The 72,089-nt window shown below is 42.5% G+C and overlaps 2 protein-coding genes across 3 annotated transcripts; both read right to left on the bottom strand.

Annotated features, from left to right (window-relative positions):
- Nucleotides 1-41,325: 41,325 nt before the first annotated feature.
- Nucleotides 41,326-42,052, bottom strand: LOC147433773 (uncharacterized). The gene has a single exon (XM_086489543.1). The coding sequence runs from the start codon at nucleotides 42,050-42,052 to the stop codon at nucleotides 41,426-41,428; it is 627 nt and encodes a 208-aa protein (XP_086345669.1). The 3' UTR covers nucleotides 41,326-41,425.
- A 6,952-nt stretch (nucleotides 42,053-49,004) lies between these two features.
- Nucleotides 49,005-69,087, bottom strand: ABP1 (endoplasmic reticulum auxin binding protein 1). 2 transcript variants are annotated; one of them, XM_086490385.1, is made up of 6 exons: nucleotides 68,776-69,087; nucleotides 67,300-67,406; nucleotides 67,001-67,204; nucleotides 66,838-66,905; nucleotides 49,424-49,588; nucleotides 49,005-49,221 (listed from the first exon to the last, which is right to left on the bottom strand). In XM_086490385.1, the coding sequence occupies exons 1-5, from the start codon at nucleotides 68,861-68,863 to the stop codon at nucleotides 49,459-49,461; spliced, it is 597 nt and encodes a 198-aa protein (XP_086346511.1). In that variant the 5' UTR covers nucleotides 68,864-69,087; the 3' UTR covers nucleotides 49,005-49,221; nucleotides 49,424-49,458. The 2 variants fall into 2 exon arrangements, with proteins under 2 accessions (XP_086346511.1, XP_086346509.1); XM_086490383.1 differs by having other exon boundaries at nucleotides 49,454-49,588; nucleotides 68,776-69,086.
- Between the last annotated feature and the right edge of the window lie 3,002 nt (nucleotides 69,088-72,089).

The following is a 72,089-nucleotide window of genomic DNA, read 5'->3' as shown; positions in this document are numbered from 1 at the left end:
GGTTTATTGGCCAACTATGTATGCGGATACACATTCTTATGTTACCAATTGTATAATATGTAGTGCCAAACGACCAGTGGATCACGCAACTTTGTTTCGGGTGAACATAGCACCTGCATGGAGTCAATATATCATTGACTTCCTAACCACCAGAACGTTCCGTGAGAACACTACAAGAGCACGGGAGAAAGCTATAGAGATGGAAGCTCGTGACTTTCAGCTAATTGCAAATCAACTCTATAAACGGGGAAAGGACAACCAACTTAGAATCTGTGCAAGTGAAAGCGAATACCTGCTGATTCTAGAACATGCACATAGCGGAGTAAGTGGAGGCCATTTTTCGGGCGATAAGACGGCAAAACTTGTCTTAACCGTAGGAATTTGGTGGCCTACATTGCACATGGATGCCGAGGAGTTTGTCAAACATTGTGATGCATGTCAACGCACCAAAGTACCAATCAAAAGAGATGAGATGCCATTAAGGCCAATGATGGGGGCAAGGGCATTTGCAAAGTGGGGCATTGATTTTGTGGGACCTATATCACCCCCTGCATATCGCACCCATACCCAATATATTATTGTGGCTACGGATTATCTCACAAAATGGGTCAAAGCCAAAGCAACACAAAAAGCTGATGCACGCACGACGGCTCAATTTTTGTATGAGAATGTTTTTGTACGTTACGGGTTACCAATAGAAATTGTCAGTGACCGTGGAACACACTTCCTCAATGAAGTCATTGAATATCTACTAGAGGATTTCATGGTCATACATAGAAAATCAGCACCATACCATCCACAGGCCAATGGGCAAGCGGAGGCCACAAATAAAACACTATGCACGGTTCTCACTAAAATAGTGTCACATTCAAGGACCGATTGGGATCAGCAGCTACACTCAACACTATGGGCATACAGGGTAGCTTACAAAACCTCAATAGGAACAACACCATACAACATGGTGTTTGGGCTAAATGCTATACTACCCATAGAGTTTTTAATCCCAACTCTACGAGTAGCAACAAGCTTGGATTGGACAGGGCATGAACTCTCTTCACGAATTAATGATCTTGAAAAGCTAGATGAACTCCGCTTACGAGCTGTCGCTTTGATCTATGCTAAAAAGAGAAGACAAAAGGAATTTTTTGACAAACATGTGCGTACCAAAGAGTTTAAAACAGGTGATTACGTACTTGTTTATACCTTGAAGCAACATGCCAAGAAACTGAAAAAGCGAGGGATGGGACCATTTGTGATTCATGATCTATCACAAAGTGGGGCGGTCAAGCTTGCTACGTTAGCAGGTGAAGAAATGCCAAACTGGATTAGTGGGTGTCGACTAAGGAGATATCACCTACCACTCACACAGGAGATGCTCCAACAAATTCATCAACGAAAGCAAAGAATGAAGGAAAAAGAGAGAGTACGGGAGGAAGCTCAAACCGAAGCACAAGAACGCATTGCAAAAAGACGGCTTCTGCGACGACAACAACAATGTAAACCACCATTGAGAATCAATGCCATTCGACTGATGAACTTGTAAGAGGACACAGTAGAGCCAATAATTACAGTCAAGGTGGGCAACAATCAAGTTGAATCACCAACCTTGCTCGATTCGGGTGCTCAAGCAAATTTGATCTCTTACGGATTATACCAACAGCTCCAAGTCAGAGATCAACTTCATCCTACTCCCCAAGTGCTGGAAAGTAGCACATCACATCCATTGAAAACATTAGGGTGGATTATATTGCATATACAGTTACATCAATATATTTACCCACACAAATTCTATGTGGTGACAGATGAAAGCACACAACAACCAATGATGCTAGGGCAACCTTGGCAAAAAGCATACAATGTCCAAATAGACTGGAAAGCACAGGCAGTCAAAATCCAGCACGAACACGAACAGCAGGTGATAGCTTTTGCTCAAAAGGACCATCAGGATCAAATGCAAGCCATGCAATCACTGGCAACAAAAACAAAAGAACACATACCACCAAAGATCAACATGAAACCTGAGACAAACAACCAGGTAAAGGCCAACCATGCTCATCACAGACAGCCGAAATCACCGGCTACACTGCAAAAATCTAGGCTACCAAAACAAGGTAAACAAGTATGGCTGCGGACGGATAGAAAAGCCATGGCGGGAAAAACACAATCTGACAACCGGATTCCAACAAAGCAGATGGTGCAACCCAAAACCAAGGTAACCAAGCAGATATGGATTCCAAAGAAAATGCTTAGCCAAAACCCTAATATCACTCACATTTGGATACCAAAGCAAAAGACAAAGCAAATACCTACGGTACAAGCAACAATGGAAAGCAGAAATCTGCAGGTCAACCGGGAAAACAGATATAAGAGGGTGCCAATGACAGACAAACCAGTGGCAAAGTTGGCAGCACCAAACTACCAATGGAAAGCCAAGGCCATACGGCCCATAGCTATCACATCCCAGCCAATTCCATCCTCAGAAATAGCTACGACTCCATCAACAGTGTCGGCAAAGTAGTTGCCTCTGGCCAAAAAGACCATTAAACAAAGAGCAGTAGAATTACAGCTGTTACTTGCAAAAAAAACAGGATACCTCGACGGCGAATGCCAATAACCATCTTGCTTATTCCCTTCTCTTGCACAGCATTAATTTTTCCATGCATTGACCGAGTATGCATAAAATAGGGCCACATTAATCGGTCAGGCATTAGCACAACTTTTTCAACCTATGCACGGCACATACTACGAGGCGAGACCTTGTCGTCCGGGAGGACTCCGACTAGGAGGGGGGGAGGCATTCTCAATGCGGAACCAATAACAGAAACAGCAAAAAAGGGCATGATTTTCGACTTTTTAAAGGGTTGACGTTTGATTGCGAAATTTTATGGAGTAACCCAGGTATATATGCCCTTATACAGCATGAAGCTACAGGTATATGGGGCCAAACGCCAAATCAAGCCCTTAGGTGTGTGTATATAAGTAGAAATAGCCATTTTTCAGACAAAATACTGGTAAAACGGAGAAATCCGGCCATAAAAATTTCATGTGAGTGTATATAATGTGTTGCGGCGATGTTTGTGATCTATTATGAATTTTGGGGATTTTCTGGGTTTGATTTGCTAACTATCGACCTTGTGGAGAGAGCTTTTGCCACCTAGAGCGGATCGATCTTCCAACAGCTTCTACGATGCGCACGGCTACCCGACCAGGTCCAGACATGAGAGGTAGGCTCACCACCTTGAGCTTTTCGCGCATGTTTGTCATTCTGTCGCGAGAACTAGCGTAGAAGTCACACACAAAGCAAGCGGTAGAGACATGCAAGTACAAACGGCTAACCTAAAAGAAACAAGACTTCATCGGCAGCTTACCCTAGTCTAGGAGACCAGTCCTGGATAGCCAATGGCAGTGGGAAACCATCGGGAAAAACCCTAATTCCTAGAAACCCGCAAGAGGCCACCAAATGGGAAATCGGCAAAACGGCGACCAAATGCTACCAAAATTTATGGGTAGGAGCATATCGACATGCTCGACAAGTCCATATGACCCGCATGACCAAAAAGTGACCCGAAGCGCCACTAAACCTCAGAAACGGCATCAGACAGACAAAGCGTCAAAATGCACTTACGGCCAAACCGCAAGTCCGTTTGCAACCAAACTTCACGAGCGGCTTTCCTAGACCATCAACAACCAAGTCCTATGGTGGTGGACCACCACAAATCATCAAAGGTATGTAAACGTAGCCACGGGTGCTTCTAGAGCGACAAATTGCCAAATGAAGCTCCGGTGAAGCCGAAGTCAACAAAAACCATACGGCAAGGATCCCCAAGGGATTGGGAAGCTATGGAGACCAACATCGAGGAATTTTATCGCCAAAAAGCACTCCAAAAGTCAGAAAACGGCTCGGAGGCTCTGAAGTCCACACAGGGAGTTATACTCTATCCATTTGACTTTTTTGTTGAAATTAGGCTCAAAAGGGAGAAAAAGCCAGAACCTGAGCCCAAGGAAGAGGCCAAGCCTGCATCTGAGAAAAAAGAACTTGAAGAAGCATATTATGCATTTCTGGACCTGCTAGCTGCAGGCTATACAAGGGAAGAAGCCGCCACAGTCGCATTCGACTTGGTGAGGACAGGGCATGAAGAACATATGCCAGGCATCCGGCTAATTGAGCTAAAGGAGATTGCTACCGACACGGTAGACCTGCACCCGCCCTCGAATGATTGGGATGTGGTGATGACAATGCTAGCCGGAATAAGGGCACAATTTGTGGCATCAGACGAAGAATTGATAACTCTAAAGGCCACTGAAGTAAAGACCAAGATGGAAAGAGATCTACTGCAGGCAAAAAGCCAAGGACACAAAGAAAGAGAAGCTGACCTCCAGGCCAGCCTGGCCACTGCTCTACAAAACTGCCAAGCAAAGGAAGAAGAAAATGAGGCAGCGGCAAAGAGATTGCAAGCAGCTCAAGAAGAGTGCTGCAACTCAGCAAGTCATTGCGAGATGCAGAAAAAGAAAGAGATAATCTGACACTCCAGCTAGCAGAAGAAACTAAAGAAGTAGAGGCCTTGAGGAATGCTAAGGAGAAGGCGGAAATAGAACAAGAAGCAAGCCTGGATGAAGTCCTTGAGCTCAAGGACCAATTAAAAGTCAAAGATCAAACCATCCAGAGGCTAAGAGCATCACCTGCGAGAGTTAGAGCTACAAGCTCAACTCAAGTTATTTCGGAGAGTCAAATGTATGAAGAGCAGATGCAAGAACTCCAAAGGGAGTTGACTCTTGAGAAGAAGCAGAGGGTGATCATGGCTGAAGGTTCTATCGCAATGCAAACCAAATTGGAGGACAGCCAAAAGGCTCTACAAGAAGAGCTGGAGAGCTTAAAGATAAATCTCGAGGAGGCTGAAAAAGTAAATGCTGAACTCAATGACCTCCTCGTGACTATGGGCGAGCAAGCCGAAGTGGAAAAGCAGAAGCTCCTCAAGCAAATTGAGGAGTTGAAAGGCGGGCAACAAGCAGAAAGAGAGAGCTCAGGGCGAGCTGCCAATGAGGGCATCGACCTCGACAATGTGGCAGATCCTGTGGGCACACCCATGCCAGAGGAAAGCATAGCAGGCTCCTCTCAAGAGCCCCAGGATCAAACACAGGAAGAGGAGGAAAATTTGTGAAAACCAATAGAGGTAGAGCTCAGAGAAAGCGCCAAAGAGGCCTTGGAATGGGAACAGAGGGTTTTCAAATCAATGAAAATTCAGAAAATCGATGCCAGCGATCTCAGGCGTGAATGGCTACAACCCTCTCTCCCATATCCATTGCTTAAATATGAAGTGGCAACAATAAACCAAAGGATCAGAGAAGAGCCAACGGTCCCTCTCTACAACGCAGACACCTCGAGGCCAGAAGGAGTAAGGCTGATAGTGGATTCTCAGCCCAAGTGGAGGAAGTCTTGGCTTACCAAGTACCCACAGTACCTAATACACTTGGTAGAGGCACCTAAACACATCGGAGACAACCTCAGCTTATGCCCTCTACCAAGGGTTAGGACGTGGAAAGCACACAAACTCTTACAGAGAACCCAACCCACTTGGCTGAACTACCCAAAGCTGCCAGGCGTGAAGACAGGTGAGAGAATAAGTGTACAATACATGGTGAAAACCCTAACGGGCACCATAAAGTTGTTCACTGGCTCACCTGACCTTACATGCATCATGATGAGAAAGATCTGCAGAACCATCCTAGCAGTGTTTGAAACCTTCAAGCCAGGACAGGTGACTGATAGCATATTTTTCTTCCAGGACACATACAGATGTGCTTATGATATGTCAGGTCAGCCTTCCAAGGAGGTGATACATGCATTATACCAAAGAATCATGTTCCTCCCATCTTATCACCTCCAGGCGTTTGAAGAAGCTTTCTACACGGGATTCTTTACCATGCATACAGACATCTTTGGACAAACAATGCTAAATCTACATGCACGGTACGAATCACTGCTAAAGATGCGGGAGACCATAAGGTGAAGCAAAAGATCAAGGCCATGTCGGGGACGACATGAACAAGGAGGGGGGGGATGTTAGAAGCTGGACACACCCCACGGCATCTAACTACTCGGCGGATTATTTTATTTTTTTTTGTAATTAGTCATTCATTGAGGAAAACCCGGTTTTTCACCTTGTAAATATTGGGACTTACAAAAGTTTCCAGATTGTATCCCAGTTTTGATAGTTAGATGGAGTAGATGGATGATTTTGAAACTTTAGGGTTTGAGAAGTTGTAAGGTATATATATCACTTTTTGACCTTAATGAAAAACCTTTTGTCATTTTAAACAAGTTTAAGTTTGTGAGTGAGCGTATTGTGTACGTGAGAGAGAGTGTGAGCTTTGTCTTGACACTACGTGTGCTAAAGTGGTCGGAATTGAGTGCGGAGAAGTGCAGCGTGTTGCCCCCGACTAGAGCTACGAGCCGATACCAACATTGCGCACGTACGGCCCGGCTTTGGGAGCTCCTTCTACGAGTTTCATCGGTTGTTTGGGTGAGCATACGTTGTCCGATTTCGCATTGCAGCTTATCCACGCATTCACAATGAGTAGAACTACACATTAGGCACCTCATATTTCGGAAACGAAGACCTGCAGATTTCGGCTAGACATCCTACGTATTTCTGCACCGGGTGCTTTGGGTCGTGATTTTGGTGCACAGACCTTAGGGAGAGTGGCCTATAGGTATTAGTAGGGTCTCCTTCAAGTTCTATGCTGTTTCGGAAGTGTTTGATAGGTATTCGGCTCTAGCAAGCGTTGTAGGAAGCATCCTCTTTTGTTCTCTTGAAGACTGTGACTTAGACAAGTGGTAGGAGCCTCTGTAGGAATTAGTTAAGAGTCGATCGAGTGTAGGTTGACACCTTATGCTTGCTTCCACGCGATTGCGGGTCGAGCTTTGTCCTTAGCTGACATTACTTGTTAGGTGAGTTCTCGCTGTGCTGACGTCCGTCGCGGCGTACCCGTCCAACATCCCATATAGTGCTAGTGATGTCTTTGATGTAGACATCGCTTTCACTAATCTGCTGTATGCGATCAGCTGGACAGGATGAGATTGCCAAAATTCATTGTTTACGAATGGCATGCATAATACATTTATTTTGATCTGGAGTTATATTTTCACTGGACAATACAAAAACAGCATATCAAATACAAATTCATGGTTGCGAATGACACTACCACTCTCACACTATCTCGAGTAAACTCTTAACCACCACTTGAAGACTTTAACAAATGTGCAAGGAAATATTGATAAAAATTGAATATAATCTTCACTTAAAATTGTAATCTGTTACACGTGTAAAAAGAAGTTCAAACAAGTGGTTTATAAGAACTTAATTCAGATCAAACAATACATGTTAACGGTCTTTAACATTTCAGTATATATTGAATTTTTAAATTGTATTTTTCTCCTTGCGCACATACTAATTCAAACAAAGCACACACCGACTTAAAATCTTCATAAACATTTAAAACATTGGAAGTATACAAGTTGGACTAGCAAATTGTGTTCACACACTTTTTTACATAGAATTTATGTAAATGTAGCAATCAAAAAGCGATGATAATCGATGCTCTTTAAAAAGATACAAAAGAATATTTAACATGCAAATTGTATGCATTTATATTTTTTGCATAGAATTTATGTAAATGAAGCATTAAAACTAGCGACAATGCTTGAGAGTCCTTTAAAAAGATTAAAAACGAATATTAAACATGCAATTTGTGTGCAAATATTTTTTTACATGTAATTTATATAAATGGAACATTTAAAATAGCGATGATTGATAAATAAAGTATTCTATATAAATGAAACATTTAAAATAGAATAAAGTATTCTATATAAATGGAACATTTAAAATAGTGATGATTGATGAATAAAGTATGCTATATAACTGGAACATTTAAAATAGCGATGATTGATGAATAAAGTATTCTTTTGAATATGATTAGCTAGTATATAATTTCAAATGGACGGTTAAAAACAACAAAATCAAACAATTCATACATTTTGTATATGAAATACTCTTCACAGCCGCGTTACCGACCAAGTATTTCATATACTTAATACTTAAAAAAATTAATTGCACATGCACATACAAATTATATGACGTTCATACGGCCGGGTTAACACCTGAACACCACATTTATGCAAAAACATATGCTTCTAACAAAAAACACTCTATTAGCCGCGTTACCGATCGAGTGCCGCCTGAATCTAAGGAAAAACAATGGCCTACATACGAACATCATATAGCCGTGTTACCGATCGATGCCCATATGTTTTTTGGGAAAGGGGAAGGGAAGTTGACTTACCATAAGGATACTAGATTTGCCATGTTCTCAACGTAGTACCCAGACAGTAAGCCAATACTTACCACAAGGACACCATCTTTCCCGCGTCACCGAGGTGATGCCCCTGTGATAAGCACTGTTCCGTAGAACAACTTACACACACTCTCCCATTGTGTGGTAAGGTACCTTATTACTGCAACGCACTACGACAAAAGGCACGCTACCACACAACGCATATACACACACAACACATACCTGGATCGTGTGGTCAGGTACTCTGTTGCTGCCACGCACTGCGACGCAGAGCACGCTCCCACACGACCCCCTCTCTCCCTTTCTCCTCTCTCCTCTCGATGTACCTGCAAAGGTGGCGCAAGCGCTCTCTCTCTCTCTCTCTCTCTCTCTCTCTCTCTCTCTCTCTCTCTCTCTCTCTCTCTCTCTCTCTCTCTCTCTCTCTCTCTCTCTCTCTCTCTCTCTCTCTCTCTCTCAGAAGACGAAAGTGCTAATACAGCCAGCGGGCCCGATCGGGCCCCCGTATATATAACGCTAACAGCCCGTCAGGCTTTTCAGTTTCCCCGACGGGCCCGCAGGGAAAATAATAAACCCCGGCGGGCCCGCCGGGGAAACTGAAAAGCCCGGCGGGAATTTTGTGGGTTTGCAAGTCACCCTAAACCGGTTTCTGTGTGATCATGTTTACTGTGATCATGTAAATGTGTCAATAAGACCTTGTGATCACACAAAATTTGACGTAATTACGTAAACATTAAATCCCTGGCTATTGTAGATGAGTATGTTGGGCCATTTTATGCCCTTTAAATGCAGGGCACCCGTCAGGACACCTGCAAGGCCGGACTAGACAAGGGCAGGGCCGGGCTAGGCGGTGTGGAACGGGGAGTCCAACTACGGCAAAGGGCCAGGGACTTGCCTATATAATGGGTGGTTGGAGTCCTCTAAGCTACGTCATGTACCCATGCATTTTCAAAAGTCCTCCACGCAATGGTGGTCTAGCCTACAAGAAAATGGTGAAGCTCCATGAACATGGAAAGGTTTAAGAGCTTCCATCATGAAGCAATTTTTGGCTACCGATGCCAAAGACAAAGTACTCACAAAATGGTGAAGCTTGAAGCTCTCTACTTACAAATCTATTCACAAATAAGTAGACAAGTTTTGGGATTTACACTGTAAAGCCACTGTCTTCCAAAAGATGGATTTTGGAGAGAAAAAACAACAATTATTGTGCAAGTTTAACTAAGGATACGGCGGAGTATGTTAACTATCAAAGACCACGCACCATATCTGTGGTCATACACCATACCATGGTGGCTTCAAGAATCAATTTCCAACAAGGGGCTAAGACAAATCTTAAGCCCATGGAAAACAAGGACCATAACGAGCCTAAGGGGAAGGACAACATCCAAAAGTCTCTCAAAGGCAACGCCAACAAGGACAAAGCTAAGGAGAAGGGAGTTTGTAAATGAAAAAATAAACTCTCTCATGAAGAGCTAGAGTGTTATCAAAAAGATAACCTTGTTTCAAGTGTGGTGAGAAAGGGCATGCCTATCATGCTTATCCCCACAAGAATACATGTAATGAGCCTCCTAGAGCTACCTTGGTCAAAATTCAAGAAGAGGATGCTCATCACAAAGGATCTCCTCTATGCCATGCTTGGGGTAAGGTAAGAGAACATGATGCTTTTATTCTCTTTGACCCTGGTTCTACTCACAATTTCATATCGACAGAGTTGGCCACCAAGCTAGGCATCCAACCCTATGAGATGGGATATGTTAGTACCTGCCGATGGTGCTTTCAAGGGGCAAGAAGCCTCTGTCACTCCCTTAATCGGGAAATTAAGGCTCCATGTCCAAAGCTATGTGGACAAGGAGGATTTCTCCATCTCTCCTCTCAAGCATGAGGATCTAATCCTAGTGGCACCATGGTTTGATCGCATGGCTGCTAATATTAAATTCCCAAAAAGGTAAATCTACTTTAGGTTCAGGGAAAAAGATTGTACATAGATACTAAGGAGTTGGGTAGTACCATACCCATTGTACATAAGCAAGCTTTCAATAAGTCAATAAAGAGCTCTATTTGCTTGTAAAGGATTTTTGTTAAATATTCTCAAAATGAACCTAATGCTTTAGCAAAACAAAATAAAAACAATCAAAAGGAATTAGAGTTTTCCAACTTCCTCAAGGGGTTTCAAGATGCTTTTATTAATGAAATCCCTTGTGAACTACCTCCCAAACAAGGGAATGATGACCATGCAGTTGAACTTCTTCCAGGAACTTCTCCGCCTAATAAACCTCCTTATCAAGTTTCTCAAGCTCAACAAGAGGATATTATGCATCAAGTGCATGAGTTGGTTGAGAAAGGCATGGTTAGGCCTAGCTCATCTCCATTTTTTTCACCAGTGTTATTAGTGCAAAAGAAAGACGACACATATCGTATGTGTGTCGACTATAGAGCACTAAATAGGATCACTATCAAGAATAGGTTTCCCGTTCCAAGGGTAGAAGACCTATTTGATAAGATATAAGGGTCAACCTACTTTAGTAGGATTGACCTAAAAAGTAGCTACCATCAAATAAGGATAGTTGATCAAGACATTGTAAAGACCACATTTTTTACTACGTTTGGTCTTCATGAGTACATTGTCATGCCTTTTGGCTTGACCAATGCACTAGCCACATTAAATCTCTTGATGGACAAGCTACTCAGGCCTCATCAAACCTTTATTGGATTGTTATTTGATGATATAATCATCTACTCTAATTCATTAGACAAACACAAGCAGCACCTCAAGGTGATATTTCAAGTTTTACGAGAGAATAAGCTTTATATAAATCAAAAGAAAAGTGAAATTTTCTTACAAGAGATTCAGTATTTAGGTCACATTATCTCTCAAGATGGCATCCAAATGGATCCATCAAAGTTAGAGGTAATAAAAGGATGGCCTAATCCAAGGAATTTGTATGAATTAAGAAGCTTTATAGGTATGTGTGCATACTATAGACGCTTCATAGAAAAGTTCTCACAAATTGTAGGACCATTACATGACCTAACAAAGAAAAATGTTAGGTATATATGGTCCACTAGGGAGAACAATGCTTTTGAAAAGCTTAAAGAGAAGCTTATCTCTCAACCAGTGCTTACACTGTTGGATCTCTCAAAGCCATTTGAGGTCCAATGTGACGCTTGTGGTAATTTCCTTGGACCTGTTTTGCGAGGGCATACCATAGCCTATGAAATTCGAAGGCTCAACCCTATTGAGCAAGCTCTAGGCATATATGAGAAGGAACTCTTAGCAGTTCTACATGCTCTAGACTTGTGGAAGCACTATTTATTGGGGACTCCTTTCGTTCTGCAAACGGATCACCAAAGCCTTAAGTACTTCATGATGCAGACCAAGATCTCTGACAAACAAATGAGGTGGGTAAATTTACTTTCGCAATTTCATTTTCATATTGTACACATTAGTGGCAAGCATAATCAAGTAGCTGATGCACTCTCAAGATGACCGAGAGTGAATGCAGTATCCATAGCAACTCACAATGATCTATCTTCTATGATAGATGAGTACACTATCGATCCCAATTTAAGAGATGTGATTTCAGCCCTTGCACTAGGGAATAAGGACGAACCATTTACCCTACAAGATGGTTATCTTCTCTATGGCAATAGACTATGCGTTACTAACTCACTACGTAGAAAGTAATGTATGAATATCATGTTGCTCCTTATGCAAGGCATAGAGGGATTCAATCTACCCTAAAAGAGATAGAAACATATTTCTATTGGCCTACATGAACGCAAACATACAAGAGTATGTTTCAAAATGTGTGGTATGCCAAAAGGCATTTGATAGAGGGAAGTAACCTGGATTGCTTCAACCTTTGCCAATCTCTAATTCACCATGGGAGACCATATCCATGGAATTTATCTTTGGATTGCCCAAGTCTATCTATGGGAATATAGGAATATGGATGATAGTAGATAGGTTTAGCAAACAAACACATTTTATACCTGTCAAAAGGACTATCAAGGCCCATCAATGGCAACCCTCTTTATGTCTCAAAAGGACTATCAAGGCTAAACTTCTCTTTAGCCTTGTAAAGAGGGTTGTGATATAAAGATTTGTGATATAAAGAGGGTTGCCTTTTGATGGGCCTTGATAGTCCTTTTGACAGGTATAAAATGTGCTTGTTTGCTAAACCTAACCATTCTTGATCTACTAAAAGCTTATGTCACAGAAGTAGATCAAAATTCCCAATGGGAGAAGTACTTACCTTTAGTGGAGTATGCCTACAATAACACTGTACATACTTCCACGAGAAAAGCACCTTTTGAGGTTATAAGGAAGATAAAAAAGTCAATCCCCTGGTACTCAAGGTACTTGGGAAGATCTTCGCTGCATATGAATATAGCCAAGACCTACAAGAATCTTTCCAAAAGATTAAGGATTCTATATCCATCTCTCAGCACAGGCAAAAGGCTGCTGCTAATAAGCACAAAAGAGCCCTAGCCTTTAAACAAAATGATTGGGTCTTGCTTAAGTTTCCCAAGACTTGATTAAGGCACACAACGGGCAAGAATCCTACGGGCCACCAAAAGTACTATGCTAAGTTAGCAAAAAGGTACTATGGTCCCTTTCAAATTCTTAGGCCAATCATTGAGATGGCCTATCAACTCATGTTGCCCAACCATTGGCTCATACACATTGCTTTCCATGTGAGCCTACTAAAGCCTTACAAAGGAGAGCCACCTCAATAAGCAATTATTGAAGACCCACCGGAGATCGAGGACCAAGAAGAGGTGTTGTAGCCTGACTCCATTCTCCGACACGAAGACAAGGTATTACGAGGCGGTAAGACTATCCGACGATATGTTATCAAGTTTAAGGCATACAATTAAAGGATAACCTAAACCTTGTCAATGCTTACAATGATTCTCTAGAGTAATCAAATGTAAATATGTATAAATGAGAAAAGTTTTTGTCTTATAAGACTCTCTTTTTATTTATTGTGTGCACGTGTTAATAAGTATGCATGCTTAGGATCATGTTTGTGGGGACGACGTCTCCTGAACACCAAGTAGAGTTTGTCACTCTACTATGGAAGATTGATACAGACTAAAGTGCAGACACGCTTGCAGTAGCTAAGGCTCTCAAGCACCAAATGGACTAGTCATCCATGAGTGTATGCTTTAGCTCCTCATTCTCCTTGCAAAGCTTCTTGATTTCATTTTGAAGACCTGTGTGTTATGATGTTTGTTTTTGGGGGTGTTTCCACGACCTCGGAGAATGTAGACTTTCCTTGAGATGAGGCTCAAGTGGCCATGATAGGCACAGGCTTCCTATGAAGAGATGAGGAAGAGACTCAAAGCATTGAGAAAGAATCACTGCTAGAGAGTCACCGGTCAAACGGAGTCAAAGTTGGTGCTCAAAACGAGTCTGAGAGTTGAGGGCAGTTCAGGCAGAGTCGAGGTTGGACTAGTCCAACAAAGTTGGGGTTGTGGGTAGCTTCAACAAAGTCAAAACCATGCGAATGATTAGATGTGTGGGCAAGGTGGTGTTGGTTGGGAGGGCAAGGTTGTGTTAACGCTCTCCATAAGGTAGGCCCTCGCCCAGGGGGAGATTGAGGCTGATGCAAGAAAGATAAGTATAGGGTTGCATGTTGAAGAGAGAAAAAGAGAGGCCGTAGATAAAGGTAGATATAATATTATTAGCCATCTACCTACCTCTTCTCTACACTAATCTCTACTTGATCTACACACGTAGATAGAGAGGGTGTAGAGAGAAGAGGTAGATAGAGAGGACATAGAGAGAGAGGGTGTATCTACACCTAATCTCTCTATCTACACTCTCTATTTCTCCTCTCTATATCTCCTCCCTCTCTATCTACTCTATCCACACCTCTCTCTACAACCTAATCTCTTTCTAAATCCTTACCTTATTTTTCTACTTTCTACCTAATCTCTATCTATATCCTCTCTCTATCCTCTAAACATAGAGAGAGATAAATCTCTACAGTCTCCATACTCCCTCTATCTATCTCTACACTCTATGTATCCTCCCTCTCTCTATATACACCCTCTCTACTCATATCTACATTCTAACCTCTCTCTACTCTTTCTCTACACCCTAACGTCTATCCACATCTCTCTCTACCTAATATCTATCTCTACTCCCTTCATCTATATCCTAATTCCTCTCTCTACATCTAATCTCTCTATTTTAACTCTCTATGTATCCTTCATCTCTACATAATCTCTATCTACTCCATCCATACCTCTCTCTAAACCCTAATCTCTTCCTAAATCCTAACCTTATATGTTTATCCTCGAATTAATCTCTATCTACACTCTCTACGCATCCTCCCTCTTGACCAAATAGTTGTATATACATTGTATCACATTGGGACTTTACAAAAGTTTGGACAAAATATTATTCTATCTAATCCTCCTCTATCTCGTTGGCGTCCACAAGCACATACGTTTGATCACCTTGACTCGACATAAACCCAAACCAAATTAAACAATTATCAACAGTTCAAAACAATTGATAGAAAATTACTTGTTTAAACTTACCGCTTGTAGTGATCCAACTGCTATGTCGAACTACTCGCGAGAGATGTGGTTGTTTTCGAACAACCATCGCCAAGTATCGAATTCTGTATGTCGCTCCCGATACTTGACCATCTCTCTGGTTGGTCGAGAAAGAGTCACATTTTCCTAAGTCAGCAATAATAATAACAAAGCATCAACTACAATCTTAATAATCACTAATCGAGGTTATAATTTAATCAATCTTACATATTTGTCCTTCCAAGCTCCGTTGCATCCTGAGCCATAGTGTGTGGGAGTTTGTCTGGCGCGATCCTTGCATTGTTGTGTGTATGATGAGCCCGTCGTAGCTTGATCACTCTTTTCCTGAATTGCCCACTCCCACTCCGCGTCTACCATGTTGCCACCACGGTAGCTCCTGTCTAGATCTTTGACCTGGTTGGCTGCTGCGTGCCGCACACTGGACTACTTGTTTTTCAGAAATGTCTTTATGCAGCCCTCCAACCACTGTTGTGAAAAACGTTGATCAATGGCATTTGGAAATCTAGCTAACATCACATCCTCAATGTACCGTGCATGATCGGATAGTTGGTCTCTAAACCTTATAAAATAGTTCTTATATGTTGAATGTATAAGAATTTGTAGATGGCGTTGAAATACCATGTCATGTGCTGTGCCGAAGTCCACCTCCCTTCCATATTTAACCCTATAGTAGTGCCCATTCGTATCTGGCACGGGTACGTCAGTATCCTCGTCCTCTCGTCAGGGGCGGCATGCTCTGAAAGTGGGGACTCCATTCCCACACCACTACCAAAACAGGCGAAACCACAAGATCCACCACCGCTTCGTCTCTCACAGTGCTCATTGCCTTGAGACGAGCATCGACGCGTGCTGCTAGAGAAAGTTCATCGACCGTGTTCTGGCAAAGTAGGAGTGGAATGGAGTGGCGTACGACCCTGTGATGCGATGGGAGTGGGACCCTGTGATGGAAGGGAAGTAGGACCCTGCGATGGAAGGGGAGTAGGACAATAAGAAGGGGCTGTAGACTGAGGTGCCGTTGGTGCGAGGCTCTGTAGGTAAGGAGTCCCTCCCTGATTCCCCCATGGTGTAGTCTGCAGAGAAATACCGTAGCTCGCAAGCTACTGTGGAGTGTAATGACCAAACAAATTCTCTGTCTCTTAGAGGTATTGGTCTCGTAAAGAGAGAGCCTGCTCTAGGTCTGGATCTATGATCGGTGGAGGAACCTGAGAAGGGTAGCTGTAGGATGGCCATGCCTATAAATAACAAAAATAAACCTATGACACTCATGGTTTAGGGTTAACTATCTAAAAATATTCTTTATTTCTTTGCTTGTTCTCACTGACTCAAGACTTGGGTCCACTGGAGGCGATGTCCACCCTGGGTGGGAGCCCACCTGGGATGTAAACCACCCAAAAGAAGAGCCAACTGGCTACTCCCCACTAGGTCGTCTATAGTCTGACATCTACATTACAAAGAGCAATATAAGATTAAGCTTTCTCCCCTACTCACTCATCTATAAATATGTACACAAGTATATTAGCACACAAACACGTAGATACATATACATACTAGTAGACCTAAGTAGAGGCTAGTAGTGCCAAAGGTCAAGTGGAACCTCTTTAGATATCATCACAGTCTCAACCATGGTAAAACCAAAGGTATGTTGCGGTAATCCATGTAGGAGTGGACCAATGACCGAACGCCACGACTAAAAAGGGACTATACCCAAGAGGAAGTGTCTAACTTTCCGGTGCTATGCTCCCGTACTTAGTACCTACATACATGCACAAACAAATATATATGTACACACAAATATATATATACATATACGTAATGTGGCCATCATTTTGAGTAGAGATAAAGAGTTATGGTTGTAAATGTAGCCATCATTTTGTGTTGTGCGCAGTGCGAGAGTGCTCGCTGCTTCTGTAGAGTGCTATGAAGAAGAGCTTCTTTATTGTGCTTCTTATGCAGCAGCTCCATGTTCAAGGGATTACTTTGCCTCCATTCTACACACATGTCTGCCTCCATTTGAGGTACGGTATCGTTAAAAGCTGTCCAACCTAATGCCTATTCAGTGGGGAGAAAGAGATAGGAAGAGAGACAAAGAGAAATATAGAGAAGTTAAGGAGAAGAGAGTAGAAAGTAATTTCCGAGGGTCTGTTGACGTCACGTAAAGGTCTTTTTCATAGCACTCTACGGAAGCAGGAGCATACCCGCACTATGCACACCACAAAATGGTTGCTCCGCCTACAATCATTGCTCTTTATCTCCCTATTTCTTCAACTCTCTCTCTCTACCTATCTCTTTCTATTGAAGGACATCTTAATTCTCTCCCTCCCTCTTTTCCTCTATATATATATATATATATATATATATATATATATATATATATATATATATATATATATATATATATCCCTCTCTATCCCTCTATATATATCTCTCTCTATCCCTCTCTCTCTCTCTCTCTCTCCCTCTCTCTCTCTTCCCATGTTTCTCGTTGTCGGGTAAAATAGGGATCCTGTACCCGCTGGCAAACGGACTAATGACCAGGCTTTATCTTCTCTACCTCATAGTCGAGGACGACTATGATTTCAAGAGAGAGGTAATGTCATAAAAACTAATATCTAATTCTCCCAAATGATTTTCTCATGCTAAACTTATTATTTAATATGGGGAAGTACCACGGGAGTAAAAGCTAGAATATTGGTAAGGCTGCTAGATCGGTCTCTGCAAGGATCCAAAGGAGGAAAAATAGGGATCCAAAGGGGGACAATCTGCAAAAGTGCCATGTGCTTCAATGGGGCTTAAAAGACCTAAGATTCAGCTCCATTAAGACTTCCATAGGCTAAGGTTCCTATATTTAATTCAATTGTCCAAAGGTCAAAGTAGGGAAAAGTGGATGGTCATGGAAAGACTAAAAAGTATTCCCACATCCCTAGGAAGGAGGGGGCGAGCCCTTTTAGTAGGGGATGAGAGATAAACACGCACACACACTCCAAAGCTCCCCCTTTACACAAAGGGAATAGTGGACACATGTCATGCTCCTAGGTTAGTTGCCCCCAAGCTCCCCTCAAATCCTATTGGATAGCCATAGAGGTGGACCAATGAGAATATTAGGCTAGAGTAATGTTAGTCTAATCAATTTAAAAAATTCTTGATAAACGAACAAATAGAAATTAAGTTCCCTAGAAGACTATTGGACAATCTACCAAGGGGTCCAATGAGCATCCAGCAGCCCAATGGCTTGTCTGATTCCTATTGGCCAAAAGACTAAGAGGTCCAATGAGAGTTTAATTGAATTATTTAATTACCTAAATCTCTCACATAAGGGGAAAGAAGGACACTTGTCAAAAGGCTATCAATTATGCTTCTAATTTGTGATTGGCTAAGCTTTATAGGAGCCAATGGGAGGCAAGCATGAGCAAATAGCACGAGGGGTCGACCAAGATGAGAACACACACACACACACACACAACTCATGTGTGCAAGAAGAACTCCATCTCCTTCTCCAAGCATTGAGAAGTAGAGGCCTACACCAACAACTCTTGGCTATGGAATGCAAATCCAACCAAGATCCAAGCTTCAATGGCATGCTCATCTCCTCTACCATGATAATTACTAAGCTAAGCTATGCTATTAGAGTGATTATGTGAGGAGAATACTTATTTCTCGTAAGATACATCGTCTTCCTCTCAATCTATCCTCATTCCCCGATAGCTCTCACCATTTTTGAAGGTGTGTGAGGTCTTGGGACTGAGGCTAGGGATACTATGTGTGTTTTTCAAGGATAATTTACATGGGTATATCCGCTTAAGGCTAAAGTGTTTATGTGCCTTGTTTAAGTCGCACCCGTTTGGGTTCTCTTCATTCTTCTTGTGCATCAAATTGTTATTCTTAGGAGGAACCTTTTACGTTTGGATGAAGCACAAAATTCAAAAACTTGGATGGTTGCTATGGAAGATGAATATGATGTGATTTAAGAAACATACTTGGTCTTTATGTGCCTTGTCTCATGGTACAAAGGCCATTGCTAGAAAGTGGACTTATAAGATAAACCCTAAGCAGAATGGTAGTATTGATCGCTACAAGATGAGGCTTGTTGCAAAAGGTTATGCTCAGCAAAGGGACATTGATTATGAAGAAAATTTTGCTCACACTTATTGTATGACTATTGTTCGTTTTATTTGTGCATTGGCATTATTTTACATAGGATATACATCAATTGAACATTAAAACTATTTTTTTGAATGGTAACTTGTATGAGGAAGTGTATGTAATGCAACCTTGTGGGCTTGTCAAGAAAGAACAAGAAAATAAAGTGTATAGATGTAATAATGAAAGGTAGACAATCATTTGATTGCATGTGGCTTTCAAAATAGTCCAATTGTCAACGAACACAAAGATTGTATTGTACAAAAGTCTCCTATGATGGGAGAAGCTATAATACAAAGCCTTTATGGAGGGGGGACCGGCTCCATGTAAATTTGGTCCTCAACTATTGTCAATTGTTCTATTTCTCTCTCTTTTCAAGTATTGTCAATGCCAAATTAGCTAGGTGTAAATTGCTATGTTGCTTTCTCAAATTAAATACTCTCTCTATGCTCAGTAGGAACTTGCTCTTAATGAAATGCTCACTATGTTATCAATTTTTGCTACACACAAGTTACTAGTGCATTAAATATTACACGGTCCGACATGTGCTTGCTCAAGAATTGTTGAGTACTTGTGCTCTGTGGCATAGATTCTCAATTTGTCATCTATCCCTCTTCAATAAATGTTACTTTCAATGATAACATAATTTTCCGCCTCTCTCTAGATTGAGCGTAGTTTGGCAAGACTCCCTATTCAATGTAATCCACAATGTATTTTTTCCACTTGGGTGCTTTAGTTAGCCTAAATAGTGTAGCATGTTTGATTCGTTTTTGGACAGCGTAAGTGGTGTCACATGAACTAATATAGTCATAGATGCTTTTCTACATATGAGTCCAATACACCCCAAGTCTCATCAAGCTCTGGTATGTCTGCATTATGAATTCCTATCATTTGTATGTGAGCTTGCCTCAAGTACAATTCTTTCTCAGCAGCTGGCTCTATAGATAGCCAAAGTATTCTTGTTTATATAGCCCTCTAGCTATTAGCACTAGTGAGTGTGATTGTTTAATGATTGATGATTGCATTTCAATATGCAAAGAACCAATGGTGAGAAATGGTATCACATGTTTGCTCCACCTCGGTACCATCTCTGTGTTGAAAAGGTAAGAATCTGGCAGGTCGTCTCATCAACTCCGCTAGGTGCTTCCCCACGTATCAATTGTGATAAATGGTCCACCCTTTGATGGGTATTCCCTTTCTTGACAACTATGATGAAATCAAACTCTAGCAATATAATGAGCCATTGAACTATACGGTCAGCATTGCAAGGTTTGTTCACTAAGTACAATAGTGCCTGATGATCCACAAAAAATATGAATTTATTTGCGAGAAGGTAATGTCTAAACTTTTTGACTTCATAGGTCATCCCCAAACCTTCTCTTTTTGTGGCCATTTAATTTCACTCCGCACTATTGAGTTGTCTACTGGAGTAACAAATTAGAAAATCCATATTGCTAGTTGTGCTAAGATGCATCCAATAGCGTATGCCGATGCATCTACATGAATGTGGAAGATCTTGTTCAAATCAAGAGCTTTTAAAATTGGAGCAAAATTAATCTCTACTTTAATTGTTGAAACACTTTCTCACCGTTTCTTCATTCCACTTGAATTTTGTGATGAGAGCACAGAGAGGTCTTGCAACAATGGCATACATATAAATAAACCTTTGACGGCCACAATGGCCCATAAAGGCTTGTATCTCTCTAGCTTTGGTGGATTTTGGAAGAGCAAAAATCACCTTTATCTTTTCAAGAATTGTAGAAATGCCTTTTTTTGACACAATATGCCCCAAAATCTTACCTTGTCTTACATGAAGACGCATTTTTCAAGATTTAGGCAAATGCAATAAGTTTTTCACTTCTCAAATATATTTTTTAGGTTTTTGACATGTTTGTCTCTTCATAGAGAATGCACACACAAGTCATCCATATAGATCGCTAAGAATTATCTTAGATACTCCTTGAATGCGTGACTCATGAGCCTCTAGAATGTGGTAGGTCCACTGGTTAAGCCAAATGGCATCATCCAACAAGCAAATATGCCCCATTCTATTGCAAAGGCCATTTTTGTAATGATTCTCCAGCCTTATGGCGAGCTGGTTTTATCCCAAAAAGCTATCAAGAAAGTTGTAAGCTTCCTTGCCCGCAACTCTCTCAATCACATGATCTGTGATGGATAGGGGATAGTTATCTCTGATTGTGGCATTGTTTACCTATTTTAGATTTATACACACTTGTAATTTACCATTCTGTTTGGGCACTACCACAATTGGAGACATCCACTCCGTGTGCTCTATCTCATAGATAAACGCTGCTTTATTAAGTTTGACTATCTCCTCTATGTTTCTTCGCAAATGTTTGATTATAGGTATAGGGATGTTGTCCGCATGGCTTAGCATCCCTCTTAAGGGGTCTCATATGTTTACATATGCTCGGATCCATTTCCTTAAGATCCTTGTATGACCAAGAAAACACATATCTATATTGCTTGAGAGTAGCTATCAAAAGTTTCTCTTCTTCTTTGGTGAGATCCATGGCTATGTAAGCGTGTCTCAGTTCTTTTGTAGTTCAGTAAGATCATTTCTCTTTGCATTCACATGCCCATCATATGGTGTTCTTGGTTCCTTAGGCTCTCACATTGATTGTTCAATCACAATACGTCGGTCCTCAATGGTATACTTTTTGTAGTGAGAGGATGCATCAAAGTTTTTCGTGTTAGAGTCTCCTTCACTTTCCATTTTAGTTGTCCAAACCTCTTTCAGTATTCGTTTTAACTTTTGGTATTCACTTCTTTTTTCAATTTTGGACATCCTTGTTGATGCTTTTGCCATGTACTTTGTTTTCTTTTTCCTCTGCTTCTTTGAATTTGCCCAAAAAGTTATCAATTTCAAGGATTTTTTGGTGATTTTTGTCTCAAAAATAGTCATCTGCTCCCATAGCATAAGATAGCATTTTGGTCATCAATCTTGGCATTGGTTTCTCAAATTTATTTTATTGTTTTTTTGTGCATCTCATTTGATATCTCTTTTGTCTCCTCATTTTGTGGTTAGGAAACTTGTAGAAGATTGGGTCATCTTTTTTTGGCACATTTTTGTTTTTTGAGCCACTAGAGAGCTCGTTTTTAGCATCCTTCCCTAAATCATCGCTCCTTGAATCATGGGATTCATCCTCATCATTATCACTAAGATCTTGAAAGAAATTTTGTCCACTATTCTTTGCAATTGATTGTTTTCTTGGTTTTTGTTGTTTCAATTTCCTCTTCTGGTATCAAGATAGCCCTTACCATCTGGAAGGACATTATATCGTAACTATCTTTATCATTAAAGGTCGTGGTGGTTACCTCATTTACACAAACATCTAGAGTCACTAATACTTTCTTCCATCCAAAGGATTCAAACAACCCCTCTGGAAACGGATCTTTTATGTAGTAATTATCTTCTATAGAGCACTCTAGAATGCAATCGTCTTTTTTAAGGCTCCCACACTGTGACACTCCGCACATCCAAATATGTGCATCTTTCATCAACTGAGAAAGCACTTGTATTTTGGAATCCGTAGTTACACCAAGGTCTTCAATTGTGGTTCAATTTACCTCTATAACTATGGTCCTTTGTGCTGACCTTGGTTGTGATACCCCTATGCCGTAAGTAGAGATGGTCGTAGCCCCAATCTTGAACCATTTTGAGTTGAGGCATGAATGGTCATCCCAAAATAACTTCAAAGTTATTGCCATTTCCAAAGTCAACCACAACAAAAGTATGTTTTTGTACCTATTTCTCAAGAGGATACAATAACTTGTTCCGATATTCCTAAGGGTATCTCCACATATTTGTCTGCTAGTTGCAACTTTATGTGCGTTTTTCTAAGATCTAGTCTTCCCCATTTCTTTTAGATCCCCTTTGAGGAATGACTACTCCGACCCCATTGTCAAGTATTTCCATTGTCTTTACTCCTTGGTACTCTAGCAGTAAAGTGGTGTTTCCTTCTTCTCCCTCGCAATAATCACCCACCTTGTTCGCTGGTACATGCTTTGCTTTGGGTTTCTGTGGTTGATTTTTTTCTATAATTTTCTGCATAAGTTTATTGTTTGAATGGATTAACAGTCCCATTTTCTCCAAATTTTTGCTCATTTGTCTCCACAAATGTGGTCTAATTTTCAAAAGTTCGGAGAGAGTAATGGTGCATCTTATAGGAGAAGACATCAGATTGTGCCCCAGGGGATTCACCATGGAGAACTTACAACACCACGTAAGTGCAGGGGAGGGGTTTTTTTTTACAAGTTACATAAGCGTATAAGTTAGGGGTAGGTCCCCAATAATTTATCTCCGAATATTAAAAGTAAGGGAGGGGAGTATCATATTTATTGGGTGGGGGGGAGGGGGGCGGAGAACCCGGGGTGTCCACTATGGAGATAACACGTGCATTCAAATATAGAAGGGTATTAAATTTGCTAAAGTCTTATATAATTTATTATACACTAGGGGCATAAATATGTAAGATAACGGAAGGGTATTAAATTTACTAAAGTCTTATAGAATTTATTATACATTAGGGGCATAAATAAGCAGCAAAGTTAAATTTATTGAAGGGGTTTTTAAAAACATCAAGAAGCATGAATACATTTGTTTATGCTCACCTAGCTAATAGTGATGCATTATTTTACCTACTATACATATGAAGAAATATTTGATGGCATACACAAGCTTGATATAGGATTTGGCATGAAAGAGCTGTTGTTGGAGATAGTTGGTTAATACGCTTTGTTGTTTCCCTACCATTGCACCTCCACTACCAATGCATCTACTTAATCTACCTTCAACAATGACCTACCCCTCCTCTCCTTCTCATAGAACCATCTTAGCTTCCCCTCTTTTGCATCTAATTGTGCCTCTTCCTTCGTCCCTCCTGTACATCGCCCTCTTCATGAAGTGGACTTCCACCACCTTTGATGGAGGCCATGAGCACCATGCCCTCACGTTCATTGCCATCATGGCAACAACATTCACATCATCGCCAAAGATAGCATCATGCTAAGGTTTGCAATGAGCAAGGTGCGGGCCTCCATCTCAACATTTGCCCTCCTAATGAGGGCGACCTCTTCAACATCGCGCCTAGATTGGGTACCAACTTATTTATATTGAATGTGAGCAAGCCCTTTGATGTTGTGCACAGTGAACAACAAAGCTCTCCCACCTGTAAAGGTTAACGAGGTGGGCATGGCTATGATGGTGTCATGGAACAATGTTTCCTACAAGACCATTCACTCCGACATTGTGTTGAGCTGAATCAGCTAGAAAATGGGTTGTCTTTGGCAAAGAATTTGTAGAGGGCACTCTCAGAGCATGTGTACAAAGGGGTAATAGGAGGTGAGTTTATTTCCTAGCGATGTTCACCATGTGGCCACTAGCAGACCAGGCAGACGATGTACCTAAAACCATCATTATTAGATCTTGGTCCATCAGCTAGACATCACCATCAATGATGTGGATGTTCACCATGTGGCCACTAGCAGACCAGGCAGACGATGTACCTAAAACCATCATTATTAGATCTTGGTCCATCAGCTAGACATCACCATCAATGATGTGGATGTATTTCTTATAGACAAACATTCAAAATTTCCAACCAATTTGGAGGGATGCCTTGAAGGAAACCAACTAAAGTTGGAGAAGTTTATTGCAAAAATAGATGCCAGTCGTTTGAAAGAATAGAGAGTGATAACTTTGCTTGCTACTTTGATGAGAGAGATTGATAGAGAAAAATGCTACATGATCTTCACAAATCGTACACACAGTAAGCAGGTTCACACTCAATCTCTTGTTGGCAAAAGATACTATTGTTGCCTCCAACTATGTGCTAAATCCTACTTTTACGCATTTTTTATGCTACCAAAGGTATGTGGGGTAAGAGTACCAATAAAAAGACGGGCCCCTCCTTAGACTCGTCCCTCCCCCAAAAAAATATAACCAGAGTGCTCCCATTGTGAGACAACCTGGAACGTGTAACTTGGTGGTTACTGCACTTGGGATAACATCCTCATCTCGATTGCGTGTTCAAGACTTGTTGGGGCATTTGATCCTAAACTCCCCCTTGGTAGTTTTCCCATTGGCACACATTTTTGTTACACGCAAACACAAAAACTTGCTCAATCTTTGTCATCCGGTAGGTGTTCGTAATGGCATTTTTGCTGCAAATAGAGCTTGCGCAGGGCTTTCGATTGAGTCCCTCCGAGCGCCAAACGATCAATTTCTTGCTCAATTTGGGCATGTCTACCCGGATACATGCCACATAAAAAAATTTATCCGCAACAGTTGATTCATGTGTATAGTGCACACCCTTTAATGAGCTCATACCAAATTACTTTAGGTGGAAAAATGTCCCACGCAGGGAGACTTTGGGGGATGACATAGAGACCCTTTAAGCTTGTTCATACTTAACCCTTGCCTTCCCATGATGTTAGAAATTATTTTCTCTTCTTCTTCTCCTCTCTCACTCGCATGCACAACATTTCAGCAGAGGTGGCCTGCGATGAGTCAACGGAGAGAGACAAGGCCTTCCATGACATGCATAAGAAGGAGGGTGACAGAAAGAGCAAGGTCGTGCATCCTCTTATGAGTATGGGAGTTATGATGAGGTCTTATTTTGGTAAGTGATCTTCTTCTTTTCTCTCTGTTGTCCTCAAAACTTGCTCCATGGAGAATTAAACATGTGCTTGAACACTTTGTGTGTGTGTGTGTGTGTGTGTGTGTGAGCACGCGCGCGCGTACATGCCTCTCTATAGTCTGCTCTCCACAAAGAAGTTCCGTTTCTTCTAGGATCAAGAGCTCCTTGCTTGTCTGCTAGTGCATCTTAGACTTGCTTGAATTGTGTGCTTGCTAATCATGATGCTTAACAAGTTCTTAATCTAATGATACAAGCATGACAATTTTTCCCTCATTAAGCTACATTAATTAAATGGTCTCCTCAAGCTTTGGTGACTCTCAACCCTCTCCCTCCCCTGTGACCACCTTTTGTTCTTCTCGGTTCTGTCCTTGTGAGCCTCTTACATCTCGGAAACTCATTGTTGTTGAGTGAGCTGGGTATGTATTTCTGATCGTTTTTCTGTTTCTTTTCTTCTTAGAGAATTTTCTTGGGTATTGGCTCATTCTCAGCGAGTTGGCCATCTCTCAATTGTCTCCCTCCTCCTCAAGCATCTTTACTCTCTGAAACTCGAGCAAGTCAGGTCTGCATGCCTACTAGTTTTCTTATTTCTTGGTGTATTTGCAAAGCTCATGCCGTCTCTTTTGTTGTATGTGTAACCCCTAGTGTTAGCACTTTCCTATGAGGATGAGCATTGATTGTTGCTTGTCTGCACAAAATCTTGCATGTGAATATGCCCTACCCTATGTTTAGTTTGGTAGTAGAGTTCTGTACTCATGGTTAATTGAGCTAATCTTGTTGCAGGAATCTTCAAACTATATCTCCTCTTGCTCTCTCCCCACTTGAGCTTGGTAGATTATTGTAGGGAACATCAAGCTCATCTCGTGCATATACTTAGCATCAATTTTTTTGTCTTCTTTTCATAGGCCTCTTTGGCATCAATGCACGCCGGCATGACAATACCGCTAGTCAAAAACTTGTTGGTGAATTTTACCACATGATTCATGTCTATGTTAGTTTCTTCATCTGCCAATCAAAATAACCATCTCCATTGTGAATCATTTTCTAGTTATAGTGTTGGTTGTCTCTTTTGGCGAGCTCAGTTTTCTTACATTTGGTTTCATTCAATGTGTGTGGATCCTATATGCATTCAATAAGCTTAGTATTTTGTTCATATCCTTTTGCATGTGATTGACTAACACCAAATCATGAGACCACATGCTCACACACACAATTTGCATTCTCTCTTTTTGTGATGTAAGCATCTGCTAGTTTTGGCATCACATAGGGTGGCTGCACATCTCGTGTTACATTAAGGAAAGAAGATAGATCACCTCATGAATGGATAAGAAGAGCATGATAAGGAGTCAAATTTTCTTTTTCTAGATGCATTAAAAGGCCACTGTGCAGAGGAATAGTCAGTTGGTGGAATATACCCTTATATGTGCAATAGGGGCTAAGTTGAGAATGACACATCCCTAGGGATTTGGGAGCTCATTCGTTTGTAGGCATGCCAAATGTGCTTCCCTCACAAAGGCAAATAAAAGTCGTACATGAGCTTTATGTTTTCTCTAGGAGTGTGTTGATTACTGGATATGTCCAACATGGTTGTGGCCAAGAAGCTTTGGGCTCTTTTCAATAGATGTGAATTGGATGCCTTTCTGATGCAACCAAGGCCTATGTCATCATGCAAGTATGTCTGGTATGTTGTTTCTTGGAGTGCACTAATTGACAGATATGCCAATGTCCAACACGGGTGTGGCTATTTTTAGATGCAAAGTGAAGGCCTCTCATCCAGGTGCGTAGCACATGTTGGTCCTGCTTTGTTTCTCCTCTTTTTGGGCAGTTTTCATATCAAGTGCAGGCATTCACCATGGCTGACAACAACACATATGTGTTCAAGATGTTTTCTATTAAGGATAGATTGGATGGAGATGATTACCCAATGTGAGCTGACATTATGCAACATGTCCTTGTGTCAAAGGGCGTTTGGAATATTGTGCAGGGCATTGATGTACGTCCTAGTTTTGAGGATGTAGGCGATGTTGAGGATGTTGCAGGTTTTGGTGGCAGGGTTGTTGCTGTCAGAGCTGTTTTTCCTACAGCTCGTTGGGATGTAAGAGATGCACAGGCTCATGCATTGATTATGTTGTCTATGAAGCGCACTATTGCTCATCACATTCGTTCAGCAAAATCTGCAATACAGGCTTGGGATATTCTGGCCGGTCTTTATGCAAATCGCAATGAGGCTAAAATTGCATTGCTGCGTAAAGAGCTAGAGTCATAGATTATGCTTGAGGAAGATGAGAAAGAAATTTTCCTTGCTGGTGTGTCAAGGATATTAATGAGCAACTTATTTCTACAAGCAAAATCATTTTTGACAGTTCCCTTGTGTAGACTGTTCTTAATGCTTTGCCACATTGTTACCAGACTTTTGCTAGTACTTGGAGACTTATGACGCAAGGAAACCCAGGCATTGTCAAGTTTGATGCATTATGGATATTGCTGTTGCAGTTTTGCAAGAGGCACTTTCCAGAAAAAAGAGGGCTAAATAGCATACAATTGAATAGGCCTTTATTGTTGCTCAAAGAAAAGGTGGTAAGAACAATGTAGCCACTTCTCATGGTTCTTGTGCAAGTGGTAAATCACCTATTCCTAATGCTTCTGCTGGTAGATATTCATATGGGAATTCTGGAGAAAGGGGAAAAAATAAGATGCATTGCCATTGTTGTAAAGCTAATGATCACTTCATCAAGTAGTTTCCTAAGTTGAAGTCAAAAGAGGCTAAGAAGAAAGAGGCTGGTTCCACTACAAATGCAGCTATTGTTGAGTCTTCAATGAAAGGAGATTGTGATGCTCACAGTGATGCAAAATGGGCTTTTAGTGCAGAGTGCACTTGTGATCCTTTTGTCCATGATCCGTGTATGTTAGTTGCTACAGATGCTCATGTGTGATACTTTGATAGTGGTGATACAAAGCACATTACCTCTCATTGTGCCCTATTTACCTCTCTTGAGGATGCCCCTTATGGGGGAATTCAGTCGCTTGTTCCAACAATGCCTCTTATCTGGTCAAGGGAGTTGGAAAGATTGTGTTGATTTCTGTGAATGACACTTCTTTCACACTTTTTGATACACTTTATGTACATGGGATCAAGAAGAAACTTTTGTCTGTATCTTCAGTTTCTAGACTTTGACTTGTTGTGAAATTTGTGGATGACAGATGTACAAATCATGATCTCAATTTTGGTGATGAGATTGTTGCATCATGCATTTTATGTCATGGGCTATATAAGCTCACTTTGTATGACAAGTGTGGGTAGAATTTTGCAAATTTAGTTGTGGATTCTAAGGCTATTTCATATGAAAAACTTTGGCATGTATGTATAGTGCCATATAAACCTCAACAAAATGGTGCTGATAAAAGAAAGAACATGTTGCTTATAGAGATGAGTTTCCATGTGCATTGGCAGCTCATTTTGGTTGGGATGTACATTAATTAGACATTGTTACTTCTTTCTTGAATGGTGGCATATTTGAGGAAGTTTACGTAATGCAACCTCGTAGTTTTGTCAAGAAAGGACAAGATGATAAAGTGTGCAAATGTAAGAAATCTTTGTATGGGTTAAAGCAATCTCCTCATGCTTGGTATGAGAAAGCTGACACTCATTTGGTCAAACGAGGCTTTTGTAATAGTCCAACAAAAAGCACTTTGTATGTAAAGTGTTAGGGTGATGTACTTCTTATCATTGTTCTATATGTGGATGATTTGATGATCATTGGTTTAAATGAGGCACATATTGATGAATTTAAGACTGATTTGAATGCTACTTTCAAGATGAAAGATTTGGGGTTGCAACACAAGGCTGTATATTCCTCACAGGTCAGCAGATTTGTGCATAGCCGATGGTCTAAGGATTGGTAGGCTATCAAGCTGATCTTTTTCTACTTCATTGGAAATTTATATCTTGAGTTGTTTTATCCCAAGGGGGGATTGTTGTCGCCAAATTTACATGCTTTTTTGAACTCATATTGGGCTGGTTGTTTTGACACACGAGTGTCCACAAGTGGTTTTTGTTTCATGCTCGGTAGCTCATGCATATCATGATTGAGCAAGAATCAGTCTATTGGGGCCACTTCCAATTGTGAGGCTGAGTACAAGGCAGTCTTCATAGCAGCTACGGTTGAGTGTGTATGGCTTAGATGCCTTATGATTAATTTGGGTGTTGGAAAGGACATTGCCAACATCATCTACACTGACATTCAGAGTGCATTGGCAGTTGTGAGGAACCCAATTTTTCATGCTCACACAAAGCACATTGAGGTGCATTACCACTATATCAGGGAGAGACTCTCATAAGGAAATATTAGTTTTGCTTGTGTGCCAACACATGACAACCTTGCATATCTTTTCACAAAGGCCTTGTCTCATGAGAAGTTTGAAGCTTTTTGCAAAGCTTTGGGCTTCCTTCCCTTTGTGGACTGATCATCTTCCTCATGGAATGACACTTCCCTATACTTTATGTGCCAGCTCTTATTCATTGCATCACTCACAGAGGGGATTTGTTACCATATACATCTTGTAGTGATGTGTGTGCATACACTTAGGACCGTTGTGGAATTTTTTCTCTCACTAGCAGGTTTTTTACCTTGTGCATTGTATATATGCCCATCACTCTAGCGCTATCTTATCTTTTCATTTCACACTAAGTAATATGCTCTCTGTTGTGTGCCTTGAGCTTCCTTCGTCTTCTCTAAGCTGAGTGTGTTTCCCTGCAGCCCTAATTCCAACACATCCTTCTAGTTTCCACTATCATTCTCATCATTCTAGGCTCTCGTACCACTATATCTCTTGCCTCATATCCGCTAGTAGGTGGTATGGAGGGGGTTCGATCAATTACCCTCTCATCAAGTCATGGGTCTTGTTCTAGTATTAGGAACCCTTGTGCTGAAAATTGTGTCTGGAATATCACTACCTTGATGCATGGACATAGGAACCCTTGAACTCAGAGATCACATCGATCTTGGTTTGGAAACATGTGGTCAACTAAAAGAATCTTCCACTCTGGTTTTTGACAAACTCACTCTTGTAGTTTTTGGCCTTGTTTTAGAGACAATTGGTCTATGTGTGTTGGGGGTGACATGGTACTGGTGGAGTGGTGCCCCTAAGTACGTATATCCCTCAATCTCTTTGCGGTAACAAAGTATGTTTGTCCATACATTTCTAGCATCGTCACCTCATTATTTCTCTCCACTTTGTACGTGAATAGATACAAGCATTTTTGCTCTATCACATCTCTCACATTGGGTTCATTACACCTATCATAGAGAATTTTCTCTCCGTTATCATATTTATACAAGCCCACATGTGTTTTTTCATTGTTGACTCAAGTAGACACATTCACTCGCCTAAGGTTTGCACTCAAAAGGTCCAGCTTTGGCGGCTTCTCTTAAGGCTCAACACTAACCTTTTCCTTTGTGCCTGTCAATCCCCACTTGTCCACAATAAAGGGATTGTGCACAATTAAATACATATTTCCTTCCTTGTGAAAGTATCGATCACCACTATAATCTACGTGCACTAAGAGATTGAGCTCACTAGGTCTCTCTTCTATTTTCACACAGTAACGATCCATACCATCTTTGTAGATATGAACACCCTATTCATTTTCAAACTGGTACTATAGGTGCAAAAGTATTGTATTTGGTGTTGTTTGTGATGGTTCCGCTTCCATTTTGGTTTCCTCCTTGAAACTCAGACTTTTGGATCTCTTAGCCATATAGGTATAAGATCTCGCTAATGAATTATCAGAAAGACTTTCGTCCAAGATTGGATCTAAGGTCGGTAAATTTCCTTGATTGACACTCCCTCTTGTTGAAATATGACTTGACTGATCTCTAACAATATGATTTCTATTCTGATATAACTTGCCTGACCACAAATACACCAAGAAAATGACGCTTGCGAAACCCTGACCTATTACCTTTTATGGTGCATCCAATCCTCCAATCAATAGCAAATTGAGTTGCAAACTCTGATTTCCACAACTTGTGCAAAAATCACTTGGTGGCTATAAGTCTATAGCCGCTCTATTAGTCAAAATCATGGAAATCGAATATACGTTCTGCTCTTAGAACTTGCTTAAAGATTGCTAAGTGGTCGTATGGATCCCCTGATCCATTGTATTTTCTGACCCATTTCTAAAAATCAGCTGGTCTGACGCGTCTGTTTGGTTCAACTCCCAGTCTCCTGGCAGTTGGTCCTGTTCCAAGTCCTTCAAACCAGTCTATTGGAAATAGTGACTCATGTAGCCCTAGACTAGCTTTAGTGTCACCCGGTTTTCTACGTGATGAGGTGGTTTCTGGTTTCTTAACATTACTCTCAGATGATCTCTCACCGTGTTCATCTCTTGGAATTGTTTCTGGTCCTTGTCCCAATATCCAATCCCTTATGGAGTACCCTTGGTATTTGGTTTGTTCTACCTCCTAAAGAGTCATCATAGTAAAATTTTTGTTATAACAATCCCTAAACAGGTAGGTTGGTAGGTCTGTTGATCCCTTATCTTTGATCTTGAAGATATAGATGATCTTCATGGCTGTTAGTTGTCCTGATTTGGCATGTGAAGTCCACAAAAGATCTTTTACGTTTCTATCCTCCCAACAATAGACTCCGATCCTAGGATTATCCATACTAAGCCATTTCAAAGGCTTCAAATCTACTTGATCGTATCCCTCGAATTCTAAAGTATGTGGTCCTTCTTTTGCTGACATATCTGGGATTATGATGTTTACTTCTAACCCCCATTTGTCTATCATGTCAGGGTTTTCAACTTGTAAATACTGAGTTTCGTTTTTGTCCATGTACATTTTTCCTTGTTTGTTTACCCTAATCTCTTCTTCAAACTCAATACCATGGTCATCAATGTGAATAGCATACTCTTCGTTAGGATTCAGGTAAACCTCAGCTCCATGGCCATTAGTCTTATAAAAAGAGAGTATATGCTTATAACGCATTGTCGTTCCGGTTTCCGAGTGAGTCGAGTAAGAAGACATTTCAGATGTTGAATCTAAAAAAGTGTCTGAGACTTCTTCAAGAATAGTGTGCAAGGAATTGCCTTGATTCACGCTTTCTTCGGTGGATACTTTATTGGAGGTTTCTCCGAATATGCCCTGATTTCCTAGTACACGACCAGATCTAAGGTTCATATACACTTATGAAGCACTGGATAGAGTACTTACCTTTGGATTGACTTGTTGTCAATTTTCACTTGATTCGATTGCAACTTTCTGTCAAGCTACCGATTCCTCGTCTGCAACCTGATTCCTGTATAAATTTGATAAAGTTAGTTATTCTTTCACAAAGACTGTATAATTTTTTGCTAACTATTGTGATTGGTCTTTGCGTATATTCACTTCAAATCAAGCTATGGGAGTCGGCAATTGACTTTCAGATTCAACTTTGGCAAAAAATCAAGGGATTAAGCTGCAATTTGGAAACTGAGTGAACATGTATGAATTTGGATCCGATTGAACCCAAAATTGCCCGGTGGCTTTTTATTATGCTGATCTAACACTGTACAAGTTCAAAAGTCAAAATTGATGTCCCTGTGTAGCTGTAGTAAATAATCTCGATTATTTACTTTTGCTAGTTGTTTGGCAAGTATACAACCTGTTAAAGTCCTTGGACAAGTTTCAACAAGTTTGGACAAAATCTGATCAAGTTTATCAATTGTTTTGTGTCCGCACCCTAATTTCAAGAATCTGGCTTAAGTCTCACTTTTGAGATCCAAATTTCACCAAAATTGATTTGTGGGGTCTACTTGATATGCTTGACCTTGTGGTATACTCAAATTTGCAAATTTGTCAATTTTTAAAGCAGACGTAAATAATAGCGATTATTTACTCCAGTTATATTTTTGTAAATTTTTATCCCAACTTCGACACAGATCTATTAAGCACCTCTAGTTAAGGTCTCTAGCCAAGTTTCATCAAGCTTGGACAAGTTTTGGTCAAATGGTCATCAATTTTCTGTCCGCAGACTAACTTTGCAAATTTGGTCACAATTTCCAATAAAATGATCCAAATCTTACCAAATTTGGTTTGTGAGCTTATTACAGCTAGTGGTATGTCAACTTTGTCAAAAAAGTTGAAAAATGGGACAGATGTAATTAATCACGATTATTGACAACTGGCAACTTTTTGCATCTTTTTGGTCAACTGGGCATATACACATGTTTATCACATCAATATAAGCCTATAAATCAAATTTCATCAAGTTTGGACAAAAAAAATTCCAATTTATACTCAAGTTTCAAAAAGTCAGTACAAACTTTAGTTTTTACCGTGTTTTTTGCCAGTTTGGTGATCCAAATCTTTTGTGCCTTTACAAAAGTTTTTTGTACACATGCAATGAGTCAATGGTATGAACCTTGGTCAAATTTGAGCTAAAAGTTAATAATCGCGATTATTAACTTCAGGCTTGAAATGAACCAATTTTTGCAATTTTTCAATGGAGAGTCTTTTTATGATCTATTTTAAGCGTATGAATCAAGTCAAAACTTAATTTGGTCTAAAATTTCAAGAAATTTTAAATAATCTTAGTTTTGGCCAACTCTTGAAATTTTTACCTCGAAGTGTCCTTGAGCTTACCCATTGGTTCACACAACTTCTAAGCTCTCTCCAGTCGGATTGAGTGGTTTGGAGTCTTTTCGTGTTATTTCTAGCCGTAGACCTGAAATTATGCAACTTCCAATAACAACTCACAATGATTCTTTCAGAGAGAGCAATGTTCTGAAATCCACCTCAGATTCTACTTACCCTACTCCTAAATTCTCATGCAATGGGGTTGTGGAAAGTGTCCACAAACACTTGTTTTCTTGTCTTTTATGATTTTCTGAGCATTGATCTTAAGACTTGTCTCGTCTATCAATCATCCTCAAAATCCTAATCTATTTCTACAATCCTACAATCCTAAAGGCACTCAGCAAGTACGATTACTTCCAAGCTACCTTTACACAGCAAAAGACGACATTCTTAGGCTATGCGGTTTCTAAAAGAAAGTTTTGAACTCTAGGCGATCCTAGAGGAAGTGAAAAGATAACTTCACAAGACGCTCATGTTTTTCCCTAGTTTAGATCTCTTCGATCCCCGGCACAACGGCGCCAAATGTGGGACGCATGTCTAACCTCACTATCTTATCTTATTGCAGTATTAGCAAGAACCACGATTAAATTGTCAATTCATGGAATGAAGCTAACTCGACTAGTGCATAGAGGCTACAAGAGGGTGTCAGTATCTCGGAAAACAACTAACAACTCGCATCTAACTCATGCTACACTCAAGCGACAGAAATCACTAAAAGCCAACCGCTCATCGGCAAACAAATCACATCCTTTGTAACATCAAATGACATCCAAACGTAACTTCTAGGACATGTTTATAAGACCTAAGCACACATGCTTATGGTCTCAAACCCCACTTTAGGTCAAGTGTCAAAATCGCGATTATTAACAACAGTGGACTTTTGACCTAGTCATTTTCGACCCAGAATGCATCTAAATGCTTAGCAATGATGCTCCAATATCCCACCTATGCTTAGTTTTTTATTTCAAAGTATAAATTCCTAATTATGATGAAATTAAGCCACAGGTCAACGATGCCAAAAGCTACGAATTACTGTGAAGTGCTAACGTCAATGCGTAGAGCTCTTACGTGCGGTTGCAATGCAATAAACACGACTGCAATGTGACAATCGGAGAGGGAGTAGGAAGCGCTAGAAGGAGAGAAGTGAGCGCCATCAGCTCACGCTGTGTATTTCATTATCCAAAACTTAATACTAACTTACAAAAATTGGCTTTTATCCCTTAGCCAAGGTTTTTGGTAGTCCAAACTAATAATATGGGAGTTCTACCAAAGATGGGTAATGACAGGTTGATACAATTTGGAAGCTTGTAGCCCCGGCTCATCAATTACAAGGTTTATCCAAGAAAATAGGAGTTACAATATTCCCGATTTATCAAAATAATAAGTGTTTTTACAATGAGAACTCTGAAAAATGGTATCCGTGGTATATGTGTTAGCTTGCTGCTAACAAAGCAACATGCATCTAATGGAGCTTAAAAGACCTAGGGTTAGCTTCATTAAAGACCTCCAAAAGTTAGTGTTAAAAAGTCCTTTGACCTTACGCAAGCTAGGGCTAACCTCGAGATGGGAATCCTACCCAAGCATGAGGTGTTGAGATGCTTAAAGTGGTTGTGGGAGCCTTGCCCAAAGCTTGCGGTGATTTTTATGCTTAAATGACAAAGGTTCTTGAAGTATTAAATTCAAAGATAAATTCTCAAGAGGCATAAACGTGTGGTTGTGGGAACCTTGCCCAAAGCTTGAGGTGATTTTTAGATCAAACCAAATGACTTAAGAAGCATAAAAGACACATGTTCAAAAAAATTATCCACGTGTGGCCCTCATGATGTGCTTGAATCCTATTGGATAGACTTTAAAGGGGTCCAATGAGAATTTAGATGCATAAAAATAAATAATTAAATTCTTTTTCTCAAAGAGGAAAAAGAGGACGCGTGTTCCAAATGATATAATTAAATATTACTAGAGAGAGAGAGACAGAGAGAGAGGTGTGGGCCAAGCATGAGAGGGGGTATACTCTGCCACACACACACACACACACACACACACATTCTCTCATTGTGCGGAGTGCAAAGTGCAAGAGCTCCATCTCCTTCTCCAAGCTTGTTGAGAAGTGGATAACCTACACCAACACTCTTGGCTATGGAATGCAAATCCAACCAAGAGCCATGCTTCAATGCTTAAGCTTGCCATCTTATTCATCTTCATTACTATGCTATTATGATATGCTAAGCAAGAAGAGTGATGATAAGTGAGGCAATATTTCTTTCTCCTATGAATGATTCTTCTTCCTCTTCCCTACCCTCATTCCTTGCTAGCTCTCTCCACCTTCGAAGGTGTTTGAGGCCTTGGGACTGAGGCTTGGGATAGTTAATGCTTTTTGCAAAGTTTATGGTATGCTTGTGATGCATGAAGCTTTCCATCTTCATAGCATCACCAAGGTCACAAGGAACACAAAGATTGTATTGTACCAAGTCTCTCTTGATGGGAGAATCTATAATACAAATGTCTTTTTGAGGGGGACCCGGCTCCAAGTAAATCCAGTCCTCAACTATTGTCATGTTCTCTAATACTCTCTCTCTTGAAAAAAAAAAATTCATGCCAAGTTAATTGAGTACTATGTTTATGTTGCTACCATCAATTATGTTCACCCCCTATGTTCTCAAAGTAATCGCGCAAAAATGCTCACTCTAATTCTCTTGATTCTGCTATTCTCGAAGTTCATAGGCCATTCCCATTACATTACAACTCTCACCTGCAACTTGAGCAGACTAGAATTACACCTGTAGAGTTAGTCATCGAACTCTCCCAATAGGAAACAATGTTAAAGTGAATGGCATTGAGCTTCCTGCCTACTTTGTCAAAAGCTTACTCACCAACATTCATGTTGTGTTCCCCCTAAAAGCACCAAAACCACAAATTGATGGGAAACCATGGAAAGAGCTAATGCAACACACAAAGTGACTATGGAAATGCATGTATTGTTTTGGAAGCCTCCGAGTAGTGTAAAAACGATGGAGAAAAAATCAATGTTTCATGAAGATCAACTCTTATCAAGGCAAAAGTAACATTTACATCTCTTCTCTGCCTTCTTTCATCTTGTCGACTATTGCGTTCACTTCTACTATCATATCTACCATCACCACTGCCTTTGTTGTAATTCCTCTTATTTAAATATGATGAGGGAGATTACCAGGTAGACAGGATCTACCTGAGAGAAGGTATGAGAGATGAAGAGACCATGACAAAGAGAATGAATGTAAAATGGATCATATTTACAGGGTTGGTGATCAAAGGACTCAAAGAGACACCATGACAAAGAGAATGAATGTAGAAGGGATCATAGTTACAGGAATGGTGATCGAAGGACTCAAAGAGATCATGCTGATCACAGGGATAGAGAGAATGGATGTGCTTGGAAGGGATCACAGTCTCACAGGGATGGTGATGAAAGGACTCAAAGAGATCATGCTGATCACAGGGATAGAGAGAATGGATATGCTGGTAGTGACAATGATGGTGACCGTAGAGACCGGAGCATGAGGGAGGAGATGATAGAAATCCTAGCTCTTTGAAAAGACATCAACCACATGAATTGGAGTTGTTCAATGTTTATCCAGGTAGGGTTTCACATGTCATGAATCACGGCTACTTTGTGCAGATTGTTGGCTTTTGTGATTGAAAGGAAGGGATTGTGCATGTGTCGCAAATTTCCACACGTATGATTGCTAATGCAATAGATATGAAAAGGGATCAATGGGTATGGGTAAAGGGTGTTTCAATGAGCGGCAATAAAATTAGCCTTTCAATGAGGGAAGTGGACCAAAAGATAGGGCAAGATCTTCTACTGATGAATAGAAGCTATTTGGATGAGGAATCCGATCCCTTTGGTATGAATAAGCCTTCAACAAGTTGCGAACGCTTTCTAGGATTAATATCACAGAGGAGGATGAAGTGGCTCTTCTAGGCGACTACTAAAGAGAATGAATTCACCTTAGAGATGGGAAGCTAAGCAGCTAATAGCGCTTGGGGTCTTGGATATGAGGGATTACCCAATTATGGTGTTGATGGATTTGGATTCTTGTATCAAGACGAAGATACTAAAGATGGTGTTGAAATAGAGCTCAATGAGAATGAACCAACCTTCTTAAGAGGGAAAACAAGGTACTCCATTAATGTGTCACTTAAGGAAATCATTAGAAATCCAAATGGTTCACTTTAGAGAGGTGCATTGACATAATTTCACTATAAGAGGAAAATTCCATAACCGCTAGCATTGCTGCGGGTTATCAAAGGAAAATAGAAAGAGAAAATATTGTGTGCGGCAATAACAGCGGGGGAACAGTGGCAAGGGACGTGGTAGTGGTTTAACAACAATATACGCAATAATAGGAGCAGTAATATAGCCACGATTATTACTACGCGTATTACCTCACATATTATCTTGCATATTATCGCACATATGATCTTGCATATTACCGCGTATATTACTGCTATACGGATTTTCAAAAATAAAGATGCTCATCTGGTCCATCCAATTTGGATGGCCCAGATGAGTATCTTTATTCTTGACCTGCATAAAGTTATATGGTCTATGACTGTCTTCTTCAAGCATATAGTGCTTGAAGAACACATCAACAAATATTGGTCGCTTCTTCTTAATACTCTTCTCTCACAAGGGAGCTCTATTTATTTTCGGGGGTTTGTATACTCATCTCTGACATTGAAGAGTGAGTCAAATCAGCCAGTGATTTGGAAGCTCATGTAGTTGATGATTGACTTAAGAGCCTCTGTGCATGATCATTAATTCTAGCTAGTACTAGGAGCACCCCCATAACCTTTAAGATAAGCATCGTATTTGAGACTTTGTAGCCTTGTCATTGCCATGTTTGTGCTAGCGTCCATTTGGCATTCTCAATGATTATGCATTTTGCTCATTATGAAATCTATGATAAGTAGATATAGATAAATAGATTTGATTATCATCTACAAAGGTCAAACATGACCTATGGGACCGAAAACAAAACATTACAAAGTTCCTTCTACATAAAGAGCTTGTTGAATCTCGGGGGCTCCACCTAAAAATATGTAAGTGTAGCACGTGAGCTCATCCATAGGGGTTTTTATGTACCAAAGAGTTACAGGATTACATGTACAAGGGGTTGAAAAATGGGAAATTGAAAAAAAGTTACAGCTTTATGAAGGAAGATGGGTCTTTTAATTCATGATGAAGTGTGTGTGTGTGTGTGTGTGTGTGTGTGTGTGTGTGTGTGTGTGTGTGTAGGGTTTACCTCTTGAATGCACGTGTTATAGGTATTTTTGAAAGGTGCCCCCTCCCCCCCCCCCCGGGGCCCCGGGTGTTAGATACATCTCAATTAAGGAGTAAGGGTCTAGCCAAGTGTGATAAAGGGAAGATAAGATGAAATGAACAAAACCTAAGAAGGGGTAGGTGAGGGGGGAGCCGGTTTGGGAGTTCAAAACTCTTGGATAATGAAATTACCTTTTCGATAAGCTGACCATTTTCCTATTGTGTGCGTTTCTCACATCTTTTGAAGTTCATCCTTCTTCTATTTGAGTTATGTGGGTGTTAGATCTTTTGCAAACCAAAATTTGGTGTGTGTGTGTGTGTGTGTGTGTGTGAAGGAGAGAAAGTGAGAGAGAGGGGGGGGGGTTGAGCTTTGAGAGGGAGAGAAAGAGAGAATACGGTTGCAAGTGGGATAGCAGTAGGAGTAGAAAAGCAAGGTATGCTGCAAAAAACGCGACATACCACGTTCTCTTTCTTTTTGAAATTTGTGAGATAATATACGCGGTAATATGTACGATATTATACGCGGTAATATTTAATTTATAAAATAAATCCTTTCCGCTCCCCTTGGCCATCCCATTTTGCTCTCTCTCTCTCTCTCTATACGAAACGCGATATAGTGCCTTGGTAAAGGCTTTGAAAGTTTTATAGTGTTTGCTTTAGCCAAAGAGGGGAGAATTTTGTGAGAAAAGTATCAAAGGATTATCCTTGATTCCATCCCAAAGGATCTGAATCATCCTTAGGAAGATCCCATGTGAGAAACATGAGACTAACATCTAGCTCAAGAACTTCATGGTGTAGGACTCTCTGACATGTCGGAGTGGAAGAGGATGCTACAGCAGTCGAAGCTATCGATGAGCAAAAACAAAGTCTTCCATTTATAAACTAAAAAAATGAGATGGTTAGTGCAATCCACAAGAATGGGAACAAATCGACAAAGAAGTTACATGTGTCAACAAATCATACAAGTTCTTCACGTATATCTAGATCTTCATGTCTATGTGTTTGCTTGGACCGCACAACTAGACTACAGGGCAAGCACAGCTTTCGTTCCTTATAATTTTTGGGGAGACAATGCCAACTCTCCACCATGCACCATACTTTTGTATGGAACTTTTTTTTTATGTGCACTATATGTGGTCTATAGTTTGCATCATTTTTCCATTGCATGACAAAAAGTGTAGCTGCTCACATGGTTTTCCTATAGTTTGGCAAAACATCCTTTTTTGCTTTGCACACTTAAACAAGATGTCTACTCACTGGTCTGGTTAGTAGCCCAAGTTAAGTTTTGCATTTCTGCACAGTACAATCTACTAACATAATATGGCGGAAGGGGGAGCCCTTTACACGTGTCGCAATCTGCAACCTGAAGGCTACAGTCCAAAACTAAAAAAAAACTCGTTCACACGCGATAAAGAGAGAGAGAGGGAGGGGGGAGAGAAGCCGCCTTCGCCGGCCGTACTAGTCTACTATAGGTAAACAAACTGTCTATGGTTTTAACGCATGAATGCTAAACTTCTTCAATACGTCAATATTAAACCATATCAAATTAGAATATCTTTGGAAGGGCCAACGAAGCAAGACAAGTTATAGAGAACTCCTCCAAGAGACCTTAAAGACTTATTATATGACGAATGTACCACACGAGAGAGAGAGAGAGAGAGAGAGAGAGAGAGAGAGAGAGTGTTTAAATACTTTACGTCATTAGCATAACATTTCAAAGCGGGCAACATGAACGTAGCAGAATCAATCGAACGTTCATGCGGAGCTAGCTGCTGTCATCAATGTTAGACCCGCAGGTAAGGGGATCTCGGAGGAGGAGGAGAATGCGGTTTTTTGGAGCCGTCTCTGGGGGCTGGCTGGTAGTGGGAGTGGTGGGGCGGTGGATGGGAGTGTGGTGTGTGATGAGGCGTGGCGGGGGGTCGCCATGAACGGGTGGGCGGGGGAGGCGGAGAATAAGAGAGGTGGGGAGGGGGGCTGTAGACGGGAGGAGGGGAGAAGACTGGTGCAGGATGCGGCTTGTGGTAGGGCGGGGACTTGGGCGGCGAGTAGACGACAGCGGGTGGAGGAGGTTGGTAATGGGGCGAGGACATGGGTGGGCTCTTATGAGTAGAGTGGCCTGCTTGGGGGGAAGCGCGCGGAGGAGACTCTTTATGCGGCTGGGGAGGTGGTGACTTATAGTAGCCAGGGGGCTTGTAGGGCTTCTGCCCACCACAACCACCATAGCTGTTGGTGCTGCCGGCCAGCGCACGGGAGAGCAGGGAGGCCAGCACAATCACAAGCGTAAACTGATGCCCCATATTGACTTCTCCTGGGTGAAGGAATGCTATGCTGAGACTGACGATGGCTTCTCGCCAAACGTTTATATAGTTGCCGAGTTTATCAATGTCACGGTTTGAACACTGCTTCTTCATAGTCCTCTCCTCACACACTTTTACGTTGACTAGCTGACTGCATGCAAGAGTTGCGCGCCACCGCTAGTGCTAGACATAAGTGTCTCTCTGATTTTAATAACCAAACGCTTTCCCAAAGAAAGTCCACAAACGTACCAAACCGATGCGGCAATTAGGCAACAAGTTCTCTCTCTCTCTCTCTCTCTCTCTCTCTCTCTCTCTCTCTCTCGTCATCCACCTCATATCCACAGTTCTCAATCAAACATTTGGTCATCCAACATAGAGCATGTGACATGTGACACGTTCTCAAAAACATGCAAGTCTCTCAACATGCTTCCAAATCATCCATGTAGTGATACTCAGTATGTTGGTGCCGGGAAAGGTCTTTGAGCGACCTTTCCTTCGAATGAGGGCGACTACCAAGCGATCGGCGTAGGCCGGGAGCTAGTGGTGGGAGCCCTTATTCCAAGGGAAAGGTGAGTCAAAGACCTTTCTCGATCGTTAAGCGACCTGGGGAGGGGAGCCAGACACAGAGGCTACAACTGAACTGCAGGATTGTAGTACAAGCGAGCAGTTGAGGTGTCATAGGCAAGATTACAATGGCTAAGATGGCCGCACCTCAGTGCATTCCACTCATCGCAAATTTGGCACCATTTGATTGGAGAGGGCAAAAGTTGCAGTCCGGTTGTTAACATGCTTGAAATCTGATGGTGCATGCAACAATTCTGGTGAGGAATGGGCAGTGGATGAATGGCAAGGATGCTCAGTTCCCCTGACCCAAGACCTTGATGGTAAGCATCTAGTCCTTATAAGGTGGGGAAGAACCTTGAGCATAACCAGGAACCATATCTAATGATCCATAACAGTACCTTGTGGAAGCAAGCATGTAGATGAAATCCTCAACCTCTAGCTCTCATAAACAAGTTGAGGACCCTACATTCTAGGACAGACGTGGCAGCATAGCAGCCGATGGAGTAGAGAGTGGGAGAAGCCGCCATCAAGAATAGCAACAACGCTAGGAGCAGCAACAAGCGATGCTATAGTATGGGAGAACAATGGCAAATCAAGCAAGGCAACGGCATTAAGGGGACATGTTGCCGACTACATTAGGCAAGCCAAATATACCAGCAGCATGCATCACACAGGGCTTGTGTCGCATGTTGCCACCAGTAGCAACTGCAAAAATGCCTGACTATGATGGAGGAGGATGGATTCCGGGCACCCACGCGATAGGGGAGGCTGAGGGTGCACGGGGGCAACCTTTGTATAGAATTCTCTCTCTCTCTCCCCCCCCCCCCCCCCCCGCGCTCCCCCCCGGTCGGCGCTATGTATTTAAAAGTGTGCAATTGTCTCCTTGTGTCAATCTATTTACAGTTTAAGCATAGAGTTATGAATCTCTTAATTCGTCTATAAAAGAGGTGGTGACAATCTTCTTCCCAATTTTGTGGCACAATGCATGTGGATGTTGATTGTAATGAAGAGGTTCTACAAACATGGAGCCCTTCACCTTGTGAAATCAACCATTCAAATTGCGTCTCCAACCGAATAAAGGGTTGTCTCCAACTGAATAAAGAGCTATCGCAGATGAGTATATTGGGCCATTTTATGCCCTCTAAATGTAGGGCACCTTTGATGATAATTCCTTATGAAAGATTATGCATACCCATCACATCTATGCATGTTGGTTTCATTCAAAGGTAGGAATGATGGTCTATCCTACCTCTACTACCAATGAGATTATATTCAATCAAGCACCACGATGCCCATGCAGAGGACATTCAAAATGCTAAAAACTTGCTTTTGCGTTCTTTTAAAGCGATGCAACATGGATCCACATAATGTGTCCTTAATGATTGCAATTTGCCTTGTGTTGCACACCATCTCCATAGTTCATGGAGACTCATTCATGTATTGATTCAATGAAACAGAAAGAAAGACCTCAAAGATGAGCAATTAGAAGATGAGACTCCACACAATGCAAGAGATTGTATGGTTGAGCTCCAAGTAGTGAGACCCATGACAACCCCAAGCTTAATTGCACATGGGCAAGTCGAGGTGGATAAAGAAGCTGGCATGCTTGGCAATGGATCTAATCAACGTGAGAACTTACAAAATTAATATACAAAGAATTTAGATGTAGATAGGTACAAATTGTGTTTTCCAATGATGTGTTGAAAAGTAAACTCTCTCTCACACTCTCTATAAACGCGGCTTCAATGAGGTTTAGCCCACTCGTAACAACTCTTCCTAAAAATTTCATGTGCACCACCCTTTGTAATGTATTATTGTGCATATTGACTTTGCATCAGGCCTCTAATTTCTCTCTCTCTCTCTCTCTCTCTCTCTCTCTCTCTCTCTCTCTCTCTCTCTCTCTGCGAACCCTAGTTGAGCGCAAACCCTAGCTCTCTCTCCCTCCCTGTCTCCCCCTAGGCAAGGGTGGTCCTTTGGGGGGCGGGGGGGGGGGTACTTTTCAACCCCACCTTGCTCAAGCCAAAACAGCCCACTTGCAGACGCGACCACCCTTGCCTGCTCGCCCATTTGCAAACCTGACACTCTTGACAACGGCCAACCTCAGATTCACCTCTCTTGCCTACTGTAGAGACGATGATCCTGGTGCCGGCCTTTCCCGACGTCATCACTACTCGGTTCTAGTGAAACCAAGATAAGTCCAATATTTCAAACCTTCAAGGCTTGTGTAACTTCTAAACCTTTGAAGGCTTGAGAAATTATCGACAAGCCAGGCGTCGAAATTCTGTTAAACCGATTCACTTTGAAAAGGTAGTAAGGAAGCTTAAATATCTTCATTTGGCACCCCGATCTCACATAGCAAACTCCTTGCGGTGGCAATCGCACCAAGAAAGGATCCTACTGTGCGCCAAGAAGCAAGGATTACCACCCTCGAGGCTCAGATCCAAGAACTCATTGGAGAAAATGAGGTACTCAAGGAACGCTTGCTTAAGCTAGAGGAGATAAAGGAAGTAGAGAGCGCCTACTCGCAAAAACCCAAGGTGTTGAAGCCTCCCTTATCGAGACCGTCAAGGCAATGAAGAAAGTCCATGAAGCGACACACAGAAAGATTGACACCAAGATACAGGCAGTTTTACAAGAATGCCAACTACAAGAATCCCTTGGCCTTAAAGTCAGGATTGGAGGACTTCACTCACCAAGGTGCACCATGAAGGACACTCTCGAAGAAGCAATCGTCAAACTCAATAACATTCTTCAACCTGTCAACATCAAGCCTGAAACCGTTTCTTGGATCAACGACACACACAGGCATGTGCCACCCGAGGATTGTATCCTCGCCTTCAAGGACAAAGAAGAACGAATAGAGCTACTATGCCAATCTCGCCTCCTCAGGGGAAAAACGTTTTGGATCGCCAAAGAATTGATCACTAATCAACTCAAAGTTAAAGCAAACGAGCTCAAGAAGGTACACAAAGCCAGCAAACAAGGTGAATGGGCAGTCTACCGAGGCGGTAAAGCCATCATCCAAGAATTTTGAAATCCCAAATTGACTCTCCCTATAGGTGCTCCCCCTAGGTTTTGTTTTTCCCTTTTCATTTTACCCTCTCGATGGACCCTCGATCTTTAACTGATATGTATCGTCATCTTTTGCTTAGATGAACCCGTTGCAATGTTTGTTTTAAGTCCCATAGGTCATATCTAACCTTCGTGGACGATTATTCTCTCTCTCTCTCTCTCTCTCTCTCTCTCTCTCTCTCTCTCTCTCTCTGTGTGTGTGTGTGTGTGTGTGTGTGTGTGTGTGTGTGTGTGTGTGTGTGCACATATGGCATTTGATTGAGTTTGACGACAAATGTGCAGTTATGAAGAATGACATGATATTGAATGGAAATTTTGTTGTAGTGGGTGTAATTTCTAGCTAGCTCATTATTTTGGAATGTTGCGACCTACTGATTAATAATAAAAGTGGGAGAGTCCCAATGACATGGCGAGTATGACGATGGTTTCCCGATGTCTTATGCATGATGTCTCCCAAGTGGGCACGATGATTCCACGGTGGAAAAGTGGAAAGAAAGTAAACAAGGTGAGAAGAAATTTCTTACAAGGGCTTACTGAGAGAGAGAGAGAGAGAGAGAGAGAGAGAGAGAGAGACTATGAGAGAGAGAGAGAGAGAGAGAGAGAGAGAGAGAGAGAGAGAGAGACTATGAGGGAGCCGCTTAAAATAGGGAATATAGGAGGAACCAAATCAATCCAATGTACTTTTTACCAAAGCTAAAAACAATTGGTGCACCCAATGTGGAAAGCTTCTAGTACTCAAGGTTACAATAAGAGCTTCCGTTGAGCGTGTTGTTAGTGATTAATGTGCATTTGATTGGTAATAGCAACAGCCCCATGGTGGTTTTGTAATAATACTATTGCCCTCTCTGTCTTCTCTAAGATGATGCTCACTGCTATATAATCACGCAATCTTCTAAGTTGACTAGTCTGGCCGACGGGCCTCTCTCTCTCTCTCTCTCTCTCTCTCTCTCTCTCTCTCTCTCTCTCTCTTACTATCACACTGTGTTGCTGGGAGCTGCAAGGCACACACGCTGGAGCAAGGAGCGCTTGCCATGTGCCAATGAAGGACCGGAATCCCTCCCCCTTTTATTATAGTATAGATAAAGTTATTGTAGCTTAAATTTAGACCACCCTTAGGACACTTCCACTTTTACGGATCCACTTTAAGTTCTTTCGTGCGCCTTCTTTTTTTATACTCTCCTAATATCACCAATTCCACCAAGTTGATCAATAGATTTTTGTCCTCTTAAATCTCAATGGTAGCATTGATAGGTGGCCATGCAAACTATTGGGGTTGGCCTTCTTATATAAATTGTGTGCAAGGGGGAACCCTCAATCACAAGCCAAACATTCTTATTGAAACCTCGCTTCCTAAGCCGAGTGAAGCCACTAAGGGCTTTGTTTCCTACAAGTGGCATGGATTTACTTCATTAAAAGTGAAAACTTTCAGTTGTTCATCAATGCAAGGGCATGTTGTCATGCCACTTTGCAAGCATAGGATGAAAGATAAAATTTGTATGCATTTTTGTGTTATGACATCAGGTTGACTTAAATGTATGCTAATTACGGGTTTTGAGGCCATTAAATAAGGTTTGACGCATGTAAGCCAAGATGCCGAGATGCTACCAAAATGTAGGTTTGTATGCCAAAAGTATAGTGCTGGACACACTTTTCATGTCTTGTCTTTGCGACTCTTCAATCGGAGTCCGGATGAAGTAGTTATTGACAATGCAAGAATTTTTGGGAGCCGATTTTGCTAACCTTGAACCTGCCTCAAGATGTGTGTGGGGAGATCGATTTATGCTTAACAAGGGATGTGCTTTACAAATTTCAAATCAGACATTAAATGCTCCACTTATGGTCAATACAGTTCTTCCCACAATTTCGAACATCTATGGGTAAGGAAAATTGATGTGTATGCAATTTAAATATTGCTCGTCTCTGGTTTGATCAATATGTGGGCTAAATAGGGTGCTTGGCAATGCCTTGGTGGATTTGTATACCAAATTCGGTGCATTTTTCAAAGCAGAGGTTGTGCTTGACAATGCTGTAGTCGATGTGTGATGCTCTTACGAAAGCACAAACGGTTCTTGAAGGACTTCCATCCGGAATGTCATCACTTGAAGTGCTTTTTTTTTAGCCTATCTCTCAAATCTGGATGAGAACCTCCGGCTCTGAAGCTTCCCATATATCTCTCTCTCGTGCTCAAGCGGGCCCTAGCTATCTCTTTCTCCCTTATGCTTAAAGATCCATAATCTCTCTCTCTCTCTCTCTCTCTCTCTCGCGAGCTATAATCGAAAAGAGGAATCAGAAAGCGGAAGAAAGGAGATTTTGGAAGATTGGCTTGCAACTGCAAGAAGCAAAGTCTGAGCCATGATAGCAATTGGAGCCAAGGTCAATCTTGTGCAGCAACTACAGTAGGTGGCAAAGTGGTCAAGGAGGCGTCCGGACAAAGTATGCAAGGGAGTGGGAGAGAAAGAAGGGAGAAAGGGATATGGATCATGGGAGTCAAAAGTTGCTAAACACCCAGACAAAGTATAAAAAAAACAATAGAAACTTCTACTTACCTCAACAATGACATGTAGCCACTGAGATGACAGCTCTTTCGTTCGAACACCGAGGCCAAGCAAGGCAGGACAACACAAAAATACTTAAGAAGAAGCAAAAAGGACCTGTAAAAAAAGTTACCACTAGCAGTAGAGTCAAGAAGGATTTCTCCCCTCGGACAACCAGATGTGCAAGTTTCCTCTGAAGCAGCAAAAAAATGTGACATCTGGGCCCGGGGTTCCACAAGTCAATGATGGACACAAGTAACGTTGCACAACTTGTACTCTACAAGTTACACAATGGCAATTCACTTTTCCCTATTCTGAATGCTGCCTAATAAAGACCATATCTGTTGCATTGAAAAGATGCAAGTGCATAAAAAGCTTACTTTTAATATTAAACTCTTACGGACAGAAACTTGAATCCAAAGATGTCGGGTCCTACTAAATGCCTCTTGCATCTCAAAAGAAGGCAAAAAACCACAATTGGCTACATAAAAGGATAAGAAAGAGCGTGTGCGCGCCCACTACTCAATGTCCCTGTTTATAAAAATAGGAAAACAAATTCAACTCTCTCTCACATGGTCAACAATGCATAAGACAATGCGTAGTTAATGCCCCTGCCACACCATTATTAACTTCCCTTGTGACACTAATCGGCAAGCTTTATCCAACGGTCCACAATTGCTCCCAAGAATTTCATGGTTTGCCATGGCCTTATGAAGGCCAAAAACTTAACACATTTCCCTCTTCAAAAGATTGATGAGCAATAGAGTTTCTTAATAGCATTTTCTTTTGGTTCCTTTGGGACTGACGAAGAGCACAGCTCATTGGAAAAAGCACCTCATACCATCTTGATGTATACTTAGATCAAACTCTCTAAAGCCACTTTTTGAGTCTCTACCTTTGATCTCATCAATAACTTGGTAAAGTTCATATTATAGGGTTTACTTACAAGATACAGCTGTTTGCCCACTACATATGTCATGTATCCCAAAAACTTTGGATGGTGAATATGCTCGAATGGGAGTGGATAAAGATAACCATTTACATTTATGTTGTATGAAGATTACTCCATTCTCTTCGAGATTGATTTGAATTAAAATCAGCTGTGCACTGATCCTGTATCACCAAATAAGATCAGAAAAGTTGCTCAAAGGAAAGTACACTATCATGACGGACGCATTTCTTGTGTTTCCTACTTTACTTATTTGAGCAACAGGTTACCCCAACGCTGCAAATCTTGATAAAAAACTTGCTCTATCTTGTGAAAAAAAAAAGCTTCAGAACTTGACGAAAAAAAGGGAAATAGAGTATCGCACACCTTTTAAAATCGAGTTCGTTGACAACTTACAATTTTTACAATTCATCGAACGCATAGTCAGGCTCAAAGTTATTCTTCTCATTTTCCAAGCACACAGCATCCCATGCATAGGGAAACTTCAAAACAGCTGCAGCATGAGGAGTATGCCAGTCCTTGTAAACAAACCTATAAAGAGCTCACCAACCTTTGTCAGAAAAGAAAGCAATAATGACCATATTTGAAGAAAAGAAATAAGAAATGACCCCCCCTCTTTTCCCTTTCTTTTTGCAAGAAAAGGAGGGCTTTGTACCCTTTGTATTACATAATTAAATTACAGGCCCGAGCATTGCATCAGCCTGTAGGTAGACCAATAAGATGGAACTGGCAGTGAAAAAACCCTGAAATATTCAATGACTAAAAACCACAGGGGGAAAACTGCCGGTGATACAGAGTAACAAAAGTAGGGAGAAACAGCAAAAGCTAGGTGCAGGGGAGTAATGGAAGAAGATAGCAGAGAGCTGAAGCAGAAACAGGCCCCCGGAGAGAGGTAGCCTCAAGCCACCCCTGGCAATCATCAACAGGGCTGTGACCCTTCTTCAAACTGGGAAACATCTGCATCAAGACACAATCGAGGAGGCGGGAAAAGGCCAAATCAACCTCCCACCCGACTCATCCCACCAGCGAATGTCCATCAAAAAAGGGAAATAAATAGAAAACTATACATACATGGAAGCGTGCACACACCCCGCTCACCGCAAGTGCACACACAAACACAAAATAGACATACAAACACATGCAACACACTCAAAAGAAAAAGACACACGCAAACACACAGACACAAGCAGATATACAAACACATGCAACACACTCAAAAGAAAAAGACACATGCAAACACAATAAACAGCAAGCAGCAAAAGGAAAAACAAAGCCAAACCTGCATATAAAGAAGAAAACCAGAAAGAAGGAAAACGCCGCAGGTACACAGACGGTGGCAGCAAAGATGGAGGGGCAGAGGCCGCTGCAATCCTCAAGAGCGCGGAAACATAAAACGTGTAGGAACAAAGCCTCTCACAGCCTCTGGTTGTAGACGCCAGCACAAACAGCAGTTTGGTGCAGTGAAGATGCTTATTCAGCTGGGATGCACCTTTAGATCTGAAGTTGGCTATTGGAGATTCTTTCGTGGAGTTCTCGCTGCCCTCGTCGAAGTCTGGGTCCGCGCAGGAGAGACGGAACTGCCATCCCCAGAAATCTTCAGTCACCACCAGTTCGTCACGATACGGTTCTCTCTCTCTCTCTCTCTCTCTCTCTCTCTCTCTCTCTCTCTCTCTCTCTCTCTTCGGATAGATCTTTGAGGTCTCTTGGGATAGTTTCCCACGACGTTAAAAATTCTCTTCTCCTTCTTCTCTCTTTGTCTCTCTGTCAGGTGCAGCGGAAGTATTTAGCTCAGATCGCATGTCAGGTCCCAAACCCTCAAGGGCCTCCTTGCTCTGTTGCCAGAGCAAGTACTTTTTTATTTCTTGCACAATGTCGAGCCGTGTGGCAACAGAGCCCATCAGTACCTCGTCGTTGTCGTCGACATAGAACCCATCAGTATCTCATCATCGTCGTCATCGTCATCGACATAGAAGTTTAGAACACGGCTCGGAAGCTAGAAATCACACACACGGCTCGGAAGCTAGAATGCTCCGAGCAGACAGCAACAACCTGTAGGCCCCAAAATTGGCGCCCCTTTCGGTATTTCTTTATTCTTTGAGAGGGTAAATTACAAAGTAAGGTCCTGGGAATCCTTTACCTGTATCACACTAGATACTACCTGATTTGGCCAAATTTCGACAACATAACAACCCCAAAACTTGCGCGAAATCAATTCCCCTGTTGGATCTCACTTGCACTGGCGTAAACCCCCTGATTCCTGCCCAAAAACAGTAAATTCAGCTCGCTGTATTTACTGGTTTTTGCCCTGTTTTCAGTCCCAAACAGTCCCCTAACTGTCCTCTGCCAGTGGGGCACTATTCCCAATGGTTCTGGCATCCGTATGGCTGAAAGACAGTCAATTTTCTGCGCATACACAGCACTGAATTTGCACCTGTACGGTGAGGTTATGACCCTCACCGGTGCCTGCTTCAGAGCAGCAGCTAGCTACCCCTGTTCCTGCTCAAGGAGGCTCTTGCCTCAGCACAAAAGCATGAACCCACACAGTTGTACATCAGTCAAATCAAGAGCCCTCTTGTGGGGCATCACATAATTGCACGTAGAGGAGAGAGAGCAGTGTATAGTGTGCAGGGCATCACTCTTAGCACCACACTGTACATGAGAGGGAGAGAAAGCACTACATAGCTCTTAACCTGTTGACAGCTTCTCAATGAAGCATCCCCCGAGCATAAATCCAGCGCCCCCTCTTTTGCGCTTGACCTGTAATGCATCTGTGAACAAATAGATGCAAAAAGGAGAGGAGTTCCATGGCTGCCAAAACCTATGTATCACTGAAAACGCAGCAAAACAGCCCTGTAAACACGCATCTGATGCCTTCCAATGCTGAAAATGAGCTCCTTGGTCCTAGGTAAAGCCATGAGAAGCTCAAAAATGGAGAGAAATGGCTGAAAATCACAGTTATCAACCTCCAAAACTGCTCCAAAATGTCAGTTACGAGTTTTGTTGTCCCAAACTTAGTAAATTGGCCAAAAAGTGCCACTTGGCACTCATACATGCAATTTCCCCGCATTGGCCTTCCTGCTTAAAAATCTCTCAACTGGTGCATCAATTGATTTTGCAACAGAGTAATAAAATGTTCCCCTGGTCATACCGAAGGTAATGACGCAAACACATTTCACGGCCCAAAATAGCAGTTTCCTAATTTTTAGGAGATGCTTCCATTGGGCTCCCACTGGTCATCTCACCATCTATCCTCATTGGGACCGCATCCAAAAGTGCAATGTGGCCCGACTGTCGGATACTTTCTGTTGGTAGTCCCACCTTGACTTTATGCCTTTATTGAGTTCACTTCCTAGTATCCACCAACTTGCTAAGTGCGACGGGGGGACCTATATGATCTTGCTCTGAGCCTAAACATCCTCTTACTATACGAATTCAAGTGCCGACCACTTCCAATCTGCGGGTGAAACTACCATTCACATTGACCATACAATGTTCGACCGTTTGCTACTTCAAAAGAGGGTCTCAAAAATAAAACAAAAATCATTGAAAAGAAACCAACAACTAAAGTTAGCAGTTGCCACATTCTCGTGACATACCCCCCTCTTGAAATCGCAAACGTCCTCGATTGCATACCATAAATACATGCCACTGATGATCTTGTGTTGTTAGCACTCTTTTATCATCGCATGTATCCGCAAGAAAGACTGTCAAAACATGTGTACAAATGACTTAATGAGACCTTCATACTTTTGTCAAACTGTACACTGCTATTGCACTGAATCCATGAGTATATTTGATGTGCTAGATCTATCATTACCCCTCCTTTGCAAACATTGGGTTGGGGCATACATAGGCTGTAACCCAAAGGCCTCAAGGTAAAGCTGCAATACATTTGGTGACTCTGACAGTTCATGCTCTTCCATCCACTTTGCATCCATAGGTGGATAGTTCTTGAACTTCACCACATAGCATCTTGCAACCTGTCCCTTAACTTTTTACCTGTGCAAGAGGCTCTTGCCTCTCCAAACGAGCATAATTCTACAACACTAACGTACCACCCACGACCAAGCAAGCTCAAATTTCAAGATGATTTACCAATGCGTCATAGAATCCAAGCAATCGCCTCAGAGAATCGGCAAGCAGCGTGTCACCTGGCAGACCCACATCACTCCCGCAGGAGATCTAGTGGCCAATCTACCACCATGAGACCTCTCCCTATCTCATCTTGGTTCATACTTGCAAACCCTAAAAACACAGCTAGAAAATCAGCCCTAATTTGAGCACTTTTTAGCAGGGTGTACATGCAGAATTTCCTGTCTGTCCTGTGAAGAGGAACCCTCTTCCATGATGCCTTTCCCTTTGTCGGCCATAGTATAATCCCGCGTTCCTGTACTCTATCTCTTTACAAAACAACCGAGGCTCACTTCTTGAGGAAAAAGTGATTCTGTCCCGGCAATGGAACCTTGAAACCGGCCCGTGGGGCGGTAGGCGTTGGCTTTCACCCGAAATTCTTTACTTTAGACACACACACAGACCACTTTGCAAAAAGAACCTGCGACGGGAATTAACACTTAATCACACACACGGCTCGGAAGCTAGAATGCTCCGAGCAAACGCCGACAACCTGTAGGCCCCAAAATTGGCGCCCCTTTCGGTATTTCTTTATTCTTTGAGAGGGTAAATGAAACGAACGCGGAGAATGGATCTCCCGACTACACAGACCGCCTATACAGATATACGTCAGACAAACCACCCGACCGTAGCCACCATCCGGCAGCTCCCCCGTGCTGGGACCAACGTCCGAGGACGTAGGCGTGCACCTATAAGACCGAGCGTCCTATACCACCCGGCCTCACCTCCTCGAGGTGACCTCGCGCACTCCTAGCCTCGCGGGCTAACCACTCGCACTCTGCCAATGGGGGTCGATAACTGTAAATGAGGCCCTGGCCACCCTTTTATAATAATGGCCGGCCACACTGGCCAGGTTCACACTACGTCCACCCGCACACTGGACGCCCGTCTCGACGGCATCTAGGCTAGATCCCCTCTCTTGTGAACGGGACATAACATACTTCCCCCCTTAAGAACCATTGATGTCCTCATCAATGAAGTGGGGATACTGAGCTTTTAAAGCTCTAACAGGTTCCCAAGTAGCAAACCTTTCAGATTGACCCTTCCATTTAATTAAGTACTCGTCCTAAGCCTTTTGGCGCGAATGACGGGTACGATAATCTAAAACTGCTTCTCGTTCTCAAGGAATATATACTCAGTTTGCATATCTTGCCATACATTTTCCTCGATAGGCACAACAACGTCGGCTTCGCCCAATTTCACTTTAAGGCGGCTGACATGAAACACTGGATGTACACTAACATCCGAAGGAAGAGCCAGTTTGTAGGCAACTTGGCCAATTTTCTTTGTGATCAAGAACGGACCACAATATCTAGCTGAAAGCTTATAATGCTTTCCTATTCGCATAGTCTTGGAATCCTTGGGTATCTTCAAATAGACCCATTGTCCCACATCTAGAGTCCTTGGAGATCTCTTTTGATTAGCATAAGTAGTGACTCGATCACGAGCCGTTCTTATACTATCCTTAGCCAATTCGAGTATTTCCTGCATGTCATACAGGAAATCACAAGCTTTGCGTTCCTTGACTTTCTCTAAGCCAATAGCAATTGGGGATTTAGGCTCAAATCCATACATCAGCATGAATGGGCTAAATCCAGTAGCAGAATGCTTGCTACTATTATAGGCAAACTCTAACTGTGGAAGATACCTTTCCCAATCAGACTGCCTGTGAGAGACATAGGCTCTCAACATGTCCTCTAACGTCTGATTCATCCTCTCTGTTTGTCCGTCGGACTCAAGATGGTCAGAAGACGACATACTCAACTTCGTCTGAAGATGAGCAAACACATTTCGCCAAAATCGGCCAGTGAACTTAGTATCTCGATTACTGACGATATCCTAAGGCAGACCATACAGCTTATAAAGCTGATCGACAAATAAAACCGCCAATTCATGGCTTTTTACTGTCGACTTCGTTGGTATAAACTTCGCCATTTTTGTGAGTCTATCGACCACAACCCAAATAGCGTCATTGCCCCGACTAGTATTTGGCAAACCAACGATAAAGTCCATGGAAATACTTTGCCACTTGGTATCTTGGATTTCCAATGGGTGTAGCAGGCCAGCTTTTCTAAGGTGCTCTGTCTTATTGACCTGACACTGAGCGCATCTCTTCACATAGCTATCTATGTAAGAGCACATCCTTGGCCAATAGAAATATTGCTTGACCAAAGCCAAAGTTCTCTGGATGCCTGGGTGCCCAGCGCTAGGAACATCGTGACATTCGCACAATCTTTTATCGAATCTCATCGATTTCCGGCACGCAGACTTTACCATTTTTGAACAATAGTCCACCTCTAATAGAATATTGTCGCTGTCTCGTCTGTCCAGCACAACTCACTTGGGTCTCCGGACCACCCAAGCCTGTATACGAGTCATGCCCCGCTTCGACCTCGTTCATATCTTGCCAAAATGGCCATCAGCACGACATAGCCCTCGGGGAGAGTCGGGGAGAGAGAGAGAGAGAGAGAGAGAGAGAGAGAGAGAGAGAGAGAGAGAGAGAGAGAGAGAGAGAGAGAGAAATCCGTCGAGATTTCAGATAAACAAGGCATTGACCTCAGGAATCCTACTGAGCACATCGGCAACTCGATTGCTGGATCCTTTTCTATAACAGATCTCAAAGTCAAACTCTTGCATAAGCTCAACCCATCTAGCCTTCCGGCCTCTGAGATCACCTTGATCACAGATATAGCACAGGGAGTGATGATCTGTCCATGCAACAAACGTAGAGCCATACAAGTAATGCCGCCATTTCCTCAGGGCGTGGACTACGGCATAAAGCTCCTTTTTATACGTTGGATAACGAATCTCAGCGTCAGAAAGCTTCTTACTTTCAAACGCGATAGGACGTCCATCCTGGTATAATGCCGCACCAATAGCATAATCACTAGCATCCGTTTCAACCACAGACGGTTTGCTAGGATCCACAATGTGTAATATTGGCGTAGTAGTCACCAAGTGCTTTAGTGTCCGAAAGCTCTCGTCGAGACGCTCATTCCAAACAACAGGGGGATTACCTTTACGATGAGGACCCGAAGTCTTCGGCCCTTTCACCCCTCCTTTTAGAAGTTGCGTAAGCGGAGCAACAACTTTAGAGTAATCCTTGATAAACTTACGAAAGAATCCAGTAAAGCCTAAAAAGGACTTTACTTGGTGCACATTCTTCAGCATGGGCAAATTTCGCACTTTATCCAATTTTTCAAGGTCGACGCGAATCCCATCACGAGTAATGATGTGACCCAAGTACAGAAGCTCTTTCTTAAAGAATTCACACTTTAAAGCCTTAGCATAAAGCTTCTCAGTTCTCAGTACTTCGAGAACAACGCGTATATGCACTAGGTGCTCAGACAAACTTCGGTTGTAGATCAAGATATCATCAAGAAATACAACAACGAAGTTGCCTAAAAATGGTCTCAGCAGATCATTCATCATCTGCTGAAACATAGCTAGAGCATTGGTCAAACCAAAAGGCAAGACCAAAAACTCGTAGTGATCGTAACGCGTATGGAAGCCTGTCTTAGGAATATCTTCTAGTTTGATCCGTATCTGATGATAGCCTGATCGCAGGTCTATCTTCATAAAATATAACGCTCCATGGAGCCGATCTATCAAATCGTCCATGCGCGGGAGCGGATACTTGTTCTTGACAATGAGCTTATTCAATCCCTTGTAATCCACGCAGAAGCGCATAGTATTATCCTTCTTTCGAGAAAGTAGCACTGGCGCTCCCCACGGGGATTTGCTAGGCCAAACAAAACCCCTATCGAGATAATCCTTCAACTGTCTCGCTGAATCTCGTCCTCCTCGGTTTTACTAAACCGATAGGGTTGCTTTGAGAAGCTACCAGCCACCAACTCAATGCCATGATCTACTCCTCTCGAAGGCGTCAAGCCAAGAGGTAGATCATCAGGAAAAACATCCTTGAAATCAGTCATGATTTCTCGGATAAGGTTGGATTCGTCAGAATCCCCAAGCTGAACAGAGGAACATGAAACACTTTTACAAAATTCAGTGACAGAAGTATCAAGCACTAATGAATCAAACCAAGCGGATGGTACACATCGATAAAAGTCAACATCAGAAGACTTTATTTCTTTTTACATTTCCAAAGCAGTAACAATTGGTATTGCAAAACCATTATTTACAGACTTCTGATTACAAAGCGACACAGATACATGAGGTATGTTCTGCTTAACAAAAACAAGAGAGTGATGTACATAGGCTATATACAATGAGTCTTTTTATCATAAAACCATGGAATTCCTAAAATAACATCTGCTCTGTCCAAGCGCATGATGTGGAAATCCAGGTTCTCTTTGTAATCAGCCAGCTCGAGCGACAAGTCTGGAACCATCCGATTCCATGCATCCGTATCCACGCCACGAGCCATCTTCACGTGATACTCATGGTCACTGTCCCACGTCCGCAGGCTCATTTTCTGCACCAATTTTGCATCCACAAAATTGTGTGAGCTTCCATTATCAAGGAGTACGGTCACGTCGTGACCATTGATCTTCCCGAGGAAACGGAGAAGATCGTGCTTACCAAACACTTTTGTGCTAAAAGTACAATTAGTGCATGAACTGTGCGCTAAATGATGGATTTCAACTTGAACAACATCAGAGTTACCTGAGATCTCGTGAATTTGAACATCCTCTGTCTTGCTCCAAGTGCTAGCAGATGGTTCCCTTTATAGGTGAGAAATGGGCCTTAAGTAATTATTAAGGCCTAGGTAGGGCAACTGTCCACCAGGATTTCCAACAAATAAATCATAAAAATGATTTATTAAAAATAAGCCCAGGGGGTCCAAATTTGGGTGCAACTGTCACACATCCGCCCACCCGGGAATCCGATCGACGCGCGATCTAGCACGTCGGATTCCTCTAACCTAGAACTACATGCTCGTCATGCCAGATGCCCACCGTAGTGTAATAACATCTGTCAAAACGCGTATACAAACCATTTATGCAAGAGGGTTCCAAACTGGAAAACCTAATCTAATGGATTTGTCCGGACATGCAGGTCCTGCGAACAGGCTCACAAAATTGCCGGTACTAATCCTCCTAGGATTCTAGACATCCCTATCTAGGAAGAAGGGGAAAACTGGCTCTGAAAGTCGATGAAGTATGTCCACGTGGCACACAGAGCCATGTGCACGTGACATCCCCTCCTGCTTAAGGTGAGGTACAGGTACCGATCTGCATGGCCTCCTTGTATGAGGCTAGCAAATCCGGGTAATCGATAAAGAATTCCTCGTCCACCCACGTCGTTTCATGTGTCCCTCGATGCTTGAATTTGAGGAAATATTGTCGTGCTTGCTTCTTCGTGCCGTGCTTGAATCGATGCAAAAGGATCTGCTCGGGCTCCATCACCTCGGCTTCATCAACAATCTCCGGTTGCTCCTCGTCAGGAACGCTCCGTGGAGGATCACCCTGAAACAATTTAAGCCAAGAAACATGGAAAACATTATGCATTGTCCAAGAAGATGGCAAACATAATTGCATGGAAACATCATTTACCTTTTTGACGATTGGAGACGGACCATACATACGAAAAGAGAGTTTAGGACACCTCTTACCAACTTTCTTGAGTCATTGCTTCATGATCCTTAAATACACCCAGTCACCTTCCTTAAATGAGACATCCTGTCGATACTTATTAGCATGCCTAGAATAGGACTCTTGAGCCTTGCTAAGCCGAAGCTTAACACTCTCGACTACCTCCGCATAGGTTTGACTAACACAATTAGCATCATTAACCTTGGAAATTGACCTAGTCAACAATGATTGAAAAGGTCGGCCAAATGCAGCCTCATATGGAGTGCGACCAATAGCACTAGAAAAAGAATCATTGAGGACAGCTTGAACTAATGGAAAATATTGCTCCCACTTAGATTGCTTATCATGCACATACGATTTGAGAACATCAAATGCCAATTGATTGTAAATTTCAGTTTGTCCATCAGACTGTGGATGAAATGCAGACGAAAAATTCAACTGAGTGCCAAAATTTTCAAACAAAGCACGCCAAAAATGGGATGTGAACTTAGTATCACGATCCGACACAATGGACTTGGGTAGACCACACAATGGATACCAATGCTTGATGAACAATCGTGCAACATCTTGTGCAGTAACATTAGCCTTGCAAGGGATTAACATGCAAAATTTGCTAAACCGATCAACGATGGTTAGACATTGTGTGTTCCGTGCAGACGTGGAAGGAGGTAAATTAGTTACAAAGTCCATGCTAATGTCCTCAAATGGTCCGTCAAGGATAGGCAACGGCATGAGTAGCCCTTGTTGCTTACCATGAGGGACTTTAACCTTTTGACACACGGCACACTTAGTAACATAAGCATACACATCCTTACGCATCTTTGGCCAATAGAAAAAACGTTCAACCTTTTCTAATGTAGCATTAATACCCCTATGCCCACCTGTCAAAGCATCATGTGCATCATGCAAAATGGGTGCTCGGTGAGAAGACAACACACACAAGCGGTTCCTGAAGAAAAGCCATCCATCCCGAATGAGATAATGTGAGAACTATATGCTTGACACAAACCCAAAAATGAGCGAACATCATATGCTGTCTCAAGCATAGGCTGTCTCAAGCATAGGCTGTCTCAAGCATAGGCCACTCTCTTACCTCACTTACCTTTGCGGGATCAATTCGAATGCCCTCAGAAGAGATAATGTAGCCCAAATAGCATACAGTAGTCAGAAAAATTCCGACTTCTTTGCTGCAATATAAAGACGGTTGGCATCCAAGCGAGCTAAAACTTTCTCCACATCAATAGCATGTTGCTCCCAAGAAGAGAAAATGAGAATGTCATCCAAAAAGATAAATACACACTTACCGACCAAATCGATGAAGATACGCATCATCATGCGATTAAACATACCTGGTGCGCCCATTAGACCAAACGGCATAACAATGAACTCGTAGTGTCTGCGTTCGGTCCGAAAGGCGGTCTTGTAGATGTCTCGCTTTGTGATTCTTACCTGGTGGTAGCCACTCTTCAAATCGATTTTTGAAAACACCACTGCCCCATTGAGACGCTCCAAAATGTACTCGATGCGAGGCATAGGAAATTTGTTCTTGACTGTCATCTTGTTGAGGGCCCTGTAATCCACACATACCCGCAATGAGCCATCTTTCTTACGAACAAAAAGAATAGGAGCAGCAAAAGGACTTACACTGGGACGTATAAAACCCCTATCCAACAACTCACCTAGTTGTTGCTCTAGCTCTTCTTCATTAGCCTTGTTCATACGATATGGAAACTTACTTACAGGTTGCGCTCCGTCCATTAGGTCGATGACATGATCTTGGGGTCGCTCGGGACGGAGTGTAGGGGGGAGATCAACCTGGAGAAATAAATGCTCAAACTTTTCAAACAACTCACCATACCTGTCGGGAGTACCCAAGTTCCTGGATGTGGGGTTGACATAGATGACCGCCGCTTTAGCTCCTCGACGTAGCTCTCTTTTAGCCTGGACATGAGAAATGAGAGGGAGAGAGGGAATGCCACTCTCGCTGCGAATGAGGACTGGCTGCGACACATTGTGATTGATGAGAAGCGTGTACTTCTCCCAATCAACAATGGGCTTAAGGGCTTAAACATGCGAAACCACTTAATGCCCAAAATGACATCACATCCTGCAAGTTTAGAGACTACAAAACGACGAGTAAATTGAGTTTGTTGAACAATTAAATTGACATCATTAACTTCGTGAGAGAGAGAGGCATCCATGCCTTCAGAAAATCCTTGCACCGGGATGGTGGGGATTGGATTTGTCTGAAGACGTGCACGTTTCACAGGAGATTCACTTATGACATTCTGAGAACTTCCATAATCAAACAACACAATGACCCTTTGACCATTAACATGTCCATGACATTTTATGAGTTCATCCTCTTCGAAAGTCTCCTCCTGCTTAGCTTCTTTCTCTACCACACTCATGGCATTCACCTGAGGGATAGCGTCAAAAGTGGACGCAGTAGAGATTTCCTTTTTAGATTCTTTCTTAGGACACTCTTGTTTCATGTGACCTACGATTGAACAATGGAAACACCTACGTTCGTTTGCATACAATGCTTGTTCTTCTCTACTTCATGAACCACCTAAAACCCCTTGGGCAATCTTTTCATCAGGTGTGAGTTGAGGCTTATCCGATTTTCCTTTACCCTTATCCTTAGATTTATCGCCCTTAGATTGAGATTGAGAGGCAGAAGTAGATTGAGAAGAATTTGGAGAGTTCTTTTTATTGTTGCCATTCCCATTAGAATTCTTGTCCTTTTCCTTAGACGAGTCAGGAGAGGAAGGAGTACCATTACCTGAGGCCATCTTAAGCTTACCCTTGTTGTGCTTCATCTCTTGGAGTTGAGCCAAGCGGATTGCTTCTTGCAATGTCTTTGGATCACGAGCCTCCACGTCAAACTTGATCAAGTGGTCCAATCCAAAGAGAAAAGCCTCTAACCTTTCCTCATCCGATTTTCGCAATTGTCCACCTAGTTGTGACACACGGTTAGCATACGACATCATCGGTTTACCTTGTTGAGACAAAGCCCGAAAATCCTCCTTCAAACGCTTCAAGTACTGTGGAGGGAGGAAGCAAGTCTTGAGATCCTCCGCGAACTCCTCCCAATTAAGCTCGAGAGGGGGAACGAGGTAGGACTCGGCATGGGCAGCCGCATGGGCCACCTCTTGCTTCTCCGTCCATTCATCCTTCCAAGTGATGGCATCACCCGTGAGATGCATGGAAGCCAAGAGAACCTTGTTATTTTCAGACTTTCTAAACAACCGCAAAACAGGATGTAAATTGATATAACCACGAGTAAATGACAATAGCATCCATCTTACCGTCATACTTACTGAACGTGATCTTCTCGGGAATTGGAGCACTGGTCGTCCGTGTAGCAATGGTTGCCTCCGCCATAGTCTTGGCAAGCTTTTCGTAATCGGGCTCCAAAGATGGGGGATCGGGTCGCACCGCCAAGGTGGTGATGAGATCACGCATGGAATCCCTTTCCAGCCTACGAGCCTCGGCTTCAGCCGCCACTCGACGCTCCTCACGCTCCGCCGCTTCCACACGCTCTTGTCGCCGAGCTTCGTCTTGCCGCATCATCATCTCCATCATCATGCGCATCATAGCATCCATGGGATTTGATGGCGAAGGTGAAGGAGTTGGGGGAGGGCTGGGAGGATCCATAGGTGGCTCTTGCTCGCCTTCTTGATTTGGGGAGGTATTCATACCGCTACGAGTCTTGACCATGCAAGGATTTCTCCTCTTGGTTCAAGGAAGGTCGCAGACTAATCTTCGGGAGACTATCTACCCCCTCGTCGACGCACCCCGCATGCAACACCCGATATACAATTGGTTGCTATTTTCCGACGCTCAAGGCGCACGGCTCTACGCGCAATGGCAGGCCTGCTGTTCCAAGAGTGGGAGGAGTATACACCGAAGGGCTGCCAACACAACCAAAAAACACAAGAGAAAAAAAACTTGTTGTGGATTAGCGGATTAGTTCAAAATCTTCAAAGCTCTGATACCAATGTCAGGTGCAACGGAATAAAAATGGTGAAGATCTAGTTTTATACTTCCACAAAATCCTTTCCTTCTTTCCTTGCGTTAGTGAATGTTTTGTGCTTCAATGAATGTTCCTTTTATGTTCCCCTGAAGAGAGGGGTTTTGAGAATGCAATAGAGATGTGTAGAGAGAGAGAAAAAGAGAGAAGAAGAGAGCGACACCCGATGGGGTCCCAACCAACCCTCTCAAGGGCCCCCCACATCGTTACCGATGTGGTGTTTGCTTTAGATTGCGTAAATAAAATGTATACACAATGCAATATCTCAATGCAGACTCTACCGACTCGATTAGGGAATGTCACCGTGGTAACTCCCTTCGGGGCTGATTTGATGCACCTTGGATCCTTCTCGATGTGGGAATTGCGGATGACCACCACGGGTTGATTTGCACTTCCGATGTGAGAAGGATGATGGGCTGAAAACGCAGACCTCGACGAGGCCGATGATGGACAGCAATGGAGCACTCGATTTCGGCGAGGGAATTGACGAGAGGAGGGATCAATGGTTGCCGAAGTACCAAACCGCATCCGTCAATGGGAACCGCTACGGATCTCTTGCACACCGGGCGAGGGATGGGCTGAAAACTGAAAAACGCAGGGCTGATCTGCTGCTGCTGCAACGCTTGGGCTGGAAACCAAAAACGCTGGCTGCTGAAAATTGCCGGCGATGGGCTGAATTCTGGAAACGCTGGCTGCTAGCTGAACTCTACAAAAACGCTGATTTGCTCCTTTGCTAAAATGCTGGCTGAATTGGGCGCTTCCTCCTTCTTGCTCCAAGTGCTGGCAGATGGTTCCCTTTATAGGTGGGGAATGGGCATTAAGTAATTATTAAGGCCTAGGTAGGGCAACTGTCCAACAAGATTTCCAACAAATAAATCGTAAAAATGATTTATTAAAAATAAGTCCATGGGGTCCAAATTTGGGTGCAACTGTCACACATCCGTCCACCCGGGAATCCGATCAACGCGCGGTCTGGCACGTCGGATTCCTCTAACCTAGAACTACATGCTCGTCATGCCAGATGCCCACCGTAGTGTAATAACATCTGTCAAAACGCGTATACAAACCATTTATGCAAGAGGGTTCCAAACTGGAAAACCTAATCTAATGGATTTGTCCGCACATGCAGGTCCTGCGAACAGGCTCACAAAATTGCTAGTACTAATCCTCCTAGGATTCTAGACATCCCTATCTAGGAAGAAGGGGAAAACTGGCTCTCGAAGTCGATGAAGTATGTCCACGTGGCACACAGAGCCATGTGCACGTGACACTTAAGCTAATGACTCATGCTAGACTGTAGAAGAAGCATGTCCATGTAGCGCAAGTGAAGTGCGCACGTGACATCCCCCCCTGTTAAAGATGAGGCACAACTGCCAAACTTCTATCTTTGGATTCTTTCTCTACTTATAATGCTAACTGCTTTTGATGCTTGTGGATGCATAACCGATGAACAAATGTGTGGATACTACGCGGATGTCGATCGGCTGCGATGTAAACACCGACCACATGAGTTACTAGATAGCCTTACTATTGTCGCAGAATACCAGCCTTGGTGCTGACTCTACCTTGCGAGCAAGTACTACCACTCAAATAGTCCTGTCATGAAAACATTGCGAAGAAGCTGAAAGGTAAGGGTGCTCGGAGGTATTTCCAAGGGTTGCTTGTCGACGGAAGTGGATGCACGCTACATGCGAATGCAGAATGCAGAAGAGGGTCAAGAATCCTGTCTCAGAGGCAAGTAGATCCTGGTACTCAAGATCTAGGTTTTCGTGTATCCGATGTCGATCTTCCTTCAAAGATATGGCAATGAAGATGGGAGCTAGTACTGGATGCTTGATACTGAGGGTGCTAAGAGGCTAATAAGTTCGGGGTAGGGACGTGAAGTTTCTTTAAGGAAAAGAAGTGGAGAGGTTCTTTGGATTCTTGGTGGTTCTTGGTTTTGCTTGTGCTCTTGGTTCTTGGTTCTTGGTGGTTCTTCCCTTGAGCTCGCGAAGCCGAAGCCCGCACAGAGCTCTGATACCAATGTCAAGTGCAGCAGAAGTGTTTAAGAATTTAGCTCGGATCGCATGTTGGGTCCTAAACCCTAAAGGGTCCCCTTGCTCTATTGCCAAAGCAAGTATTTTCTTTATTTCTTGCACAATGCTGATACAATGATGCTAAATACTCAGATGCTGATGCTAAAGGGTACTGCTACTGATGTCGGGTATACTAGGTACTGAGAGGTAGTGCGGGGTATTGATGGGTTCTATGTCGATGACGATGACGACGACGACGAGGGGATTTTCGGCCCAAGTAACCAGGGAAGTCGGTTCCCTTATTACATTTCTTCAGTTGCTTCTTCTTTACCCCCAACAGTTGGTTGACTCGTCTTTCAACCACGTCCTCCAATTCATCTTCAGTAAGCAACCGTGGGACAGGAGGTTTCTTGAGGGCTAACTTTATCGGGGAATCGATGGCTTCCTACCGATGGGAATACACCTCATCAATTGGGTGCCAGGTCGAAAATTTGGCATACTAGAGATCCTTTGTAAAGTAAAGCATCTGCTTTGCACAATCATCAACCTGTTGTTGACGCTGCATTTCCATCAATTGATATCCCGTAGGCCGAGGTGGCCCGTACTCAAGATATGTTGATCCGTTTGAATTTCCCGTTTTATCTCCTGTTTCTGAAGTGTCGTGAGGGTTCGTTTGATTCTTGCAAGATTCGTTGGTTGAATCCATGTGTGTCACGGTAAGAGGATCGGATTTCTTGGTAGAAGAGAAAGTGGCCGTGCTCTGATATCACTATCATAGGCTTGGGCACCCCAAGTGGCGAATCCGCTACGACACACGAGAGAAACACTTAAAATACTTCACAACTTGTCGGCACGGCCCGGCGTAGTTTTGTGCCCAAAGGTATTTACCCCAAAACCTGGCACCCCTTTCGGTATCTTTATTATATTAATGCTTGAGCAAAGTACAACACCCGAAGGGGTCCTCTGCTCTCAAACTCTGTGTCCAGATGCTCTGAAGAGTGAGGCCCCAAAAGGGTTTATTTATTCTTAAAGGGATGCCCCAAAAGCTTCTAAACTCAACAGCAAAAAGTCCCAAAACTGGTAGAAAAACAGCCAGCACAATTTGCGGACATCCGTACAGCCTGCCATGTCATCAGCTGTTAGCGCAAACCAGGAAATCCGTACTGTTGCCACATCAGCCTCTCTGTCCTTACAATCTGCCCGGGTGGTCATGCCACATCATCTGTTTGTGATTTCCCGTTGTCACATGGTGCCCGTCCCCGTGACATCCTTGGGTTGATGTGGTGGAAGTCCTTGAGGTGGATTATAGGGGTAGGCATACGGGCTCCAACCGTTATACCCAAGCGGTGGTGGTGGCAACGAAGGTTGCACCGTAAAGGTAAGATGGTTGCACCATGTTTTTGAAAACTCCCCCGATCGGAATAGAAGACTGTGTAGGTTGTCGAGAGGAGGCCCTTGTACTTTCTGTCATTGTGGTGCCAGAGGAGGAAAATCTTGAGGCAACACATCAAGTTCGATGCCGTCAATTGAGAGGAGGCACCCTGAGAGGCGCTGCCCCTGCTCTTGCCAAATATACAATGGTGGCTGAAAAGCAGTCCACCGATTTGCATAAAGGAAATTAATTGGGAGGAGGTAGGGCTACCCTAGGTTTCCATGAGCCCTAGGGCGTAATCTTCAGTAATTTTCAGTCTTGATCAGGGACCCATTATTTAGCATTAGCAACTCCTCGGTGGTTTATACTACACTCTTCCTATATGCCACCAAGATGTATAGCTAGCACTCACACTACACTCCTCCGATTTGTACTTTCTCTGAGAGACGAGCCCATTGAGCATCCCCAGAGGTCTCAAGTACACAATAAACTTCCTTTTTCACCAAAGACACACACACACACACACAGGCCCCTTCAAGACACATTGCATGCGCATGGCACGTCAAAAAATCGACTAACCAAGCAACAGAAATCACATTTGACAGATTTTGTGAAGGGTAGATGTACATGCAGAAAATTATCATCAAGAGTATGTTCAATGGGCTTACACTTTGATTGGAGGCCGTGATATGACAACAAGAAGTTGCAAGTCCTCATTGAGCTGTGTATTTTTTACCTGAAGCATCATATACTCATTTATGCACTCAGATCCATCTATTTTCTCCCTTCTTGAAAAAAAGCAAATGCATCATCAATAAAATGTCCTTTAACCTGATGTACATGGTTGACAGGAATAGTGAATGTCGTATTTGTAGAGATCACAAATTCATTAGGTTCTCCAGGAAACTTTTTACCAACTTCAGCTTCAATGAACAGAGAGCCTGTTCCTTTCATAATTATGAAAACTTCTTCACAAGAATGCCTGTGGATTGGAGTCCCAATACCTGGAGCATAGGTTTGAAGCCAGACTTCAACCTGAAGATTTATTCACAAGCTAAACCAATTAGGTCAAAAATGTCAGCATAGAAAATGGTTGATTTTGATGATCCTTATGTTTGCTAGAACATTACCTCTTTCATGCCATGATGTGTAGCTCCAGCAACCGTTATATGTGACAATCCAGGCCTTCCAAAATTATCTTCATACATCTCATTCAGAGATCTTACAGCAGGAATGTCTGCAAAACATGTACAAGAAAGACCAAGTGGTTGTAAGGCATCTTCTAGAGGACTGCTAAACTTACACGAGAGTCAAATTATGTGTGGCTAGCATATACCATCAAGCTTAAATGGAGTGCGTGAGTGTGCTTAGTGCATGATAACAAGGAGACTGAAATGGGTTCATTACATAAGCGATAAAAATGCCATGGAGCATGAAACAGAAACGGCCTTTAGAGAGAGAGAGAGAGAGAGAGAGAGAGAGAGAAAGAGACCCCTTATCACCATGGGCCAACAGTGCCGCATGTTTGTAAACATGCCGCTGCTGCACTGCCCACCCCCTACCGACCAACCCACTAGCCTCACTGCCTGTCAACTTCTTCGTGGTTTCCTTTGCACCATTAACCTGCCTGCCACCACATTCGTTGCCAAATTGCCCCCTATTGCCATTGGCTAATGCACGAGGGATTAGCTGTGCTATCTAGGTACATATAATTCAGAAGGAAGTAAGGCTTCCATACATGAGAGGTGCACTACCAAGGTTAGCCTTTGGATCTGAGAGTGTCATTGGCAGAGTGTTGGGTTCATCTGTAGTGGCAGTGGGCACATTCATGAACGCTCAAGCCTGAGAGTGCTTTTACTGATCACGTGGCGGTGTCACCTCCTGTCAGTCCACTAGACAGCCATGTCACCTCCTACCACCTTGCCAAGTCAGTTGAGCTGCCACAGTCATCCCCTCTTGCTCTATCTAGCCTCGGTTAACTGCCGAATAGGTGACTATTCAATTCATGCTTAGTTATGAGTCTAGCTCAGATCACTTGGTCGGTCAGCTCAGATCACTTAATCGACCAACGAGAAACTCCGTCAAGTGGAGGATTTTATTCATTATCACGTGAGTACTTAAGAGATTGTTCACAAAATTTGACAAGTTCATGATCACTACAAGCATTATGCGGGAGATTTCCAATCACTATCCAAGAGCTTGACAAGGCCTTTCTCGAGGGTGGAGATGTAGAAACATGGCTCCTTTGAATGTTTATAGACGGTGGAGGAAGCACCAAGGTTGTGCTCCCCCAAAAGATTTTTACTCTACACCGGGGCTTGCCAAACCAAGTTAAACTGCACCTCAAATTCACCCATCATGTGTATACCCGGATGAAAGTTTCGCAAGGCTAAGGTGTCTGATTGGAGATTACTGTGTTGAGCTTTGTCCACTTCCACTACACAAACAATACATAAAAAGCACATAGGGATGGGTTATCTGCTAGATGTTGAGACGAGTAGCACTGTAGCTTTGGCCAGGGCTTCAAAAATGGCTCCAGGATTCATGGACAAAGCTCTCAAGTACGTCCCCGCGTAAGAGAAACGAAAAATGACAAGAGATCTTACTTGAGTGTGAGCAGTCGAGGGGTGGCCGTGCGCTGACGTTGCGAGCAAAGAAAAGAAGCAGAAGCCATAGCAGAAAAACGGCGCCCATAAGGGAAACGCGATCGTGGCAGGCAGCTAACACGAGGCAGGCCCACAAGAACTAGAGATTCGCTTCTTTGCAGCAGCAAGAACTAGAGAAACACGCCGCGGGTTGGATTGCAGGAAACCTCACGACGACTCGTGGCAGGCTCGTCCCACTAGACAAAAGTAGGTTTTTTAAAGCCTACAGCAGCAACTAGTGAGTTCCATTGCAGGAAACCTTACAACCAGTGAGAGTGCCCACCAAGAAGAACTTAGTAGGCGAAAGGGTAAAAGTCGCTACCCTTTCACTAAAACTCACTTACACTCTTTGGTCTAGAGTGTTCGAATTAAATCAAACAAACCCCCCCCAAAAAAAAAGAACTAGAGCTGAAGTGCTTCCTTAGCTACGGTTGTGCTCAATTAAAGTCAAGCCAAACGAAGTAGAAAGGAGCGTGCCTAGTTTTGTCCTTGACATTCTTGAAAAGTGTTTGCTTTCTTGTCATTGGCATAATTTATAAGAATATCTCACTATGTACTAAAGGACAATGAAAGACTTAAAAATACTATCGCCTAAGCTCGCAACACGTGGAGCCAAAATAAAAAAGTTTTGAATTTTAACGTTGCTTCGTGGCTGTGATTGGTATTGCCTTATGTGGTAGTGACGTGAGTGCACAGACATACACACACAGAGTTGGTTCGTGCTGCTCACCAAGCTGTGATTGGCGCTACCTAATTAGGTGGTAGCCGTGCGGGAAGAGAGCTGAGAGAGAGATGCCGCAACCACCGCCCCCAAATAACTGGTGATGCAATAACTATTAAGCTATGTAGCTTTGTTGCTTACGAGGCGTGTTTCTCAAGATTAATTTTGAATGACCTGCCTCTATCGTTGTGCTTGTGTTGGTATGGGGTCTCCATGTGGAGTAATTGAGCCTGTCCCTTCTCTCACTTCATGACTTTTGGGACATGCATGTTTTGATTAGAGAGAAAATGCATCAAGTTGCACTCTGGGAACTCCTTGGCTAGCCCACTTTTTAGAGAGAAGACACGCCTTGATGTCTAGGCGACCTTAGCTAGGAGCGGTGCTCTATGTCAGAGCAACGATAGAGAAAGCGATTGTGCCAGTAGTGTGTAGACATGTAGTAGTGTTAGTGTGTATATGCACTTCACCATGGGCACTTTTCTCCCACTGGGTTTTTCCCCCTGGACATCCGGTGTGAAAGGACACCTTATCTCTTAGGGTTTCATATAAGCTTTGTAGCTCTGAGTTTGTATACACTATTATTCTAATACAGAGAGAGAGACTACAGAGATCTCGTACGCAAGCTCTGTGTCTTCTCCTTCTCCATCTTCTTCCTACTCTGAGTTGTTGTCTTCCTTCTGTTTCCTGTTTCATCATCTTCAACAATTGGTATCAGAGCGAGGTGATTTCCAGAGCCTCTACTTGCGTTTTCACGTCCGCGCGCGCAATCGCAGTTTTTAGGCAGTTTTCGGAAAATTTGCTCGTGGGAGCATCCTCAACGTTCCGGGAGTATTCTGACCAGGTGACATGACGTTTTATCCCCCTTTCGAAGCTGTTCGAGCCCTCAGAATTTTGTTCTGAGCAGCATAGCAGAAGTTACCTTTCGGAGGCGTTTAGATCAAGAGGGTGTGCTTTTTGACAGATTTTCTTTAGGTAAACAGTTCTTTTGGGAAGCAGTTTGTCTTAGCTTTGTGCTGAGATTTTGTGTAGAGTTTTGCTTGCATTGGAGAGGAGATTTGTGAATCTCTTGGAGGTTCTTTTGCTCTCTTGTGTGCATCCACAGTATGGCTCAATCTACGGAAAAAGAGATTTTTGGTGCGTTTACATCCGAAGACAAATTGGATGGTACCAACTATTCTCTTTGGTCTTTTATGGCCAAAAATATTTTGGTTGGTAAAGGATTGTGGGATTATGTATCTGGAGATGAAGTTCGTCCAGTTAGCATTGCACCTGCCACGCCTGGTCATGGTGCAGTTGTTGGTGCAGGACCCTCACAAGTCACTCCAGAGCAAAAGAGATGGGATACTAAAGATGCACAAGCTATGGCTGTGATTGCCTTAACCATAAAGAGGACAATCACACCACATATCAGATCTTGCAGAACTTCTGAGGATGCTTGGAACACTCTGCAAGCTATGTTGGGAGGAAGAAACGCTGCCAGAATAGAGTTTTTGAAGAAACAACTTGACAAAATACAGATGGACGAAGGTGACGATATTGTCGAGCATCTTACAAAAATCAGGGATCTTAAAGAGCAATTGCTTAGCATTGATGAAGTGATTCCAGAGAAGGACTTGGTTTCCAAAACACTCAATTCACTACCACCATCTTATTTGACTTTTCAGACTTCTTTGACTCTGTCTTTGCGAGCTAATCCCGAGCCTCTTCATTTTGAAGAGTTAGTGGCTTTCCTATTGCAGGAGGATCAATCACGTAAGAACAAGTCTTTACAGGTGGATGGTATGGATCATGCTCTTGTTGTACAGAACAAAAACAAGGGTAAAGAGAGTGCTCATTACTCCAAGTCTGGTGCAGGACAGTCTTCAGAGAAGTCTAAAGGTGATTCCGACAAGTCCAAGAAGAAAGGTAAATGTCACTACTGCAAGAAACCTGGTCACTACATTAGTGAGTGTAAAAAGCGAATTGCTAAAGAAAAGAAGAAAGAGTCAAGTTTGGTTGTTTCATCTTTTGGTGATTCTTCTACAGCTAAAGAAGAGTCTGCAAACTTTGTGCAGGATTCTTATGCTTTTGTAGTATGTTCAGATTTTTTTGCTTACAGTGTTGACAAGACACAAATGATTTGGTACTTTGATAGTGGTGCATCCAGGCATATTACTTCAAGGAAGGATTTGTTTTGTTCATTGGATGCAGCTCCAGCAGGAAAGAAGGTGACATGTGCAAATAATGCTTCTTATCCAATCAAAGGCGTTGGTAAGATTTTGATTACCATTTCAAATGGTTCAGATTTATGCTTGCCAGATGTCTTATATGTTCCAGGGATCAAGAAGAATTTGTTGTCTGTATCCTCTCTTGCAAAAAATGGTCTTCGGATCATTTTTGAGGATGACAGATGTGTTGTACGAGATCGAGAGAATGGTTATTCTCTTATCACTACAGGTACGCTGGAAAATGGACTATTTGTGCTAGATTGTTATGAAAAGCAGATTCAGGTATGTATTGCAGAAACAAAGACTCAGGCCATGCAGGATGCTGAGTTGTGGCATGCTAGATTTGG

Source organism: Adiantum capillus-veneris, chromosome 19 (genome assembly GCF_014529385.1).
Source record: "Adiantum capillus-veneris isolate H3 chromosome 19, ASM1452938v2, whole genome shotgun sequence".
NCBI classification, from domain to species: domain Eukaryota; kingdom Viridiplantae; phylum Streptophyta; class Polypodiopsida; order Polypodiales; family Pteridaceae; genus Adiantum; species Adiantum capillus-veneris.
This window is presented reverse-complemented; position numbering and strand designations above follow the sequence as displayed.

Bases quoted from the DNA above. Each gene is read 5' to 3' on its own strand.
- LOC147433773 (XM_086489543.1), bottom strand. From the start codon at position 42,052: ATGAAGAAGCAGTGTTCAAACCGTGACATTGATAAACTCGGCAACTAT.
- ABP1 (XM_086490385.1), bottom strand. From the start codon at position 68,863: ATGGGCGCCGTTTTTCTGCTATGGCTTCTGCTTCTTTTCTTTGCTCGC. The intron at 67,407-68,775 runs GTAAGATCTCTT...CATGTTTTGCAG, and splicing joins CCTCGACTGCTCACACTCAA to ACATTCCTGCTGTAAGATCT. The intron at 66,906-67,000 runs GTTAAAGGACAT...ATGATGCTTCAG, and splicing joins CTGTCAACCATGTACATCAG to GTAAAAAATACACAGCTCAA.